At 39.8% G+C, this 72,089-nt stretch overlaps 1 protein-coding gene across 1 annotated transcript; it reads right to left on the reverse strand.

Annotated features, from left to right (window-relative positions):
• Positions 1–16,133: 16,133 nt before the first annotated feature.
• Positions 16,134–17,069, reverse strand: LOC132116760 (olfactory receptor 8G17-like). The gene has a single exon (XM_059525631.1). It carries the CDS (start codon positions 17,067–17,069, stop codon positions 16,134–16,136), a length of 936 nt encoding a protein of 311 aa, XP_059381614.1.
• Positions 17,070–72,089: the final 55,020 nt, after the last annotated feature.

A 72,089-nucleotide genomic window follows, 5' to 3' on the forward strand; every position in this document is an offset into this window, starting at 1 on the left:
CCGGGCTAATATGGTCATACTTTCTGGTTCTAGTAAGAACTCTTGCTGCTGCATTTTGGACTAGCTGTAGTTTGTTTACTAAGCATGCAGAACAACCACCCAATAAAGCATTACAATAGTCTAACCTTGAGGTCATAAATGCATGGATTAACATTTCTGCATTTGACATTGAGAGCATAGGCCGTAATTTAGATATATATTTGAGATGGAAAAATGCAATTTTACAAATGCTAGAAACGTGGCTTTCTAAGGAAAGATTGCGATCGAATAGCACACCTAGGTTCCTATAGGTTCCTAGGTTCCAGGCTGCTATGACAGATGCGGAAAGTACACAAAGACGGTGTCCCGCAAGGGTCAAAACTACAAATTGCGCGACAGTGAAGCAGAGACAGCTCAAGTTTTTCCAGATTGTAAATAATGCGCAAGTCATATGGAATCCGCAAACGAAACCCAAAGGAATACTAGGTGGACACCTCAACGTTAGAAGTATTTTACCAAAAATAGACCAAATACATAACCTATTAACTGACTAGAATTTGGACTTCTTGTGCGTTTCTGAAAGTTGGCTAAATCAATGTACTTCAACAAATCTAATTAATATACTAGGCTACAAGTGCTTTAGAAGAGATCGGGAAAAAGGAAGGGGTGGGGGGTGTTAATATACATCAGAGATCAATTTCAATGTGAAGATGTTGCAATTAATGTAAAATTGGAGGGCCTTGCACTACGAATTACTCTGTCTACAACCATGAAATGTAATTTATGTGTTCTTTACAATCCACCTTCACACAGTGTGAACTTTTATAATGAATTTAAGAGTCTTCTTTCAAATATGGATTGCTCTGAAAGCATAATATTGGGCGACTTCAATATAAACTGACTGGAAAAAAGTAGTAAAATGAAATTAAAAGTTTTATTAGATAAATTTAAATATAAACAGCTTATAGACAAACCTACCAGAGTCACTAGAAGTAGTAAAACGCTGATTGATCTGATTCTTACAAATAGGCCTGAAAGAATAACAAAAACCTATAACCTCATTACTGTGCTTTCGGATCATAACATGACCTTAATTTGTTAGGAAACTGGGTAAAAAGCGATTGACTTATAATAACCAAGAAACAAAAATACAGAAAACAGGAATTCCAAAAGCAAAACAAAATAATTTTGAAGAAGAACTGAACCAAATAAACTGGGATAATGTTACGCAAGAGTCTAATGTGAACCAAAGTGCTAATATCTTTGTCACTACACTGAGTAATACGATAAAAAAGTTTACTAAAACATGGACAAGTAAACCAAAAAAACATTCCCTCCCATGGTTTAATGGAGATATTTGGCACATTATGAAAAAACGTGACATTGCACGTAAAAAGTCTATGAAAACTAGAAACAGCACAGATCATCTAATTTATACCACACTTAGAAATCAAGTCATAAGCAATCTGTGTAAAGCCAAAACCGACTATTTTACTAAAAAGATAGAAGAGGCTAATGGAAGTAGTTATAAATGGTGGCAACACATAAACTATTTAACCAACCCTGCAAAGACAAAGCACGTTATGATAGATTCCATCAAAGTGGATGGCACTCTTGTTAATAACAATGAGTCAATGGCAAATGTTTTTAATAATTTTTTTATAGACTCATGAACTAGCAAAATTTTTTTAAAAAAAGGTGACGTGTTGAAGATGTTAATTTAGCTAACACAGGCCTTTTTAAAATCCAAGAAGTCTCTTCTGATAAAGTTAAAAAGATTATTACAAATATGAACAACTCTGCAGCAAAAGACATCCATAACTTAAGTATGATCTTGAATAAAAAACATCAGGACAGTCTGCTACAACCAATTACATATTTAGTTAATCTTTCAATTCGGTCAAGTACATTTCCACAGTGCTGGAAGCCCGCTGTAATAACACCAATCCACAAGTCAGAGGAAAAGGACACGCCCAACAATTACAGGCCTATTGCAATTCTACCTGTTGCGTCTAAAATCCTGGAGAAGGTAATTGCAGCACAACTCATTGAACATCTTGAGTCAAATCTGCTGCTGCATCCTCAACAGTTTGGTTTCAGGCGCAAACACAGCACCGAAACAGCTAATTGTTACTTGCTTGAGAAGATTAAAGGGCCTCTAGACAAAGGGCAAGTAGTTGGTGCTGTACTTCTAGACCTAAAAAAGGCCTTTGACACTGTGGATCACAGTGTGCTAATTAAGAAACTCCAGCTTTTCAAAATGTCACCCAGTTCTTAAGCATGGTTACAATCATATTTGGAGGGAAGGCAACAGTGCGTTAAGGTTAATGGGGTGATGTGCCAACTGCCAGCTGTATGCAGATGATACAGTAATCTATCTATCTGCTAAAACCCCAGTTCTGGCAGCGCAGCAGTTGACACTTGCCCTAGTAGACATCTCTAATTGGTTTGAGTCGTCTCACCTAACCTTAAACGTGAAGAAAACCTTTGCTGTCTGTTTCTCAATTAAAACAAGACCTTCTGATAGCACCTTTGAAGTAAGCATAAACAATGAAATTATTCAAGAAGTAAAAGAGACCAAATATCTTGGAACTGTTCTTGACAACAACCTTAAATTTCAAAGTCAAGTCAAAAATGTTTGTAAAAAGGTCAAATCCAACTTGAATTGTTTACGTTTTATCAGGAGGGATCTGTCTCATCAGGCCGCCCTGTTATACATGCATGCAATGATTTTCTCACATCTGTCTTACTGCGTCACATCCTGGTCATAAACCTCCCCGTCCACACTCAAGCCGGCTGTTTCAGTGTACAAGCAGGCAGTCATGGTATTTGCCAGAAAACCTATGAGATCGCATCACTGTGACATTATTCATAGACATAATCTTTTTACTTTTGAAAACTTTATACATTTTAGTACTCTGAAATTGGTTTTTAACAGTCATTTTTGTTTGAACAGTCATGTGTCGCCGCTGTTTTCTGCTCTCATTATTAGGCGTCAGGGCTCACTTAGACCCTCCACCAGAGCCTCAGTCAGTGGAGACTGTGTTCTTCCAAGATTTACTAAATCTTTTGGTCAGTCTAGTTTCTCTTTTAATGGATCGAGACTATGGAACTCTCTGCCCACTAACTTAAAATTGCAGACAGACATGATTAGCTTTAACAGAGGTCTGAAACAATGGCTGAAGTGAAGTCAAAGCTGCACACATGGTAATGAAAGTGAAAGTGAAGTGACATTCAGCCAAGTATGGTGACCCATACTCAGAATTTGTGCTCTGCATTTAACCCATCCGAAATGCACACACACAGAGCAGTGAACACACACACACACTGTGAGCACACACCCGGAGCAGTGGGCAGCCATTTATGCTGCGGTGCCCGGGGAGCAGTTGGGGGTTCGATGCCTTGCTCAAGGGCACCTAAGTCGTGGTATTGAAGGTGGAGAGAGAACTGTACATGCACTCCCCCCACCCACAATTCCTGCCGGCCCGGGACTCGAACTCACAACCTTTCGATTGGGAGTCCGACTCTCTAACTATTAGGCCACGACTTCCCACGACTTCATAATGCTGTATGAAATATATATTGATGATGTGTATTGTTTGCCCTCTTAAATATTGTACTGTGTACTATTTTGCATTGTGTTTTGTATACTGTATTGTGTTGTGTTTTGTGAAATGTGTATACTCCTATGTACAAGTGTTGCAAATTAGCAGTTTTGCTATAACACTAGAAAAACAATGTATCTGGTTTGTCCAATGCTATTGTTATGTCCATATCAAATAAATAAAAATAAATAAATAAATAAAATAACTGATGACGAAGAATTGACAGAGCAACCATCAAGTCTTAAACAGTGTTCTAGGTTATTACAAGCAGAGTTTTTAGGTCCTATAATTAACACCTCTGTTTTTTTCAGAATTTAGCAGTAAGAAATTACTTGTCATCCAGTTTTTATATCGACTATGCATTCCACTAGTTTTTCAAATTGGTGTGTTTCACCGGGCCGCGAAGTAATATAGAGCTGAGTATCATCAGCATAACAGTGAAAGCTAACACCATGTTTCCTGATGATATCTCCCAAGGGTAACATATAAAGCGTGAAGAGTAGCGGCCCTAGTACTGAGCCTTGAGGTACTCCATATTGTACTTGTGATCGATATGATATATCTTCATTCACTGCTACGAACTGATGGCGGTCATATAAGTACGATTTAAACCATGCTAATGCACTTCCATTAATGCCAACAAAGTGTTCAAGTCTACGCAAAAGAATGTTGTGGTCAATTGTGTCAAACGCAGCACTAAGATCCAATAAAACTAATAGAGAGATACACCCACGATCAGATGATAAGAGCAGATCATTTGTAACTCTAAGGAGAGCAGTCTCAGTACTATGATACGGTCTAAATCCTGACTGGAAATCCTCACATATACCATTTTTCTCTAAGAAGGAATATAATTGTAAGGATACCACCTTTTCTATTATCTTGGAATGAAAAGGGAGATTCGAGATTGGTCTATAATTAACTAGTTCTTTGGGAACAAGTTGTGGTTTTTCGATGAGAGGCTTAATAACAAGCCAGTTTGAAGGTTTTGGGGACATATCCTAATGACAATGAGGAATTAATAATAGTCAGAAGAGGATCTATGACTTCTGGAAGCACCTCTTTAAGGAGCTTAGATGGTATAGGGTCTAACATACATGTTGTTGGTTTAGATGATTTAACAAGTTTATACAATTCTTCCTCTCCTATAGCAGAGAATGAGTGGAACTGTTCCTCAGGGGTTCTATAGTGCACTGTCTGATGCGAAACTGTAGCTGACGGCTGAATGGTTGCAATTTTATCTCTAATAGTATCGATTTTAGAAGTAAAGTAGTTCATAAAGTCATTACTGCTGTGGTGTTGGGAAATGTCAACACTTGTTGAGGCTTCATTTTTCGTTAAGCCACTGTATTGAATAAATACCTGGGGTTATGTTTTTTTTCTTCTAAAAGAGAAGAAAATTAATCGGATCTAGCAGTTTTTAATGCTTTTCTGTAGGATAGGTTACTTTCCCGCCAAGCAATACGAAATACCTCTAGTTTTGTTTTCCTCCAGCTGCGCTCCATTTTTCGGGCTGCTCTCTTTAGGGTGGAGTATGCTCATTATACCATGGTGTCAGACTGGTTTCCTTAACCTTCCTTAAGCGTAAAGGAGCAACTGTATTTAAAGTGCTAGAAAAGAGAGAGTCCATAGTTTCTGTTACATCATCAAGTTGTTCTAAGGTTTTGGATATGCTAAGGAATTTGGATACATCAGGAAGATAACTTAAAAATCAGTCTTTTGTGGTAGAAGTGATGGTTCTTCCATAATTGTAACAAGAAGTAGAATTTACAATTTTGGCTATATGAAGTTTGCACAAAACTAAATAATGATCTGAGATATCATCACTTGGCTGCATAATTTTAACACTATCAAAATCAATTCCATGTGAGAGTATTAAATCTAGAGTATGATTTCGACAATGAGTAGGTCCTGAAACGTGTTGTCTAACCCCAATAGAGTTCAGAATGTCTATAAATGCTGATCCCAATGCATCTTTTTCATTATCAACATGGATATTAAAATCACCAACTATTAAAACTTTATCTGCAGCCAGAACTAACTCGGATGTAAAATCACCAAACTCTTTAATAAACTCTGTATGGTGCCCTGGTGGCCTGTATACAGTAGCCAGTACAAACAAAAAAAAAAACATAAAAGGGGATTTATCATTAACGTTTGTTTCTCTGGATAATGTTATATGAAGCACCATTACTTCAAACGAGTTATGCTTGAAACCTGCCCTCTGAGAAATCCTGAAAACGTTGTCATAAATTGAAGCAACACCTCCCCCTTTGCCTTTTAGACGAGGCTCATGTATATAACAGTAATCTTCGGGGGTGGACTCGTTTAAAATAATGTAATCATCAGGTTTTAGCCAGGTTTCTGTCAAACACAGCACATCTACATATATTATGATCAGTGATCATATTATTTCCAAAAAGTGTTTTCGTAGAAAGGGATCTGATATTCAATAAGCCAAGCTTTATCATTTGTTTATCCATATTGCATCTGTTTTTTATTTGTTGAACCTCAATTAAATTGTTAATCTTAACTTGGTTTGGACGTTTTTTGTATTTTCTACTTCGGGGAACAGACACAGTCTGTATAGTGTGATATCTAGGTGAAAAAGTCTCTATGTGCTGAGAATTAACTGACCTCTGTGACGTGAGGCAGCTAGCAGACGGTCGGTTTAGCCAGTCTGTCTGCTTCCTGACCTGGGCCCCAGTTAGTCAAGTATAAACACTAAGATTATTTGCCATATTTCTAGAGAGAAGAGTGGCGCCACCCCAGGAGGGATGAAGACCATCTCTTTTCAACAGGTCAGGTCTGCCCCAAAAGCTCATCCAATTGTCTGTGAAACCTATGTTATTCTGTGGGCACCACTTAGACATCCAGCCATTGAGTGATGACAATCTGCTATGCATCTCGTCACCACAGTAAGCAGGGAGGGGACCAGAGCATATTACAGTGTCTGACATCGTGCTTGCAAGTTCACACACCTCTTTAATGTTATTTTTAGTGATCTCCGACTGGCGAAGTCGAACATCATTAGCGCCGGCATGAATAACAATCTTACTGTATTTACGTTTAGCATTAGCCAGCACTTTTAAATTTGCCAAGATGTCAGGCGCTCTGGCTCCTGGTAAACATTTGACTATGGTGGTTGGTGTCTCTATATTCAAGTTCCGTACAATAGAATCACCAATAACTAGAGCACTTTCATCAGGTTTCTCAGTGGGTTCATCACTGAGTGGGGAGAACCTGTTTAATGTTTTGATCGGAACAGAAGAGCGGTGTTTTGACCCACGACTACGCTGCCTCACTGTCACCCAGTTGCCCTGCTGCAGGGGTTCTGTTGCCGGAACCGAACAATGTACAGGAATCCCTGAGCTTGACGCATCCAAAGCCGTATCTAGAGCCCTCACATTCTTAAAATCCTCAATTAAAGTTTGGATGTGTGTCTAATTCTGAAATCTTCTCTGTCAGCCTAACTACAACCCGAATTCCGGAAAAGTTGGGACGGTTTTTAAATTTTAATAAAATGAAAACTAAAGGAATTTCAAATCACATGAGCCAATATTTTATTCACAATAGAACATAGATAACGTAGCAAATGTTTAAACTGAGAAATTTTACACTTTTATCCACTTAATTAGCTCATTTAAAATTAAATGCCTGCTACAGGTCTCAAAAAAGTTGGCACGGGGGCAACAAATGGCTAAAAAAGCAAGCAGTTTTGAAAAGATTCAGCTGGAAACACATCTAGTGATTAATTAAGTTAATTGGTATCAGGTCTGTAACATGATTAGCTATAAAAGCTTTGTCTTAGAGAAGCAGAGTCTCTCAGAAGTAAAGATGGGCAGAGGCTCTCCAATCTGTGAAAGACTGCGTAAAAAAATTGTGGAAAACTTTAAAAACAATGTTCCTCAACGTCAAATTGCAAAGGCTTTGCAAATCTCATCATCTACAGTGCATAACATCATCAAAAGATTCAGAGAAACTGGAGAAATCTCTGTGCGTAAGGGACAAGGCCGGAGACCTTTATTGGATGCCCGTGGTCTTCGGGCTCTCAGACGACACTGCATCACTCATTGGCATGATTGTGTCAATGACATTACTAAATGGGCCCAGGAATACTTTCAGAAACCACTGTCGGTAAACACAATTCGCCGTGCCATCAGCAGATGCCAACTAAAGCTCTACCATGCAAAAATGAAGCCATATGTGAACATTGTCCAGAAGCGCCGTCGTGTCCTGTGGGCCAAGGCTCATTTAAAATGGACTATTTCAAAGTGGAATAGTGTTTTATGGTCAGACGAGTCCAAATTTGACATTCTTGTTGGAAATCACGGATGCCGTGTCCTCCGGGCTAAAGAGGAGGGAGACCTTCCAGCATGTTATCAGCGTTCAGTTCAAAAGCCAGCATCTCTGATGGTATGGGGGTGCATAAGTGCATACGGTATGGGCAGCTTGCATGTTTTGGAAGGCTCTGTGAATGCTGAAAGGTATATAAAGGTTTTAGAGCAACATATGCTTCCCTCCAAACAACGTCTATTTCAGGGAAGGCCTTGTTTATTTCAGCAGGACAATGCAAAACCACATACTGCAGCTATAACAACACCATGGCTTCGTCGTAGAAGAGTCCGGGTGCTAACCTGGCCTGCCTGCAGTCCAGATCTTTCACCATGGTAAACATGCCCCGTCCCAACTATTTTGAGACCTGTAGCAGAAATCAAAATTAAAATGAGCTCATTTTGTGCATAAAATTGTAAACTTTCTCAGTTTAAACATTTGCTATGTTATCTATGTTCTATTGTGAATAAAATATTGGCTCATGTGATTTGAAAGTCTTTTAGTTTTCATTTTATTAAAATTTAAAAAACGTCCCAACTTTTCCAGACTTCGGGGTGGATTTCCCTGCATTTATCACATGTGAATCCCTCATCTGCGACAGAGATAGATAAACTGTACATGTGGCAAGAGGTGCAAATAACAATAGCAGGAGAAGCCATTATTTACCGTGCTTGATGAAATATTCTTACTGCGGTTGTTTGATGAACTTGTAAAAAACTGGAGCGAGAGAGAGGAGAGGAGAAAAGAAAACAGCGATAGGTTCAAATGAAAATGCTAATGACAACCTAATGAGTGCTAACGCTTTGCAGGTGTACTGCACTCACGGATATAAAATAAAAGTTAACAATCAAAATTAATATAAATAGATTGATCGATAATATCAGAAATATGGTGTGAATTAAGTTATATTTTATCACTTTAAAAAACAGAGAGTGATAGCACGATAAAGACTATCTATTTTTTCTAGAGAAAAAAAAATAAAAACAGCTACACGGAGCTACGACGAGCAACAGAAGGCCAACAGGAAGTAGAGAAAACACTGTCCAACAGCGACACCCGCAGTCAGGAGTTCATCCATAAGGTGAGTACGACCAGGTAGGGGCGAAAGCACGTCTGCAACCTCTGCCTGTAATTTAGCTAAATCAGTGAGCTGGGAAGGCGAGAGGTGATCACCAACTGGTGCCAGTGCAAGGGTTTTGTTTTTTATGACATTTGCCTCTGGCCCAAGATCATCCTCAACACTAATCACCGTTGCCAACAGCACTGATTCTGCCTCATTCCATTTTTTCAGGAGATTGGTAAATCTGGTAAATCTGACGTGCTCCGCTCCCATCCGACCATATTACCTCATAATCGAGCTCCCTGACTTGCCGTGTGACCTCAAACGGTTCCTGCCGCTTTGCAAGTAATTTAGAACTTGACGTTGGGAGTAATACAAGCACTTTCTCTTCTGGTGCAAATTTGCATAACTTGGTTCCCCTGTTATACAGCCAGCTCTGTCTGTCCTGGGCTTGTAACAAATTCTCCATCGATAGCCGCCCCAAAGTGTGGAGTTTTGTTCTCAAGTCCAGTACATACAGAATTTCATTTTTACTTTGAGATGGTCCATCCTCCCAAGTTTCTCTTAGGATGTCTAATACTCCATGGGGCTGACGTCCGCAGAGAAGCTTGAAGTGGGAAAACCCCGTGGAGGCTTGCAGGACCGCACAGTGAACAACAGGGATTCTAACCACTTATCCTAATTCTTGGCATCTTCTTGGACAAATTTACGAATCATGGATTTAAGCATGCAATTAAAACGTTCCACCAGGCCGTCGGTCTGTGGGTGACAGACGCTGGTCCAAATCAATTTAATGCCCAATAATTCGTAAAATTTGCGTAATGTATGTGACATAATCATCATGCCTTGATCCATGAGAATTTATTTCGGAATCCTCACTCGAGAGATTAAACGAAACAGCACGTCCACAACACTCTTAGCAGAGATGTTGCAGAGGGCCACTGCTTCTGGATATCATGTTGCATAATCCACTATGACTAATGCGAAACAATGTCCCCCTGCTGACCGCTCTAATGGCCCGATGAGGTCCATAGCAATTCTCTCGAAGGGGATATATAAGGGGAGTGGGGCGCGCTTTTGGGGCGGCCGGTGGGTTAACCAACTGACATTCAGGACAAGACAAGCACCACCTGCGCACATTCTCATGAATGCCCAGCCAAAAAAAATTGGTCATGAGGCGATTTAGTGTCGTTGCCTGTCCTAAGTGCCCCACCATTGGATTAAAGCATATCCCTGCGGCTCTTTGGAACTGACAACTGGGTTGTATCTTCTTATGTTTGAGCATCTTGGGTCACTCGATACAACCAATCTTTTAAAATAGCAAAATACGGATAGGTAGTCAGGATGGAGAGGCTGACTGTTAATGGTACGGACCTGTTTGAAATCATGTTTTAACATCTCATCCTGGGACTGCTCCAGGGAAAGTCATCACACTCCGAGTGGATGAGTCTCTGGATTTCGCTCTGTTCCCCTGAACCAGAAACTCAGTGGTCCCCGTTCAGTCTCTCCCACCTGCACTCGCATGCCCCCTTCCGGTACATTCCCCCCCCAAGAGGTATCCGTGCACAAACAACCTAATAATTCAGTAAACGCTGGCCAATTCATCCCGGAAATTATCGGATTCCGGAGGTGCGTATTAACTGCCACCTCAACACAATGTCTTTGTCCCCGGAATTGGATAATGACTGGCACTACGGGATACTCCACCACATCCCCATGCACACACTGTACCCTAACCAAGCGGCTTGTATCCAATGTCTCAGGTGGAATCAGGCTTTGATTGATCGAGATTTGGTTACATCATGAATCCACCAAGACCTGATAAGTACCCCCCTTGATACTCACAGGTATTTGGTACCCGTCTGCCTGACCGGGGGCGGCCTGTTGGACATCCGGGACCCGGGCAGAGGGTGGGCTAAATGATTGCTGTGTAGCGAGTGGAGAAACAGGAGTGGCATCCCCACATAATATGCATATTAGCTCCATTCCCTTTCTCTGAGTTGGTTAGACCCCCAGTACCTTGGGCTCCACTCAACCAGTGTATCTCTATGACCACACTTTGAAGCATCACTCCCCTCAGCAGTGAGGGTTATTATGAGCAGGGTGCTTCCTTATGGGTGCTCGAGTTCTCTCCCCTTCTGAGGAGTTGATTTCTTCTCCTTGTGGCTAATAGGGTTGAGTGTTGTTGGGCTTCCTCTCGTTTTAGAGAGTCATCTTGTTGAAGCCTCTGCTCTTCAGAGCTCTGATTAGGCAGTACTTTTGGTATGTAGGGTCCTTTTTGTGAGCCTCGCTAACTGTCTCTAGCGCTGAGTGTAGTAAGTTCTCCTCTCATTCTAGAGAGTCATCATGCTGAGGCCTCCACTCTTAAGAGCTCCCCTGCCAGGGCTGAGAGTTGTTAGATTTCCTCTCATTTTAGAGAGTCGTCCTGCTAAAGCCTCAACTCCCCAGAGTTCGCCTAGGCAGTAATAGGAGTGTAGGCTCTTCTATTTTGAGCCTCACTAACTGCCTTTGATGCTGAGTGTAGCCAGGTCTCCTCTCGCTTGAAAGAGTGGTTATGCTGAGACCTCCGCTCTTAAGAGCTCCCCTGCCAGGGCTGAGCGTTGTTAGGTTTCCTCTCATTTTAGAGTCATACTGTTTAAGCCTCAGCTCCCCAGAGCTCCGCCTAGGCAGGAATAGGGGTGTAGGCGCTTCTATATTGAGCCTCACTAACTGCCTTTGACGCTGAGTGTGCCTAGGTCTTCTCTCCTTTTAGAGAGTCATCTTGCTGAGGCCTTCACTCTTAAGAGCTCAAACTAGGATTGAGTGTGTTAGGTTTCCTCTCATTTAAGAGAGTCATTCTGCTGAAGCCTCCACTCTCCGTAGCTCCGCTTGGACAGTACTATTGGTAGGTAGGCTCCTTTTCTTTATTTGAGCCTCAGTCTTTAGCACTGAGTGTAGTCAGGTCTCCTCATTCTAGAGAGTAATGCTGAGGTCTCCAATTTTAAGGCTTTCTCTAATAGGGTTGAGTGTTAGGCTTTCTCTCATTTAATAGAGTCATCCTGCCGAAGCCTCGCACTTCAGAGTTCTGTCATGGGCAGTGATATTAGTTTGTAGGCTCTTTCTTTGAGCCTCGCTGCCTCTGGCACTGAGTGTAGCCAGGTCTCCTCTCGCTTTAGAGAGTCATTATTGCTGAGACCTCCACTCTTAAGAGCTCCCCTACCAGGGTTGAGCATGGTGGGTTTCCACTCCGTTTAGAGAGTCATCTTGCCGAAGCCTCCGCTCCCCAGAGCTCCCTAGTAGGCTCTTTCTATTTGGGACCTCTTATGCCCTCAGTTGCTCATTTGCTTACGTCATAGGCTTGCCGCCTGCCAATGTTAAGTTCATTGTCATTTTTTCATTCATGCTTCAGACACTGGTTACGCTGACAGCGTTTCCCTAGCACCCTCCAGAGGACGCAGCGTCTCTTTCCATATTTCACAGGGAACCATGGTTACATGCGTAAACTGAAACGGTTTCCACTGTTATAAAAAAAATAAATGCAAGTGATCACGCTGATGCCTCCATGTCCTGCAAAGCGCGCACTCTCCACACAAACGATTGGATATTGCCTAACAGCACTCATCTATCTAGGTTAAATGTTTAAATGAATACTGTGAAATGCATGAAGTGTTTTATGTCTGTTTATTTTAGGCAATTTGTGTTGGTTTAAGAAGGCTAAATTGATCAAACATACTGCTATGCTCACTGTCTGCTGCTGCAGCTTGGTTGTTCCTTTAAAAAAAAAAACATAAAATGTGGGGAAGAGAGAGAAAAAAAGCCACGGTATCCAGTCGGTCTTGGGCCGACAATTTGCATAAGTTGCTTGACAAGGACTGGGCCCATGCAGGGCTCTATTCGTTTCCTTGTTTCAATTAAAAGTTCCCTCCAGCTGGCGGGCCCCCAAACTGCCCAGGCCCATATGCACCTGCATACCCTGCATGCCCTGATGCTACACCAATGCTTGAGCATAGGATGTAGTCAGGCGTCCTCTCACCAGCTTGGGAGCTGAGTTTCTATTTGCCTTCATTTAGGAGGAGTTAAGTCACAACCAGGGCCGCATCAACCATTGGGCTAGGTGGGAGTGAAGCCCGTGGTTGGGTGTGGATTGATGGACATCGGTAGTGCCAATCACCAAAGCGCCACCGTGCCCCTAACTTTTTAGTGCTATTATTTAGTGGAGTTTTTCCTTAAATTCCATGCATTACCTTAAGAAATTATAATGTCACATTTGAATTTGGTTTGTCTATCAAATGCATTTGTTGTATATTTGACTTTTGAACAAACTGTGCGATCAGGTGATCATTGTGCTTAATGTCTGCATTCACCTCTCTTTACTTCATTCTGGTATAATCTAGAAATGGTCATGCAAAGAACCATCTTCGATAAGTAAAAATGTCAACTATTCAATAAATAAATAAATACATTTAATAGTAACATTAGTGAATAAAAGTAATAATGAGAGAAAAAAATGATGAAAGAGGGGAAAACACAAGTTAATCTCTAAAATCCACAGTTAGTTTATGGCTGCAAAATGCAAACTCATAGTTTATGAGTGCAAAATGGCTGTGATGGAGTGATGATGGTTGCTGATGAATATTAACCCCTTAACTGTCACCTTGTCCCGAATACGGGACGCCTAGGTTTACTTCACTATATTACAATCAAATCTAATCTAATCTTGACAAACTATATATCGTTGGAAAGGTCTAAGACTCCCAAATATATATTTTACCAATGTTTTCTGTTAAAAATTATGTAGGGAAATTAATGGATCAATTTATGACAAGAGTGCACCCTCAAAAATCTAAATTATAACAGGAGTTTTGACCTTTGTTTAAAAAAAAGACTTCTTCGTTGCCTTTTTCTCCATCACATTTTAGAAATCATCAGAAGTTATATATCAACTGAAAACTTAAAATGTCAAAATTCATCCTTTAAAACCCATTTTAAAATCAGACATTGCATTACCATGTAAATGGTACATCAATATCATGTTACAAAATGTTTTCAGTCATGAATTATAAAAATTTAGGTTAGTATCATGCACATTCAAGAACATTCAACATTACATTCAATCTTCAAAAACGTGAGTGACAGTTATTAACTTGACAGATGTATATTGCTCTTTATGTTTGAACATACTCTACAGGCCTAGCATATTTGCCTATAGGTTGAGAAATTCATTTTGCGTGTCATGATGTAAGCTTTTCATTTAAATGCATTTTAAGCATTGTGGTTTAAAAACTAATTTAACTGTTTAGGGGCATTAAGCAGTGGGGCAGAATTTATTTTGGCAAATGTGCAAGTTAAGACGGTTTCTGATGCGCGTGGAGTGCACTTGCTCGTACAGTGCCTGACTAAACTAAGAATTCTTTTTCACGCCTTGTGTTTAAACATTTGAATACACATAGTTATGTGTCAAAATGCCTGTCTCTTCGTCAACACAGTAATTTCTGTCTTTAATAGTTAAAGATAAACCATGTGCACTACTTAGCTATTATGAGATCCTGGCATTAGGCCTATATGATGAGATTTTAAAGTGTTATAGTTCACCCAAAAATAAAAATAGGCTACTTTCATCATTTACTCAGTTTCAATATGTTCTGAACCTATATGAATTTCTTTGTTCTCCTCAACATATATTTTGAAGAATATTTGTAACCACCAGACAGTTTCTGGTCCCTGTTGACTCGACGTTTTATTCTTTTTTTTCTTTCATTTTTATCTTCATACTATGGAAGTCATGGGGGCACAGAAACTATTTGGTTACAGTATTGTTCCAAATATATACATTTGAATTCAACGGCAGAAATAAACTCATACAGGTTAAGAACAACGACAACATAACTTTAATTTTTGGGTGAACTTTTCTTCCAAAGCAGCCTAATATAGCTGCTGTTGCCATTTGTGTCACTCACTGTCCTTGACCAAATCGCTTTTGTAAAATAATATATATTGAATTTATACAGCGAAAACTGTAAAATGCCTATAGGTTATGTCATGGAAATTAAAGGTTACACTTTATTTCGATAGTCCACTTTAGACATTCTACTGACTTTAAGTAACTTTGTAACTACATGTCAACTACATATCAACTAAATCTCAGAAATTTGGAACTACATGTCTACTAACTCTCAGAGTAGACTGTTAGGGTAGGTTTAGGGTTAGTGTTAGGGGTAGGTTTAGGCTTAGTATAAGTTGACAATAAGTTGACAAAGAAAGGGTTAGAAGATATTAAGCAGACAGTCTACTAATACTCTACTAACTGCTAGTTGACATGTAGTTGCAAAGTTACTTACTGCTAGTAGAATGTCTAAAGTGGACTATCAAAATAAAGTGTTACCAAATTAAACAGCTATGCAGTACTTTACCTTTCCCTATGGTCCTTACAACTGGTACCGTGCTGGTTATATGTATTGAAAATATTTAATAAAAGGTTTACAAGTCTAAAAGTCTATAAAACAAATAAATTAACTTAATTCACTTTTAAAATCTAATTTAGTGAAGTGAAGTGACATTCAGCCAAGTATGGTGACCCATACTCAGAATTTGTGCTCTGCATTTAACCCATCCGAAGTGCACACACACAGAGCAGTGAACACACACACACACTGTGAGCACACACCCGGAGCAGTGGGCAGCCATTTATGCTGCGGCGCCCGGGGAGCAGTTGGGGGTTCGGTGTCTTGCTCAAGGGCACCTAAGTCGTGGTATTGAGGGTGGAGAGAGAACTGTACATGCACTCCCCCCACCCACAATTCCTGCCGGCCCGGGACTCGAACCCACAACATTTCGATTGGGAGTCCGACTCTCTAACCATTAGGCCACGACTTCCCCTAAAAATTTAAAATCTATCAATACTGTAGATTAGTTGGTGCAGCAAAGCTATTATTTCATTCTAACATAATATTATTTAGCATGAAATTAAACAAATATTATCAGAGACCACCACTTTATAAATACTCTGAAGGGGAATTAAAAGACTTAACATGATAAAAAAAAACTACATGAAAAGTCAAGATTTTGATATTCAGTTAAAATAAACAGTTTCCCATACAAGTACTAACTACTTATTTTTATTGTAAAATATTAGCAAATAGATTTATTATAAAAAAACAAAATATAATAATAATTGATTAAGGATTCACTTTTTTTCTACACCAAATATTTACAAATTTCTGTCTTATTTCTTTGGTTTGTAAACCATATACTAAAGGATTTAGTCCTGGTGGTACAATATTGAACATACTAGCTAGTTTCCTGCTTTCAGAATATTCAGGAAAACGATGAAGAAAAATAAAACTAGCACTAGAAACAAGCATGATTAAATAAACAGCTATGTGAGTGCTACAAGTTTTTATGGCTTTACTGTTCAGTGATTTGTTTTTGCTGGTTATGCATACAGTAGCAATCTTGCCATATGTTATAAATACAGACCCAAGTGAAAAGGTAAAAACAATCACAGTATACAATATTCCGAAGATATTATTAACAACCACATTTTCACAGGACAGTTTAAACAGTGAGGCATTGTCACAGAAAGGGTTTTCAATTTTGGATCTGCAGCGAGAGAGGCGTATAGTGAGACCTAACAAAATTGAAACCATGAATAATGACAGTCCCCAGGCTGATGCTGATAGTTTAACCACCATTTTATTGGTCATTATAGCTGTGTATCGCAGTGGATTACATATAGCCACATATCTGTCAAAGGCCATGATCATCAGCACATAATGGCATGCTACTGCACAAACATGTACAAAATAAGCTTGAACAACACACTCTGCATATGTCATATATCGCTCTGAAGTTTCTCTGACAATGTCATGCATTATGCGTGGTAAAATTACAGTGGTCCCCATCATATCATTCAGTGGTAAGTTACAGAACAGAAAGTGCATAGGATGATGTAGGTTCTTCTCTGTTGAGATCAGAATTATGAGTCCAATGTTGGAAACCATAATAAAGACATAAGATAGCAGAAGCAGGATGAAAACAGGATAGGAAGATTGAGGTATAACTGTTAGTCCCTCCATGAGAAGAATGCTGTTTATGAAAGTCAGGTTGTCCATTGGCTAACCTGCAAAATTTTTTGTATAAAGTAACAAACAGACAACGTCATTAATAACGTCATTTGGTACTACTGCATTCCACTACGAGGAAAATACATACAGCATGTTTCAGATATTTATGAGTACTTGATATAAATAGAATATAAATAGTTGAATGGCATTTCACCTTCAGTTGAATGATTATGTCTGTATAATCTGTATACATGGTTCATAAATGCAAATCTTGTCATCTGAATATTTCCATAGTGCAACACACCATAATCCTGAACTGTTTTATCACTACATATCAAAAATAAAAAAATGCAACAATAATACAGGCCTTTTGCTTGTCTAATAAACCAACACTTACTCAACACGCTGTTTTTACCAAGACAGATGACAGTCAGGTTGCTAGATGTTCAGTGAAGAATTGTTTACTTGCCCTTAGCTTTTATTTTGTGGTTCAGTGCTGTTTCTGTGACGTTGCCATCATCCTAGAGGGCAAACCATCTCTGGTCGTAAATTATTTCCCTGAGAGTACATGTGGAAAGTACGTAATTTCGTTACAGTACTTACGTATATACTTATATACGTACTTTCGTTACAGTACTTTATATATATATATATATATATATATATACTTATTTTTTTTCTACTTTTTTGTATATAATTGTATCAATTGTGGAACTTTTACTTGAGTAGAATAAATCTGAAGTACTCAACTTCTCTTTTTTTTTCTTTGAAAAATAAATGTTAAGACAAAGGAAGTGCCGATGGAGAAACAGTGTGAGCTGGCTTTGTAACTGTCACCTACTGTCACAGTTATGTTCATACCAGGCTTTAGGGGGACACACGCTCACACTGTATTGAATAAAAACAGAAAGTAGTAGAGTAAGCGCTAGGTTTTGTTTGAAGCTGCTTCATGGTTGCCTGTGATCTACATCTTAATCCTGTTTGAGAAACCTTTATGTTTCCTGCTCAAATGTAAGTTTAATGTTTATTGATTGCTTCGGTGAACTTAAATGGACCTTGCTTAGTTTAATTAGTTTATTTTACGTTTTCTTTTGTAGAGGATTATTTTAGTGGTGGGCAGCATAGACATAAGATACGTAGACGCCTCATAGATTGACACTACCTATTGGAGCTGATGTATCAGTGCGGCTGCCTTCTTGGATTGGTCCCCAATGTGCCCCCCCCCCCCCACATTTATTTCTACTGAGGAAGGTGTATCCCCAACTACAATTATCATAACTTCCTGAATTTTTACCGGATTTTCACACGGTTTGTTTACTTACAAACGGCAGAGATTTGTCACACATTGAAAAATACTACTTTTATTCTAAAAGACTAGAATTCTAAAAATTTGTATTATGCTCTTTAACAAAGACATATGTTAGGCTATGGCATATTGATACATGTATAAATGAATGACTTTTATATTTTAATAAACAAGTCTGAATGTTCATTTGAATCTCTCTCTCTCGCTCTCTTTCTCGCTCTCTCTCTCGCTCACCAACAAATGACCCTACTGTAACCAGTGTTGGGGAGTAACTAGTTACATGCAATTACGTAATTTAATTACAAAATAAATGTAACTGTAATCAGTTACAGTTACTAAGAAAAAATGAGTAATTAAATTATAGTTACTTATGAAAATTTTAATGATTACAAATGGGATTACATTTAATATTTACACACATCCACATACAGCTTATTTCTTTCCCAAATTGCACTAAAACATACGGCCCATAATCTCCGCGATGCGAAAAACACAGTCTGGTTTGTAGAATCCAGTCATAAAAATGGAATTCAGCCTAACACGGATGGAATATGCCACATTTTGGATGAATAAATCAAAAGTAGGTCAGTACACTTGAATCAAAACACGATATGGGAGTGTCTGTAAATATTAAGCCGCAAAATGACAATCTATGAATCCTGCATGTTCTGCGTGTCTGTGGAAACCAGGCGCTGACTGGCCATCGGGAGAACCGGGACAATTCCCGGTGGCCTGGCAGACGATTTTGTCCTCTATTTTAATATTGTTATTGTATAATTGCACGCCGAATGTACTAAAGTGATTATTTCCGAATCCGCCATTCGATAATTAAATCTCTAATAAATCATGAATCGGTTAGTCGTGACTGGCAATGGTTGGGCTTGTGCACTCTCCGGGCCTCTGCCGAACGGTTTGGATCAGACTCAGAGTAATCAATGTGAAAGAGAGAGAATAGAGTGGACTGTGGAAGCGCACAGCTGAAGCAGAGAAGCGACACTTCTGTTCAGGGTTTCATGTGCAGGTCAGTTTCATCTGTAAATATGCTATTGTAGTTTTGTCTTTGTTTACTTAGTCAAGCAGCAGCATCACATTGCTCACACTCACTCAAAATACTGTATAAACGACATCATTATTATCTATTGTAATGTTACAGTAGTAATTTAGCAGACAAATAATCATATTTTATCATAGGTTTAGGGGGAGCTAGTGCAGACAAAAACACAACCCTTAGGAAAATTAATGTAGCCTATGGTATGGCACTAACCATGGTTTAACCATGGAATTTGTAGTAAAAATAAATAAATACAGCGAGTGTCGTCTGTTTGTTCTGACCAACAGATGCTTTCTTTGGACCCTGGCAGAATAGAAGTGATGGCAAAGACTTCATGGGGTTTTGTGAATGTTACAGTGTTGTCGCATTCATCTGAGATTAGTTCGGCTGGTATGGGACCGATGACAGGTACTGTTAGCTCAAGTCATGGAACTCCTGGTTGATGAGCCATCCCAGGTGACTGGCTTTGGGAATGTTGATGTCTTTGGCCGTAGAGTTGTTGATCAACACATACACATACACATGAGAGTTGTGGCTTCTAAGGTCAGTCCTAGTCTTAGGCAGGTCCTGGAAGGTTGGAAGAAACATATCTTACTGTTGAGAGTGTGGCCAGGTCACATGTTGAGGCGGATGCTGACACTCTTGCTGTAGGCAGGTATTGTAGCTTCTTGCTCATTGATCATTGCACATGCATCTTGAATTGTTTGACCAGATCGAAGGTTCTTGAGATTGACTGCAGTGGTCAGTTGGTGTGACGGTGAGCAGCACTTTCAGGGACTTGAGGTTTCGTCAGCAGGTGTTTGTTGGACGCTGCTGTGATCTGGAGCATCAGGTGTTGAGTTAGGGACTAACTCTGTTGCTGGGTTTTCAGGTAGGATTTCTTTTCCATTTGAAGTTAGGGTAGTTACGGTTCTCTGTGAGTGAGGTGAAGGAGTGCTGTTTTCTGTGGTTTGTTGGGTCAGGTGGTCACTGTCTTCTCGTCCTGCTGCTAGTCAGGCTGAATCTGGTTTCTCTTTCTTTTACCACTTCCAGTCCTTCTCCTTTCGTTGGAAGAACTCTTTCATCATCATCTCAAAGTTCCTTTGTTTAGGTCATGTACCGGCATTGGAGTGCCGTTCTCTGTTGGATGAGGATGCATTCCACTCTTTGGGTGTTGGGTTGGCATGAACTTGACGTTGGGCACCCTCTTTGGCCAGCCCCTGACTCAAGAACTGCAGTGGTTTTGATGCTCTTTTCTGAATCCATCTTCTGTTTGCAGTAGGCCTTGTGCACCAAGTTGAAAAGTTGATCTGTCCAGATGAAAGTCGACATCTTGCATTTGGGTTAAATTTGCCAATATTCCTGGTGAACTTGTAGAGATCCTTGAGGTCCAAGCCATGTGATGATCTGTGGCTGGCTGGAGCAGTTTCTTTTAGCTTCGTTGTGACTAAGTTTTTCAGATGGAGCTGGCGGGTGTTTCAGCACTGCCCCCTCCCCCTTTTGATCATGTGTCAGTCCAGGAACAGGGGACAGGGGTGCTTGGCAGGGATGAGACTGGTGTCTGTCGTGTCCTTGGAGGTTCAGGACGCAGCTCGTAGGCCTGTCTGAGTTCCTCTCTGTAGCTGTCTGACTCCTCTTTGATGTAGTCCAGCTGTTGTGTTAGGCAACTGATCTCATTTCTTGACTCATTCAGGTGAGTTTCTATGGCTTTAATTCTGCTCTTCTTGTCTCTGAAGTCAGCCTTGGCCTTTTCCAGGAGCTGCTTCGCATACTATAGCTTGTTGGAGAGATCAGCGTAGTCTGCCTTGACTTGTTTCATTTCTTGTGTAGTAGCTACTACGGTCTCTTTTAGCCGGATGGTCTCCTCCTCTGTGCCTTGTTCCATTTCCTGCGGCTTGTTATATTTCTTGTGTAGTAGCTACTACGGTCTCTTTTAGCCGGATGGTCTCCTCCTCTGTGCCTTGTTCCATTTCCTGCGGCTTGTTATGTTGTCATCCAGCTGGTCCTGTGTCTGATGATTTAGTGTTTCACTAGCCTTTAGGTAGGAGGCTGTCTGTTGTGACAATTGGCCAAGTCTCGAGGTCCTCCAAGTGGCCAACATGGTCTGCGAGACATGTTTTTGCAGCTTTGAGGGTGAACCTAGACTGACACAGACCTTGAAGAGGAGAAACAAAACAAAGCAAAACAGAGGTGTAAATGTGCACTGTCATGTGTGGATTGATGTTGAGTGTGTATTGGGCAGGTGAGTGTAGTTCTCAGGGACTGTGAATCTCTGGTGGGTGTGCTTCTAACTTATAGTCTCTGTGGGGAAAATTAATAAGCACACACATGTAGCACAGCTAGAGAACAGAGGGAGAAAAGAAGAGTAACGAACAGAACAAGGAACAGAATACTATTTGGCTGCTTCCACTTGTCCTTTAAAAGAAAGGTTTTTTGTAAGGAAAGATTAGAGCCAATGGTAAGATGAGAGATAAAGAAAAAACAAAATGCCCTTTTTTGGTTACAGAATGAGTACAATTAAATTGTCTTCCTTCTTTATTTTTATTTTTTGTTAAATTTGATTTAGAAGGATGCTTCTAGACAGGGCTTTGGAAATGGGGATTTCTAAATACCAGGACTGTGATTGGTATTAAAATTCCTCCGGGGCAGAAGAAAAACACTAGCAATGACAGTATTGGTTTCTCAGCTGGTAGGATTGACAACCAAACACCAATCAGAGTATTTCTAGGTGCGTGTTCAATATATGGCTGATGCCTATTGATTCTCTTGTTGACCTACTTTAGCCTTTGCTGGGTAGGATCCCAGGGTGAGAAGAGAAGTTAGGGTGAGAGTCAGACAATTTGGAAACTAAGTGTTCCAGTTTCACAAAATTTTGTTAAATGTTTCTAAAGTTCTCTGCTTTTAAGATTCTCACAGGTACAAACCCAAAACAGCAACAGTAGTCAAATCAGAAGAAGACACATGAGAGAGAGAGAAGAAGAAGAGAACTTTTGCTCCAAATTTTAGGAAAAATTACAGGGTCGTGGCGCTGTTGTGTCGATACTCCTAGGTGTTGGTTTCACTGCGTTAGCAGTATAACACTAACCTAAATATTGAGGAAAACTGACAGAGAAAAAGAAGTTCAAGTTCAAGTTTAACTCTGCTTTATTGTCAATTCTTCTACATGTACAGTACATACATACAGAGAATCGAAATTGCGTTACTCTCAGACCCCCGGTGCACACAGATAACATTAACATTAAAGCCTAAAAATCTAGATCAAAATATAAAATGTAGATACAACTATACAATAAGGGGATGTTAAAAAAGACATATAATAAAATTAAAAATAAAGTTAAATAAAGCAGCGCAAGGCAAAAGGCAGATAGAGTGCAAATCAATGAAGTGAACAACAGTGCAGATAAAATATTATTTAGTGCAAAAACAAAAGCTTATTAAGTCTGATTAAAGTGGAAAAGGGCTCAAGAGCAGTTATTTTATTTAACTGACTGATGAGTTAGTGGAATGATGTCAGTTCCATGGAGAATGAGGTAGTGAGCAGACCAATGCTGCACAAAGTGACTGGTGCATGTCATCGTATATTAGTGGGGAGAGGGATCTGGGGGGGGGCATATTTCAGTGGTGCCTGGGGCAGAAGAGGGGAGGGGGGGCAAGTTTGGGAGTCAGTTCAGCTTCCTGACAGCCTGGTGGATGAAGCTGTCCTTCAGTCTGCTGGTCCTGGCCTGGAGACTCCCCAGTCTCCTCCCTGATGGCAGCAGGCTGAAGAAGCTGAGTGATGGGTGGGTGGGATCACCTGCGATGCAGAGGGCTTTGCGGGTGAGACAGGTTCCATGTCCTGGAGGGAGGGGAGAGATGTCCTGGAGGGAGGGGAGAGAGACACCAATGATCTTCTCAGCTGCTCTCACTATGCTTTGCAGTCTTTCGGCAGGACGCGTTGCAGGCGCCATACCACACAGTGATGCAGCTCGACAGGATGCTCTCGATGGTGCCTCTGTAGAAGGTGTACATGGTGGGGGGCGGGGCTCTGGCTCTCCTTAGTTTGCGGCGGAAGTAGAGACCGTTGATGGTCAGAGGAACGTGCTGAGTGTGTGCTCTTCTGAAGTCTACAACAATCTCCTTCGTCTTCTCCACATTCAGAGAGAGATTGTTGTTACTGCACCACCCGGCCAGGCGGCTCACCTCGCTCCTGTAGTTTGTCTCATCTTTGTTGCTAATGAGACCCACCACAGTCGTGTCATCTGCAAACTTAATAAAAAGGTTGGAGTTGTGTGAAGGAGTGCAGTCATGGGTCAGCAGAGTGAAGAGAAGGGGGCTCAGCACACATCCTTGGGGGGCCCCAGTGTTCAGTGTGATGGTGCTGGATGTGTTGCTGCCGACCCGTACTGCCTGAGGTCTTCCAGTCAGAAAGTCCAAAAGCCAGTTGCACAGCGAAGTGTTGAGCCCCAGTTGGATCAGTTTGTAAATGAGCTGTTGAGGGATGATTGTGTTGAATGCTGAACTGAAGTCAATGAACAGCATTCTGACATATGAGTCCTTTTAGTCCAAATGTGTGAGTGCTGAGTGGAGGGTAGTGGAGATGGCATCATCGGTCGAGCGGTTGGACCGATATGCAAATTGGAAGGGGTCCGGGGGGGGGGGGGGATGGGACAGACTTGATGTGGTGCATGACTGGCCTTTAAAAGCACTTCATGAGGATGGGGGTAAGTGCAACAGGACGGTAGTCATTGAAGCAGGATGGAGATGGCTTCTTCTGAACTGGGATGATGGTGGTAGTTTTAAAACATGTGGGAACAACAGCCTGACTCAGTGAGATGTTGAAAATGTCTGTGAAGACATCAGTGAGTTCTGCTGCACAGTCTCTCAGTACACACCCAGGGATGTTGTCAGGACCCGGAGCTTTGCGTGCATTGATCCTGCTGAAGGATCTTCTCACGCTGTCTGGGGTCAGCGTCATCACCTGGTCGCCGGGAGGAGGTGGAGTCTTCTGTGCAGTGGTGCTGTTTTGTTGCTCAAAGCGAGCGAAGAAGGTGTTCAGCTCATTTAGCAGAGAGATGTTGTTGTCACAGGTCCGTGGTGGGGGCTTGTAGTCCGTAAGGGTCTGTATCCCCTGCCACAGGTTCCTAGTGTCTCTGCTGTTGCTGAATTGATGAGCTATCCTCCTGGAGTGTTGTCTCTTAGCCTCTCTGATGCCGCGGGACAGGTTGGCCCTCGCTGTTCTCAGGCCCACCTCATCTCCAGCTCTGAAGGCAGCATTCCGTGTCTTCAGAAGTCTGTAGACCTCCCCTGTCATCCACGGCTTCTGGTTGGCCCGGACAGTGATGGTTTTGTGACCGTTACATCATCAATACACTTGTTGATGTAGGCAGTGACAGTCTCCGAGTACTCCTGGAGGTCAGTGGTGTTATTGAATGTGGCAGCCTGCTTAAACATGTCCCAGTCAGTTGTGATGAAGCAGTCTTGAAGAACCTCTGATGATCCTTGTGGCCACACTTTAATCTGTTTGTGAACTGGTTTGGCGACTTTATTGAGTGGTCTGTATGCAGGCATTAGCATGACAGTGATGTGGTCTGAGGCTCCGAGGTGGGGGAGGGGGAGGGCTTTGTAAGCTCCTCTCTGTGTGGTGTAAACAAAGTCCAAAATGTTATTACCTCGTGTTGGAAAGTTAATGTGTTGGTGTATTTTTGGAAACACACTCTTTAAGTCAGCATGGTGAAATCCCCAGCTATGATGAGAAAAGCATCGGGGTGTGCTGTCTGCTGCTCAGTGATGTGCTGGTACAATTCATTTAGTGCGTCGTTCCTGTTGCTGATAATGTTGAACGGGGAATGTACACCGAAATGAGCAGTATAGCAGTATATACCCTCGGCAGATAGAACGGCCGGCACTTAATAATCATAAACTCCACCAGGGGTGAGCAGTGTTTGCTGATCACAACAGTATCGCGGCACCACGCGTCTACAGGTAGAAGAAGGCCTACAGGTAGAACCAAAACTTCATTGCAAATGAAATTCAAATTTCAAATTAGAAAAAGTATTTCCTGTTTAAAATTTTATTGTTATCTTTCAAATTACTAAGAGCAATTCAAATTAAATTAATCAATAATTATCTTGAAACAGGGTAGCCCAAACCCGAACTGCAGAAGAAATTAAAATTTCAGAGCAATATTGACAGATCAAGGATTAATGTTAATGTTGTTTTCATTATATTATAAGAGGAATTATGATTCAATTATCAGCAAATATTGTTGCTATGTGAAAGCAGGAACTGAACTTAATTTATGAAATTAAATAACAATTCCAAATCTGTAATTAATTATGAAATGAAATCAAAATTTCAAAACCATAATTATTTAGCTTAATAATATCTGCTGATGCCATTAAAATTATAAGAGCAGTCATAGCTGAATAAATCACAACGTATCATTAAAGTAATGAGGATGAGAACCATCATCAATTATTAATAAAACAGCAGTGTTTCAACTGATAAGAGTAAACAAGCTAACGTTTATTAAGTTTGCATCTGTCAACGTTCTTTTCAACGTTTTCTGCTCTTGATTAAAAAGCTTTTGTAACTTTAATAAAGAATAATCTTTAATTTATACAGTCCAATATGCAATGTTGTTTTACATTTGATTATTTTATTTAATTTCTGTACCTAAAAACCTATGCTAGATCTACCTAAAAAAAACCCCCTTAAAATCACTGTTTATTGTTTGTATCTTTACTCTGTTGTATTTATTTGTGCTGTTGCTTTTAGTTGAATAGAATATTCTTCTTCTTTTTTTTTTTATTAGAAAGTATAGTTTTTCCATAAACATAGCACATACCGAACTGTACCGAAACTGTGATTCTAAAACCATGAAACAAACCGAACCGTGAAAAGTTGAACCATGCCAACCCTAGCATGTATGTACATGATTGTGTTTTTGAGAGAATTTTTTTTATGTGTGGTTAGTGAAAAACAAAAAATTGTAAATTACTTGAATAAGGCCATAAAACACATACAGAACATTGGTCCCTGGGACTTTTGAGAACTTGATATTGTAGCCTAATTTTTTTCTTTCTAAATTATGTGAAAATCATCTTGTTTACTCACTCACAGAAAACAATATATTGATTTACATTTTCTAAGACACTTTTTGTGTAGATAGGGTCTATGCGAGAGGGTGTGAACTATCAGCATCATGTTGTGATTTACACCTGAGAAGACAAAGGCCTGCATAATGAGCTGCATAATGAGCCTTTCAGTCAGGTTTGTGACTAAGAGGGAAGAGTTACAAAAAAAAGAACGTGAGGACAAAATAAATGTATAGATTTTTATATTTATAGTTTATTTAGAATATATTTAATTATCCCACAAAATAATTTAATATTCACTTGCGAGTACAGTTAAACAGTTTATTAGGAACAATTAAAGCTGACTTTTTAGCATCATTGCTCCAGTCACACACTGATTTTCTACAAAAACAAAAAAACATTTATTGTTATTATTATTATTATTATTAATGTGGAAAAGAGCTGAGAATATTTTTTCAGGATTTTTTTGATAAATTGAAAGAACAGCATTGTTTGCTACATTTGTTACAGTTACATTTATATTATTTACATCAAGCTTTTGTATGGTATAGTGTATATTGTTATTAAAACGTCATAATGTTTCACTTGATTATACATTTAGTCAGGAATTATATTTTGGAAAAGTCTAACTTGTTAAATATTTACACATTATGTGAAACCTAATACAAGTATATGAATAAATAAAAAGAGACTTACTCATGTTTATGATCTCTGCTGAATAAAGAGCTTCATTCTTTTTTCTGAGGAAATCCAAATCTCAAATCCTGAGGTAATCCTCATCACATCTTTTTGGGGTGAATTATTTCTTATTCCTCTCATCGCGAAGCAAACAGTAAAATAAAAAAAACTTGAAGAACAGTCTCGCTGCTTTGTTTTCTGTTGTATGGGTGTATTCAAACCGCGCACTTCAGTGAAACATTATAATCTCAATAGTACGTTCAGCGCGTGGGCGTGGTCGCATTAGATATAACGAAGTGAGATGTGAAAGACTGGACATCGCGTTGTTTTCATATGGATTACTTTATCACAGAATTTTTGTTTTCGATAGCACTTGTTTAGATTAAAAGTAGACATGTCAAGCTTTCTGTAGATATATCTTTCATCCAGATAGCACACATACGTCTTCAAGATGTCTTTTAAAGATCTATTGATCTGGAAAGCATCTGCTATCTACATTCTTAATCATAAACATCTTAAATAGATCTAATAGACATCTATTTGACATCTAAAAGGAGACGTCCAATAGATGTATTGCAGATGAGCAAACAGCCTAAAAAATACATCTTGCAGATGTAAAATAGACGTCTCCTAGATGTATGTGTGCTATCAGGGTGAATATTCACTGAGTAACAGTTCATTTTAATGACATGTTTCTAAATGACGATCACTGCAGACAAAGGCTGCAGACAGCACACTTATGTTTGTTATCTTTATATTATAAATGCACAAAGTTTTGTTGTTAAGTCTGTATACAAAAAAGTAGACCCTTTACAGATTCGATTGATGTATTGCTCTTATCTGTACGATCAAAACAGAAAGTGTAATTTAAGTTATATTCGGGGTTATCATGAGAAAATGTCTCATAACGCGTATACGCGGGAATCGACTCCAAGAGGGTTAAAGTTCAGATGTAACAGATGTAAAGTGACTTCAACACTTCAAACACCGCATTAAGCCCACAAAAATGCAATATGCTAACCGCTAGCCTTCAAGGCTATTAGCTTTGCATATGCTTCAATGCAAAGGCGTTAGCTTCAGTTAGCTTAGCTCATGCTAGGCTTTTTGTTTACAAATAGCTCAAAGTACTCCGGAAAAGGTTTCTTAGAACTTCCGGGTTACGGCTGTAACTATGGCAATGTATACTGAACTAAGCTAGCATGTGTTACACACAGCTTATATTCTTCCCATGAAATGACAGCGCATCTCACACTTAACAACCACAAAGCACTATTTGGATTTTTATCTTTTACCGCTGAACCATCTCAGTTCGTTAGAGTGAGGTAAATTAATCTACAGATTAACTGTAATGAATAAAATGTGTTATTGAGATATCGGCAGATCTCAGCACTTGTTTTAGTCTACAGACAAAAACACACATGGATTTAACTAAAATTCTACTTGATCAAGATTTCACAATTCTCCCATAACATAATGTTCGGACACTTTCTCTGAGCTGTGTTCCAAAGTTCACTAGTTTTACTGGATTATAACTGGCAAAAGAACATTAATTTGCTAGGTTAATGTCTGAAACATGGGCGATACATAGACAAATTTGAAGTGGGACATGCACAAACAAATCAAACTATGTAGGCCTTTTTTTTTTAAATAAAGGAAAACAAGAAGCACGCTTGCTTCTTTCTTATGCACTTTAGGCGACTTATTTTGTCTATGCGGACAATTATTGCTTTACTGCAGGTCAAACAACAACTTGAGTTTCGCTTCATTCAATCACACACTGGCATACCATAATAAAAGTACCCAGTAGCACAACTGTGACGAGTGGGGCAGGGCCAAGAGCTGTGGGAGCGGGTCATGGCCAGTGGAGTAATTGGAAATGAGCGACACCTGCACCACTCACCGGTCTCATGTCCCACGGAGGAGCTCCAGAAGAATAAAAAGGAGGAGTTATGACAGTGAAGGAGGAGAGCGTACCAGGCATGGGTTTTATTTTTTGTGTTGGTTTTATTTGTGTGCGGCAGTCGTCCACAAGGGGCTGTCACACTGTTTTGTGTTTATTTTGTAATTAAAGTTTTATTTGAATGTTCGCCAGTTCCCACCTCCTTTATATTGTTACACTGGTGCCAAAACCCAGGAGGAAGGAAGGACACACTGCCGAAGATCCCTCGTCGCTTTGGTGAATCCGTGATGCCATCGAGCATGGCGGAGCAGTTTGCCGTGGCAGTCATCCGCGAGGGGCTTGATCTATTCTTCCGGATAAAATAGAACAAATACAACACAAAATGTCTTTGTATTATGTATTTTTAGGTTTTATTCTCCAGCATTTCTGTAAGGAAAATTTAGCTCTTTTCTTTTAAAGAAGAATCAAATCTAAAGATTCGAATTGCTTTAATTGAACTGATTCCAAATTTAATTAGTTTATACTTCAACACCGGTTCATCCAGCAAATGTAAAATTCAGTATATCCTTAAAATTCTGTTTATATTACTTCATGGACATTGAGAATACAAACAGAATGATAATTTATAAGCTACGAGCTAGGTAGCACAGTGTAAGAGCCATATTTCAATTCTTGATTATTTCTAGTTTACTTTGTATTTAAATATATGATTTAAAATTTGATTTAAATATAAGGAAACTTTTTCATATTTTGGACTAATTTGTCATGTGAATGGATTTTCTCCTCCTCCCTTACGTGTCATTAGGACACGCAGGTGATAATAGGGAAGCAGCATTGTTTGGGAAAACTGAGTTAGAGGGTGGAGAGCAACAATTTCTTCTATCACATGCAAATAGTACAGTTTTTAAGTTGTTATAAGTTTTTTTGTTGTTGTTGTAATCTTGTTTGGAAAGTAAATGTGATTAATAAACCAAGAGATTTGTTGTTGAAATCGCAACTCTTTGCGTGCTTTATGGACATGTGCATCGGGAAAGACTCCACCGCTAACCTCAAGGGGCTAATATAAACGTTTGGAAAATTGGCCTTAACAATTATCGAAGAAACTCGCACAAAAGATCAATGAAATTCAAAGGACTGCACGATGGATTGTCTCCTCACGAAACTTGGAAGATTTGCTGTTTACCGCTGAAGTGGAAGGATGCGATTTGATGAATGCACTTATGAGCCATGAGTACAAGATGCAATACAAAAAAACAACAACTAGTAATTGAATTCAAGCTCGGATAATTGTTTGAGTAAACATAAGTACATAAACAGGTATCCAACGTGAACAACAAGGAAAAACAATGGTCAAACGTGTATAATGAGAGTTTTAAAAACGTTAGGAGAAACGGCTAGTTGATTGTGCATAAAATGGCTGATGAGGATGTTCAGATGGCCACTGAGGCCGAAAAGCTTTTAAAATCATGCATTGCATTGCAAAGAGGCAAATTAGGAGTGTGCACAAGGAAAATTAATGAAATTAAAGCTCTTTTGGTTGAGGGTGGAAATGTTGAACATGTAGATGATTGCATGAAAACTTTTTATCTGTGACTTCAAAAATGTGCAAAAGGCAGTGCAAGAACTTTTAGTAGGAGAAGAAAAGGAAGATGATCATGGTGATTGGTATGAGCCTAGAATGCTCAATTTTGATTACTTTATTAAGGAAGTGGCAATATGGAAAAAAGAGCAAAGTATACACACATCATTCGAACCAAAGGACAGCATTTCTAATGCGTCTAGTGTGTCTAAGAGGTCAACATCATCTAAAGCTTCTTCTGTTGCTGAGAAGGCTTCTTTGGAGGCACGTGCAAGAACTCGCCTGATATACAAGCTTTACAGATGGAAGAAGCCATTATACAATAAAAAATTGAAATGGCGGATTTGCAAACAAAAATAGCTGCGGCAGATGCAAAGATCAAAGTGCTGAAAAATGATGCTGAAACACAAGGTGATTTTATGAGTGAATATTATGAGGAAAATAAGGAAGATGATGTTGAAGCCACATTCACTGAAACCTCTGCATTAGAATTCGCTCCTGTGACCACATTAGTTAAGACCCCACTTCAGAGGGTAGTTACACATATTTAAATATTAAAATATTGCTTATTACTTATAAAGCCCTGAATGGTTTAGCACCTCAGTATTTGAATGAGCTCCTTTTACATTATAATCCTCTACGTCCGCTACGTTCTCAAAACTCAGGCAATTTGATAATACCTAGAATATCAAAATCAACTGCGGGCGGCAGATCCTTTTCCTATTTGGCGTCTAAACTCTGGAATAACCTACCTAACATTGTTCGGGAGGCAGACACACTCTTGCAGTTTAAATCTAGATTAAAGACCCATCTCTTTAACCTGGCATACACATAACATACTAATATGCTTTTATTATCCAAATCCGTTAAAGGATTTTTAGGCTGCATTAATTAGGTAAACCGGAACCGGAAACACTTCCCATAACACCCTATGTACTTGCTACATCATTAGAAGAATGGCATCTACGTTAATATTTGTCTGTTTCTCTCTTGTTCCGAGGTCACGGTGGCCACCAGATCCAGTCTGTGTCCAGATCAGAGGGTCACTGCAGTCACCCGGATCCAGTACGTATCCAGACCAGATGCTGGATCAGCAACTAGAAAGGACCTCTACATCCCTGAAAGACAGCGGAGACCAGGACAACTAGAGCCCCAGATACAGATCCCCTGTAAAGACCTTGTCTCAGAGGAGCACCAGGACAAGACCACAGGAAACAGATGATTCTTCTGCACAATCTGACTTTGCTGCAGCCTGGAATTGAACTACTGGTTTCGTCTGGTCAGAGGAGAACTGGCCCCCCAACTGAGCCTGGTTTCTCCCAAGGTTTTTTTCTCCATTCTGTCACCGATGGAGTTTCGGTTCCTTGCCGCTGTCACCTCTGGCTTGCGGGGACACTTAATCTACAGCGATATCGTTGACTTGATTGCAAATAAATGCACAGACACTATTTAACTGAACAGAGATGACATAACTGCATCCAATGATGAACTGCCTTTAACTATCATTTTTGCATTATTGACACTGTTTTCCTAATGAATGTTGTTCAGTTGCTTTGACGCAATGTATTTTGTTTAAAGCGCTATATAAATAAAGGTGACTTTGACTTTGTCTTTGACACATGTGCAGAGTAACCCTCGAGATGCCAGAAGTTCATCAAGCCTAGAATCAGAGACCAGTAATGATTCACAAAAGAATTTAAGCTTAATGATTCAGAAGCAAAAGGAAATTACCGATCTCATGATTAGACAGCAAAATCTTTCTCTATTGCCTAAGAGAGAGGTACCTGTTTTTGATGGAGATCCATTGTCTTATCAGTCTTTTATTCATGCTTTTAAATAACTGATTTAGGACAAGACGAGCAGTAGTCAGGACAGGCTTTACTTTCTTGAACAGTTCACTGCTGGTTGAGCCAGGGATCTTGTTCATATATGTCTCCACATGGACCCTCACAGAGAGTATACTTAGGCTCAGAAGCTCTTAAAGAAACATTTTGGTGATGAAATTAAAATTGCAAATGCCTATGTGGAAAAGGTGCTGAACTGGATGGCTATTAAAGCTGATGATGGAAAATCAAACCTATGCTCTGTACCTTAGGAAATGTTGCAATGTTATGCAACATCTAGAATATATGGATGAACTGAACGTAGCATCAAATCTGAAATTGGTTGTATGTAAACTCCCATTCAAGCTACGTGAAGGGTGGCGAACTAAAACTTATGAGCTATTACAAAGAAAGAATACTCGTATTGGATTTAGACATCTTGTAGAATTCCTGGAAACTCAGACTGATATTTTACTTCATCCAGTCTTTGGAGATATATGAGATCCTAATCCAGTTAAAGCTACTATTTCAAAACCCAAAACAACCACCTTGAGAATGCCAAGAAGGGGCAGTAGCTTTGTTACTTCAGTGACACGAGCAGATGAACAGACAATCAAAGTGACAAATTTAAGAAAGCGCAACCCGAAAATTAACACCCATGTTGCTGTTTTGACCTCATGCAGTTTTTGCTAAGGTAAACATGCACTACCTGACTGCACAGCATTAAAATCAAAATCACAGGCCAAAAAGGTCGAATACCTTAAAAGGAATGGTCATTGTTTTGGATGCTTGAAAAAAGCTCATATGAGCAAAGATTGTAACAAGAGATTGGTTTGCCAAATATGTCAGCGGAAGCATCCTACATTGCTTCATATTGACAATGAGAATTCGAGGCTGCAGTCATCGCCAACCTGTACAGAAATAAAATAAATGCCAGTCAATAGTGCCTTGGTATCAGCGGATCAGGTAACAGAGGCCAGTAGGGAATATGCATTATATCTGTCGTACCTGTTCAAATTAAAGTTGCCAAAGGGAGTAAGAACATTAAAACATATGCCTTTCTTGATCCAGGCAGTTCAGCAACGTTCTGCACAGAGAATCTTATGAATCAGCTGAATGTCAGAGGACGCAGAACTGAAATACTTCTGCGAACAATGGGGCAGGAAAGACCTGTTAAGAGTTTTGAGCTCACAGGACTAGAAGTAGGCAGTTTAAATGGAAATGTATACATAGATCTTCCTAAAGTGTATACCCAACCTAAGATTCCTGTGTCAAAAGAGAATCTGTGTACCCACCATGATCTTGAAAAATTGTCTCAGGGAAATCGTCAAATTGAAAAGAATCAGTGCTGACATTGAAATCCTGATTTGGAATTAATGTTCCAAAAGCTATGGAACCGTGGCAAATAGTGAACAGCCAAGGAAACGGACCGTATGCGGTCAAGACTGTATTAGGATGGGTGGTTAATGGTCCACTCAATTCTTGTTCACCTAGGAATGAAAATGGATCAATGTCAGTGACCGTCAATCACATCTCTATGGAGAAACTTGAGAACCTGCTTATTAGGCAGTACAATTACGACTTTCCAGAAAAGGATTATGAGGAGAAAAGAGAAATGTCAGTTGAAGACAAAACATTCATGAGCATAGTAACATCTTCAGTAGAGCTCAAAAAAGGGCACTACCACTTGCCGCTCGTGATACAGATGCAACCTTGCCAAACAATTATGAAATGGCAGCTCAGCGCATGTTAAACCTCGCTAAAAGATTCAAGAAGGATACTGCTTATGCAAATGAGTACAAAGCATTCATGGAGGATGTGCTGACAAAGAAATATGCCAAAAAGGTGCCACAAGAGCAATTGCATAGGACTGATGGTCGTGTATGGTATATACCACATCATGGTGTGTACCACAAGCAGAAAGCCAAACTTCGTGCTGTTTTTGATTTGTTCATGTTCATATAAAGGTGAATCTCTTAACTCCAAAGTTCTCCAAGGTCCTGACCTGACTAACCCACTTCTTGGTGTTTTACTTAGATTCCGACATGGAAGAATTGCAATAATGGCAGACATTGAAGCAATGTACTATCAATTACGAGTTCAACATTATCATCGTGACTTTCTTAGATTTCTGTGGTGGCCACAAGGGGATGTTAACCAGCCATTGGAAGTTTATAAGATGAATGTTCATCTTTTTGGTGCAGTATAATTTCGCTATAAAGCAAACAGGAACTGATAATTCTGACCAGTACAGCTCACAAGTCATCGACACAATTGAGCATAGTTTTTATGTCAATGATTGTCTTAAGTCTGTGGCCTCTGTGAATGAAGCAATCAAGCTCACTAAAGACCTCAGGGAAGCGTGCACCCTTGGAGGATTTACTTTGAATAAGTGGGTGAGCAACAGCTGTGAAGTCCTTGAAATCATTCCACAAGGTTACAGAGCCCCTCTTGTGAAACAGCTTGACTTGGCTCGTGAAGAACCTTTGCTTGAGAGGGCACTTGGAATCCAGTGGGATATCCTAAAGGATGTCCTTACCTTTCAGGTAGGTGTTAAGAACCAAACTCCCACAAGACGAACAATCCTTTCAATAGTGAGTTCCATCTATGACCCACTAGGTTTCCTATCCCCCTTTGTTCTTAAGGCAAAACAAATCCTGCAAAGGCTCTGTCATGAAAAGTGTGGGTGTGATGAAATAATCCCAATTGGAATGACAAAACCTTGGCAAAGATGGCTCACGGAGTTAGACCAGTTTAGCAGATTTGAAGTGGACAGGTGCATGAAGCCTGAAAATTTTGGTGTAATAAAGACAGCTGAACTGCATCACTTTTGCGATGCTAGTGAGACTGGTTATGGGACCGTAAGCTATCTCAAACTTACTGACAGCAACAATAATGCTCACGTTACCTTTGTACTTGGAAAAGCCAGAGTAGTCCCCCTGTAACGGATGAATGTTCCAAGACTTGAGCTTGCAGCGGCAACACTTGCTGTAAAAGTGGACAGAATGTTGCAAAAGGAACTTCATATGGAACTAAAAGATTCCACCTTTTGGACAGACAGTACAGTATTATTAAAGTATATCCATAACCAAACAAAACGATTTCACACTTATGTTGCCAACAGAATTGCAGTGATAAACAACCTCTCACAGGTATGTCAGTGGAGGTATGTATGTTCTGGAGACAACCCAGCAGATGATGCCTCACGTGGATTACAAATAGAATCCCTCTTGAATTCCACTAGATGGTTGTACGGACCTCACTTCTTGAATAAAGAAAATTCTGAATGGCCCAAAGCACCAGAAGATCTTAATTACATCTCACCGGGTGACATAGACGTAAAAAGAGAGATTACTATTAATTGCTTTCAACCTACAGAACTACGCAACTGCCAGAATAATTGAGTATTACTCTTTGTGGAGCAAACTGCTGAGAGCTATTGCATGGTGGCTAAGACTTAAAGGTCTTCTAATGCTTCAAACCAGAAAGACAAAGCTCTTCATGGTTCAAAATGGAAAGTTGAGGAACAAGGATTAACCCCGGAAAATTTGGATGAAGCTGAAAAGGCAATCATTTGCTATGAACAACAGCGTTACTTTGATTCAGAGCTTCAACGCTTGAGAAAAGGCAAATACATGAAATCAGACAGCTCCATATACAAACTGAATCCAGTAATTGATGAGGGCATCTTGAGGGTTAGAGGGAGACTAAATAAAGCTGCTTTGCCGGTGAATCTAAAGAACCCAATTATTCTGCAGAATGATTCACATGTCTCTAAACTGATCCTGCGTGATATCCATCACAAAGTTGGCACTCAGGACCAGGTCACATGCTCTCAAAATTGGGTTAGAGGTTCTGGCTACCTTCTGCTAATTCTTCTGCTAGAAAGATAATAATAAAATCATGTGTCTTTTGTAGACGAATGCAGACCAAAGCTGGAGAACAGAAAATGGCTGACCTACCAGAGGATCATGTTGTTCCTGATCTACCACCTTTCTCACATGTACAGTATAGACCAAAAGTTTGGACACACCTTCTCATTCAAAGAGTTTTTTTATTTTCATGACTATGAAAATTGTAAAGTCACACTGAAGGCATCAAGGGCTATTTGACCAAGAAGGAGAGTGATGGGGTGCTGTGCCAGATGACCTGGCCTCCACAGTCACCGGACCTGAAAACAATAGAGATGGTTTAGGGGTGAGCTGGACCGCAGAGTGAAGGCAAAAGGGCCAACAAGTGCTAAGCATCTCTCGGGGAACTCCTTCAAGACTGTTGGAAGACCATTTCAGGTGACTACCTCTTGAAGCTCATCAAGAGAATGCCAAGAATGTGCAAAGCAGTAATCAAAGCAAAAGGTGGCTACTTTGAAGAACCTAGAATATGACATATTTTTGTTATGTATATAATTCCATATATAATTCCACGTGTTAATTCATAGTTTTGATACCTTCAGTGTGAATCTACAATTTTCATAGTCATGAAGATAAAGAAAACTCTTTGAATGTCCAAACTTTTGGTCTGTACTGTAGGTATTGACTATTTCGCACCAATAGAAGTTAATAGAGGTCGCTCTCATGTGAAAAGAAGGTCATATTCATACATAGAGTTATACATGGACTTTTCATCTTTACACCACATATACACTCAAACTCTGCACATACATTTGCACCATATTTGCACCCAGTGGATTCTTTTTTCCTCTTTATGGGGAGTGTACATTGTAGGACATGGACTGTGGGGGAATTCATGGGAATTGTATAGAACATTATGACGATGTACTGATATTGATGAACATAATGCAATATGAAATTACACTTGCTTTGATATATTGAACATATGGCAAGATTGTATCCAGTTATGTGTTTTGGCTCCATTGTATATTTTGTTTTAGAAGGAAGTGCACTGAATTAGTTCAGGCATTGGGGTTTTATCCAAGCAGATTTTGTCAATCCCACGACGCGATCTTCCAATCGACTTGTTGCAAGGTAGAGCATGCATACCTTTACATGATGCTTCAATTTATCACATAGGGAAATATCTTTGCAGGCTTTTGTTTAATGACTTCTATAACATGTTGTACAACACACATCATTCAAAATACCATCTTTTCATTCATTTCATAGTCTTGCAATTATTTGTTGCAAATTGTTGCTTTCCATTTATTCAACGCTAAACTTTCCATATCTTACACACATTTAATATCACTATCTGATAAAAGGGGTTATAAAGCATTGGTTTAAGTTGCACGATTACATTGAACACATCTAGCTTATATAAGACATAAAACATATTACTTGTGAATATCTTTAACCCTCAATGGTTGTCCAAGATTTCTCAATGGTTGTCCTTTTGAGATTATTCATTGAAAAGTTCAGTTTGTAGGAAGAGTCTTAAGTCATGAGACACGCTGTATGGATCCTTTGTTGAGGTCCATTAATTATTGATCAATATATAATCAAATGTTAACTCCTTTTGAGTAGATCGCAACCCGGCTGACAGGAATCCAACTCAGGATGTCAACGTCACATGATTAGCTCATGATTAGTTTTCTGATGAGCGGGAGTATTTCAGAAAGACATCCTCGTTGAGGAATCACGTTATCACTTCTCTTAATGCTGACAGGTTTTTAGCAATTATTCTCCTTGACAGGAAACAGGTCCAGACAATCTGAGCATTGTTCCCCTTTAGCTAATCATTAATAGTGTTCAGATCGCAGATGGGAGAAAAGAGGCTCTTTTAATTCCTTTGGCAGAAGAAGCCGATTGTGCAGTTTATTTGTGTGTTTGTTCACTGAGGTCCTACACCATGTTTCTTCAACAGGTAGGTTATAGAAAGATACGCACTGGTGTCTGATGTGCCATTTACTTTAGGGGGTGGGTTACTTAATGAGGTGATAGCCACCAATAGGTGACCAGTCTGAGAGGTACTATAAACTAGGGATGTACAGGTATAAAAAAAACTCTACTAGAATTTGCCCACCCAGAATATACCAATATCCGGTCAGGCCCACGGACAAAAAAAATCTACAAGTGATCCTGACTGAAACAGTATGTGCAGACATAACGCTGTACTTGGAGCAGGTCAGGAATGTGTCCATGTTGATGACAAAGCCAATGACTGACAGATACCTTTAAACGAAGACGTTTCATTAATAAGATCATGTCAAAACAAGATGCTTTGAGAGCACCTAGTAATTTTAGTTATTGAAAGATGTTAATTGACTTTTCAACAAATATTCATAACATGTAACACAACACATGGTGACATACAAACCCTATTCCAAAAAAGCTGGGACACGGTACAAACTGTGAATAAAAACAGAATGCAATGATGTGGAAGTTTCAAATTTCAATATTTTATTCACAATACAACATAGATGACATATTAAATGTTTAAACTGAGTGTCACACTGTCACAAAGGACGCATGTTTTAACCTGCTCAATATATTATAATGATTTTATGTATATTTGAGTTTTAATAGGCTTTCATGTTGTCTTAGTCAGTTTATTCCTCTTAACCATTTTAATGTATGTCTTTAAATGAGTCTGGGTCTGCCTGTCATGTGACTGATCACATGAAAGTTAATAGGAAATGAACAGTATAAAGGAGGCAGCATGGCAAAGGGGCTGCGTCCGAAATCGCATGCTTTCCTACTATATAGTATGAAAAAAGCAGTATGCGACAAATTAGTATGTTTGAATCTTTTGTGTTCATAAAAAAGTAGGCGAGAATTGCAATAATTCTCGTGGGATTCACTTTTACGCATACTTAAGTTGCGTTCTAATATGCCTACTCACCTACTATATAGTAGGTAAAAAGAGTATGTGAAGAAGTACTTTCGAAACCTCAGTATTCATAAAACAGTAGGAGAGAAATCCCCGGATGTCCTACTGCTTCAGACAAGATTCTGAAGGGTTCATCGATGGATACTTTTCAATCCCAGGATGCCAAGCAAAAGGTATACGGCGTCATTGAAGAGCAGCAACAAGGGTGCTTACAAAGGTGAGTATTATAAACCAAAACACGGTTCCCATGTGTTAAAATCGTATTTGTTGAGCTACTGTAGAGTAAACTGTGGATTTGTTAAGGTGTAAAGACGCTAGTCAGTAACATTACAGTATATTTGTAAAAAACAAAAAAAACAACAACAACAAAACATGTTTTATTATGTAAAGCGAACAGCGGAGCTCCAGTAAGCACATGTACATCTCCAAAGTGTATTTACATGAACCATATACATCTTAAAGATGATTAAATGTCTATTTGATATAAGACAGGAAAATGTTCTAAGAGAATTGCAGATGAGCATGTCAAAACCTGAACATACATCTGAGATGTGTGTGTGAGTGTGTGTGTGTGCTATTATGTACAATTCACTGTCTACACTGCTTTAGATGAATGTAAGTAATGTACATAAATCTACATTAAGTAAACATAAGTTATCTATTTCATTTCACCATTAGTATTGTTGATAAATTGTGGAGCTCGTGTTGGATAAAAAGTGAGAGAACACATCAGCATCTAGCTCAACATGTAAATACAGTATATCACAGAGGAGACTGACTCTTGTCTGGATGTTACAGGGATAGATGAGACACGTGTGTTTATCTGATGAAGAAATGCTGCCATCAAAGACTCTCAGTGAGGACACTACAGTCATTCGTAAAACATCTTTTAGATCTTAAGTTGTAGTTTATTTTAATTATTTCAGTTATTATAGCACTTTTCTGATTCTTGATTGCCGTACATTTGATGCAGCTCTTTTGTGATTGAGCAGGTGACAGCGGCATTTGTGGAAAAAAACCTAGAACCAAAATATAAAGTAAGATAATTTAGTTCCTTTCCAGTACAGAAATGAAATGACACTGTGCTGTTAAAATTACTGCTTTTGTTTTGTGTTTGTGCATCTTTGCAGGATCTAAAATGTCTGCAGACAGCTTTGTGCACTGAGGATGGAGAAGATGGAGTGCCATGGGATGCAGAAGAATCTGAAAGTCAGGCTCCATTGACTGATACTGTATGGACACAAACCAGCAAGAGAAACTTGACCAAAATCACCTTTTGTGTTTGAACAAAGGATTGAACAGAATTGAGGCAAGTCATTAATGACTGAATTTATGTTTAGATAAACTGACCCTTTAAAGCCCCAAATAGAAACTGTATTAAATATAAGGATTAATTAATACCTTATAATAGTAGTACCTTAAAGAAAAAAGCTTTAAGAAATAAGCAGCTTTATTGAGCGTTTGTGCCCAAGACACAAAAAAGCATTCACAAATTTCACATTTACTTGTATTTATTTGCCAGACACTTTTATCTGAAGTGACTTGCAGTGCTCTTATTACAGGACCTGGAGCCACCTGGAGTAAAGACACACCGGTGGAGACGACTGCAGAGATTGATCGAGCAACCTTCTGCTGACCAGTCCAGTTCACTACACCACAGAAATTATGAATCGTTGCAATCGTTGACTTGATTGCAAATAAATGCACAGACACTATTTAACTGAACAGAGATGACATAACTGAATCCAATGATGAACTGCCTTTAACTATCATTTTTGCATTATTGACACTGTTTTGCTAATGAATGTTGTTCAGTTGCTTTGACGCAATGTATTTTGTTTGAAGCGCTATATAAATAAAGGTGACATTGACATTGACATGAAGCTATAGCAAATTAGCATGCAATTGTAAAAATATTAAATTAAATGTAGCAATAAATCGAATGCTGACAACATTATATAGAGCGTTTTACTCTGTGTAAATGTTTTCCAGGTAGTGGTGCTCATGGAGAGCAGCACACAGATGTTTGGAGCAGACACAGCAGTCAGATTGTCCCGCACATGTTCTCCTGCTCTTGTTCAGGGTTGTGTGGTTCAGGGTCTTAATCCTGGTCTTCCTTATCCTCTCTGTGCACTCAGAAAAGGACTCAATGTCCCTCTCTCATCCATGATCAGATTCAGTCTGACTGCAGCAGTGAGGGACGTGATGGACAGATGTGGGTTCACCGTCTGTAAACTTTCAAAAACAAAAATGTCTGAATAAAGATTTGTTTCATGTGTAGTTGACTTGTATTTTTTTGATGGTTACTTTTATTATTTTACTTGTTTATTCATGTCTCCTGTTGTTGTCAGTAAATAAAATGTAGCCTATTTTTTTTTCATTAACACATGCATTCATTCATTACTTGACTGAATATTTAGATGAATTCATCTTGGCTGCATTTGTCTAATGTGAAGTCATGCATAGACATGGCTTATTTAAAAAAAAAAACGAATTACAATTTGTTTGTTTTACAAAAATATAAAATTATTAGTGACCATTTATCATTATTATTGTTCATAAGTGTTGGGGTGGGCTAGAAATGCGATAATTAAAAGTAGTAATAATTAGCCAACATTTTTCAAGTGTTAAATCAACAGTCTTCTCCAAAGGCGAGATCTTCAAGCAGCTGATTGACATCTCATTTGTGCAGATATTACAAAAACGTACTAGGTAGGGTTGTGGAGTTATTGATGCTATGAGGTGTTTAATATTTAAGGATTAAACTGTGGGTCATTTCAATATAAAGTTAAAATATAAAAAACAACACAATGTATTGGTTAAACTACAATAACAATTAAAGCTGCAAGCAGCGATGAAAGGGCCCTCGCACTCGGGCTCAACACCACCCGGTGCCCATAGGAGGAGCAGTTAACGTTGGGCCATATGCATATAAAATAGTAAATATTTGTGCCACATTTCCTGCTGCCAACAGGTGGCGCTATGATTATAACTGAATATCGACATGTAAATGTCTTCAGGCAAGGACTCTTACCAAACATGCAAAGTTTCTGGCAGATCAGACAAGTCATGTTTTAGTATAAAATAAGTAATTTCCTGTTGTCAGCAGGCGGCGCTATACTTATAATTGAATATTGGCCTTTAGTTGTGTTCTGCCCAGTACTCTTATAAAACATGTGATGTTTGGGTCAGATTGGGAATTGTATGCATGAGTTACAAACACTTCCTGTTTTATAGTATTATTAGCATCATTTTGCACATACTAAGTGTTGCTAGAATGTTTGAAAATATTTATAGCATGATTAGCACACAATGGCATATTTTACTGTGTTGCAAATACTGCATAAAAGTGTTAAAACTGAAACTTCCTGTTGCCAGCAGGTGGCGCTATGACTATAACCGAATATGGGCATGTTGATTTATTTAGGACAGGACCCTTGTGAAACATGTGAAGTTTGGGGCAGATCGGACATTGCTTGCCTGAGTCACAGCATCTTCCTTTTTCACTGCATTAGTAGCTTGCTTTAGCACTTAGCTAAGTGTTGCTAGCATGTTTTAGTATGCTTCTAGAAGGTTGCCAGCCTATTTAACACTTCTTGATGCTTTTTATTATTTTGCAAGGAGTCCATAACAGTTTTACAAATGCCACTTCCTGTTGCCAACAGGTGGCACTATCATCGAATACGGGCATGTTGATGTGTTCAGGACAGGACTCTTATCAAACTTGTTCAATTTGGGGCATATTGGGCACTGTATGCCTGAATTACACCAACTTCCTAATTAACTGCAGTAATATGATGATTTAGCATTTAGCTAAGTGTTGCTAACATGTTTCAGTATGTTTCTAGCATGCTGCCAGTGTATTTATCACATGCTGGCACTTTTTAATATGTTGCTAGGACTCCATAACATTGTTACACATGCTAGGAGTCCATAACAGTGTTACACATGACACTTCCTGTTGCCAGTAGATGGTGCTATGACTATAACAGAGTACGGGCATGTTGATGTGTTCAGTACAGGACTCTTGTCAAATGTCCTGAGTTTGGGGCAGATCGGACATTGCTAGCCTGAGTTACAGCAACTTCCTTATTCAATGCATTAGTTGCATGCTTTGACACTTAGCTAAATGGTGATAGCATGTTTTATTATGTAGAATTTTGCCAGCCTATTTAACTCTTTTTGACACGTTTTAATTTGTCCCTAGGAGTCCATAAAAGTGTTAACATTGTCACTTCCTGTTACCAGCAGGTGGCGCTTTGACTATAACTGAATTTGGTCATGGGTGTTTGTTCAGAACAGAACACCTATCACACGTGTGAAGTTTGGGGAAGATCAGACATTGCTTGTCTGAGTTACAGCAACTTCCTTTTTCATTACATTAGTAGCATGCTTTAGCACTTAGCTAAGTGTTGCTAGCATGTATTAGTATGTATCTAGTATGTTGCCAGCCTATTTAACACTTGTTGATGATTATTAATATGTTCCTAGGAGTCCATAAAAGTGTTAACCTTGTCACTTCCTGTTACCTGCAGGTAGTACTATGACTATAACTGAATTTGGTCATGGGTGTTTGTTCAGGACAGAACACCTATAACACGTGTGGAGTTTGGGGTAGATCGGACATTGCTTGCCTTAGTTACAGCATTTTCCTTTTTCACTGCCTTGGTAGAATGCTTTAACACTTAGCTAAGTGTTGCTAGCATGTTTTATTATGTTTCTAGCATGTTGCCAGCCTATTTAACACTTTTTGACACTTTTTAATTTGTTCCTAGGAGTCCATAACATTGTTAACCTTGTCACTTCCTGTTACCAGCAGGTGGCGCTATGACTATAACTGAATTTGGTTATGGGTGTTTGTTCAGAACAGAACACCTATCACACGTGTGAAGATTGGGGAAGATCGGACATTGCTTGCCTGAGTTACAGCAACTTCCTTTTTCAATACATTATTAGCATACTTTAACACTTAGCTAAGTGTTGCTAGCATGTATTAGTATGTATCTAGTATGTTGCCAGCCTATTTAACTCTTGTTAATGATTATTAATTTGTTCCTAGGATTCCATAACAGTGTTAACCATGTCACTTCCTGTTACCAGCAGGTGGCGCTATGACTATAACTGAATTTGGTCATGGATGTTTGATCAGAACAGAACACATATCACACGTGTTAAGTTTGGGGAAGATTGGACATTGCTTGCCTGAGTTACAGCAACTTCCTTTTTCACTACATTATTAGCATGCTTTAACACTTAGCTAAGTGATGCTAGCATGTTTTAGTATGCTTCTAGAATTTTTCCAGCCTATTAAATACTTATTGTTGCTTTTTATTATTTTGTAAGGAGTCCATAACAGTATTAGACATGCCACTTCCTGTTGCCATTAGGTGGCGCTATGACTAGAATCGAAACGGGCATATTTATGTGTTCAGGGCAGGACTCTCATCAAACTTGTTCAATTTGGTGCAGATTGGACACTGTATGCCTGAATTACAGTAACTTCCTGATTCACTGCAGTAATATGATGCTTTAACATTTAGCCAAGTGTTGCTAACATGTTTAAGTATGTTTCTAGCATGCTACCAGTGTATTTATCACTTGCTGGCACTTTTTAATATGTTGCTAGGACTCCATAACATTGTTACACATGCTAGGAGTCCATAAGAGTGTTACACATGACACTTCCATGTTGCCAGTAGATGGCACTATGACTATAATGGAGTACGGGCATGTTGATGTTGTCAGTACAGGACTCTTGTCAATTGTCTGAAGTTTGCGGCAGATCGGACGTTGCTAGCCTGAGTTACAGCAACTTCCTTATTCAATGCATTAGTTGCATTCTTTGACACTTAGCTAAATGTTGATAGCATGTTTTATTATGTTTCTAGAATTTTGCCAGCCTATTTAACTCTTTTTGACACGTTTTAATTTGTCCCTAGGAGTCCATAACAGTGTTAACATTGTCACTTCCTGTTACCAGCAGGTGGCGCTATGACTATAACTGAATTTGGTCATGGGTGTTTGTTTGGAAAAAACACCTATCACACGTGTGAAGTTTGGGGAAGATCGGACATTGCTTGCCTTAGTTACAGTAACTTCCTTTTTCACTGACTTAGTAGAATGCTTTAACACTTAGCTAAGTGTTGCTAGCATGTTTTATTATGTTTCTAGTATGTTGCCAGCCTATTTAACACTTTTTGACACTTTTTAATTTGTTCCTAGGAGTCTGTAATAGTGTTAACCATGTCACTTCCTGTTACCAGCAGGTGGCGCTATGACTATAACTGAATTTGGTCATGGGTGTTTGTTCAGAACCTAACACCTATCACACGTGTGAAGTTTGGGGAAGATCGGACATTGCTTGCCTGAGTTACAGCAACTTCCTTTTTCACTACATTAGTAGCGTGCTTTAGCATTTAGCTAAGTGTTGCTAGCATGTATTAGTATGTATCTAGTATGTTGCCAGCCTATTTAACACTTGTTGATGCTTTTTAATATGTTCCTAGGAGTCCATAACAGTGTTAACCTTGTCACTTCCTGTTACCAGCAGGTGGCGCTATGACTATAACTGAATTTGGTCATGGGTGTTTGTTCAGGACAGAACACCTATCACATGTGTGAAGTTTGGGGAAGATCGGACATTGCATGCCTGAGTTACAGCAACTTCCTGTTTCACGGTGAAACATCAAATTTTGTCAGACCGCCAGGGACACACCCCTTGACGAAAACTCAAAAGCTTCGCAATTTAACATCACAAAGGTCTTATGATGACCCTCACCAAATTTTAAGATAATCCGATTAAAACTGTAGGAGGAGTTCGTCAAAGTACGAGGCATGGAAATGGGAAAAACTGCACAAAAATCATACAGGAAATTCAAAATAACTTACTTCCTGTTGGGTTTTTGATTTTGTACCAAGAGACTTTTTTGTAGGTAATGGTGTGTTACATGTGTGTACCGATTTCCATGAATGTACGTGAAACACAGCTCGAGACGCACTCCATTGAAATTTAACAGGTGGCGCTATTGAGCCATTTTGCCACACCCACTTCCGAAACCTATATCAGATGTAAATGTTCGCCAGTCCTGATGCGTGTGCAAAGTTTCGTGAGCTTTGGAGCATGTTTAGGCCCTCAAAAATGCGCTTCATTACGGAGAAGAAGAAGAAGAAGAATAATTAAAGCTGCGAGCAGCGATGAAAGGGCCCTCGCACTCGGGCTCACCATTACCCGGTGCCCATAGGAGGAACAGTGAACGTTGGGCCATATGCTTATAAAATAGTAAATATTTATGCCACATTTCCTGCTGCCAACAGGTGGCGCTATGATTATAACAGAATATTGACATGTCAATTTCTTCAGGCCAGGACTCTTACCAAACATGCAAAGTTTCGGGCAGATCAGACAAGTCATGTTTAAGTTAGTATAAAATAATTCATTTCCTGTTGCCAGCAGGCGGCGCTATTCTTAGAATTGAATATTGGCCTTTAGTTGTGTTCAGGCCAGTACTCTTATAAACATGTGATGTTTGGGTAAGATGGGGAATTGTATGCATGAGTTACAACAACTTCCTGTTTTATAGTATTAATAGCATCGTTTTGCACATACTAAGTGTTGCTAGAATGTTTGAAAATATTTCTAGCATGATTAGCACACAATGGCATATTTTACTGTGTTGCAAATAGTGCATAAAAGTGCATATGACTATAACCGAATATGGGCATGTTGATTTATTTATGACAGGACCCTTGTCAAACGTGTGAAGTTTGGGGCAGATCGGACATTGCTTGCCTGAGTTACAGCATCTTCCTTTTTCACTGCATTAGTAGCATGCTTTAGCACTTAGCTAAGTGTTGCTAGCATGTTTTGGTATGCTTCTAGAAGGTTGCCAGCATATTTAACCCTTTTTGACACATTTTAATTTGTTCCTAGGAGTCCATAACAGCGTTAACCTTGTCACTTCCTGTTACCAGCAGGTGGCGCTATGACTATAACTGAATTTGGTCATGGGTGTTTGTTCAGAACAAAACACCTATCACACGTGTGAAGTTTGGGGAAGATCGGACATTGCTTGCCTGAGTTACAGCAACTTCCTTTTCACTACATTAGTAGCATGCTTTAGCCCTTAGCTAAGTGTTGCTAGGATGTATTAGTATGTATCTAGCATGTTGCCAGCCTATTTAACACTTGTTGATGCTTTTTAATATGTTCCTAGGAGTCCATAACTGTGTTAACCATGTCACTTCCTGTTACCAGCAGGTGGCACTATGACTATAACTGCATTTGGTCATGGGTGTTTCTTCAGAACAGAACACCCATAACACGTGTGAAGTTTAGGATAGATCGGACATTGCTTGCCTGAGTTACAGCAACTTCCTGTTTCACTGCATTAGTAGCATGCTTTACCAGTTAGCTAAATGTTGCTAGCATGTATTATCATGCTTATAAAATTTTGCCAGCCTATTTAACCCTTGTTGATGCCTTTTATTATTTTGCAAGGAGTCCATAACAGTGTTAAACATGCCACTTCCTGTTGCCAGCAGGTGGCACTATGAATATAATTAAATATGGGCATGTTGATGTGTTCAGGACAGGACTCTTGTCAAACGTTTGAAGTTTGAGGCAGATCGGACATTGCTTGCATTAGTTACAGCAAATTCCTTTTTCACTGCATCACTAGCATGCTTTAGCATTTAGCTAAGTGTTGCTAGCATGTATTGGTATGTTTCTAGCATGTTGCCAGCCTTTTTAACACTTGTTGACACTTTTTAATATGTTCCTAGGAGTCCATAACAATGTTAACCTTGTCACTTCCTGTTACCAGCAGGTGGCGCTATGACTATTACTGAATTTGGTCATGGGTGTTTGTTCAGGACAGAACACCCATCACACGTGTGAAGTTTGGGGACAGATTGGATATTGCTTGCCTGATATACAGCAACTTCCTGTTTCACTGCAATAATATGATGCTTTAGCACTTAGCTAATTGTTGCTAGCATGTATTAGTAGGTTACTAGCATGTTGCCAGCTTATTTAACACTTGTTGGCACTTTTTAATATGTTCCTAGGAGTCCATAACTGTGTTAACCATGTCACTTCCTGTTACCAGCAGGTGGCGCTATGACTATAACTGCATTTGGTCATGGGTGTTTGTTCAGGACAGAACACCCATGACACGTGTGAAGTTTGGGGCAGATCGGACATTGCTTGCCTGAGTTACAGCAACTTCCTGTTTCACTGCAATAGTAGCATGCTTTAGCACTTAGCTAAATGTTGTTAGCATGTATTAGCATGCTTATAAAATTTTGCCAGCCTATTTAACCCTTGTTGATGCCTTTTATTATTTTGCAAGGAGTCCATAACTATGTTAACCTTGTCACTTCCTGTTACCAGCAGGTGGCGCTATGACTATAACTGAATTTGGTCATTGGTGTTTGTTCAGGACAGAACACCCATCACACGTGTGAAGTTTGGGGCAGATCGGACATTGCTTGCCTGAGTTACAGCAACTTCCTGTTTCACGGCGAAACATCACATTTTGTGAGGCCGCCAGGGACACACCCCTTGACGAAAACTCAAAAGCTTCGCAATTTAACGTCACAAAGGTCTTATGATGACCCTCACCAAATTTGAAGATAATATGATTAAAACTGTAGGAGGAGCTCGTCAAAGTACGAGGCATGGAAACGGCAAAAACTGCACAAAAATCGTACAGGAAATTCAAAATAACTTACTCCTTGTTGGGTTTTGGATTTTGTACCAAGAGACTTTTTTGTAGGTATTGGTGTGTTACACGTGCGTACCGATTTTCATGCATGTACATGAAACGTAGCTCGAGGGACACTCCGTTGAAATTTACCAGGTGGCGCTATCGAGCCATTTTGCCACACCCACTTCCGAAACCTATATCAGATGTAAATGTTCGCCAGTCCTGATGCGTGTGCAAAGTATCGTGAGCTTTGGAGCATGTTTAGGCCCTCAAAAATGCGCTTCATTACGGAGAAGAAGAAGAAGAAGAATAATTAAAGCTGCGAGCAGCGATGAAAGGGCCCTCGCACTCGGGCTCACCATTACCCGGTGCCCATAGGAGGAACAGTGAACGTTGGGCCATATGCTTATAAGATAGTAAATATTTATGCCACATTTCCTGCTGCCAACAGGTGGCGCTATGATTATAACAGAATATTGACATGTCAATTTCTTCAGGCCAGGACTCTTACCAAACATGCAAAGTTTCGGGCAGATCAGACAAGTCATGTTTAAGTTAGTATAAAATAATTCATTTCCTGTTGCCAGCAGGCGGCGCTATTCTTAGAATTGAATATTGGCCTTTAGTTGTGTTCAGGCCAGTACTCTTATAAAACATGTGATGTTTGGGTAAGATGGGGAATTGTATGCATGAGTTACAACAACTTCCTGTTTTATTGTATTAATAGCATCGTTTTGCACATACTAAGTGTTGCTAGAATGTTTGAAAATATTTCTAGCATGATTAGCACACAATGGCATATTTTACTGTGTTGCAAATAGTGCATAAAAGTGCATATGACTATAACCGAATATGGGCATGTTGATTTATTTATGACAGGACCCTTGTCAAACGTGTGAAGTTTGGGGCAGATCGGACATTGCTTGCCTGAGTTACAGCATCTTCCTTTTTCACTGCATTAGTAGCATGCTTTAGCACTTAGCTAAGTGTTGCTAGCATGTTTTGGTATGCTTCTAGAAGGTTGCCAGCATATTTAACCCTTTTTGACACATTTTAATTTGTTCCTAGGAGTCCATAACAGCGTTAACCTTGTCACTTCCTGTTACCAGCAGGTGGCGCTATGACTATAACTGAATTTGGTCATGGGTGTTTGTTCAGAACAAAACACCTATCACACGTGTGAAGTTTGGGGAAGATCGGACATTGCTTGCCTGAGTTACAGCAACTTCCTTTTCACTACATTAGTAGCATGCTTTAGCCCTTAGCTAAGTGTTGCTAGGATGTATTAGTATGTATCTAGCATGTTGCCAGCCTATTTAACACTTGTTGATGCTTTTTAATATGTTCCTAGGAGTCCATAACTGTGTTAACCATGTCACTTCCTGTTACCAGCAGGTGGCACTATGACTATAACTGCATTTGGTCATGGGTGTTTCTTCAGGACAGAACACCCATAACACGTGTGAAGTTTAGGATAGATCGGACATTGCTTGCCTGAGTTACAGCAACTTCCTGTTTCACTGCATTAGTAGAATGCTTTAGCAGTTAGCTAAATGTTGCTAGCATGTATTATCATGCTTATAAAATTTTGCCAGCCTATTTAACCCTTGTTGATGCCTTTTATTATTTTGCAAGGAGTCCATAACAGTGTTAAACATGCCACTTCCTGTTGCCAGCAGGTGGCACTATGAATATAATTAAATATGGGCATGTTGATGTGTTCAGGACAGGACTCTTGTCAAACGTTTGAAGTTTGCGGCAGATCGGACATTGCTTGCATTAGTTACAGCAAATTCCTTTTTCACTGCATCACTAGCATGCTTTAGCATTTAGCTAAGTGTTGCTAGCATGTATTGGTATGTTTCTAGCATGTTGCCAGCCTTTTTAACACTTGTTGACACTTTTTAATATGTTCCTAGGAGTCCATAACAATGTTAACCTTGTCACTTCCTGTTACCAGCAGGTGGCACTATGACTATTACTGAATTTGGTCATGGGTGTTTGTTCAGGACAGAACACCCATCACACGTGTGAAGTTTGGGGACAGATTGGACATTGCTTGCCTGATGTACAGCAACTTCCTGTTTCACTGCAATAATATGATGCTTTAGCACTTAGCTAATTGTTGCTAGCATGTATTAGTAGGTTACTAGCGTGTTGCCAGCTTATTTAACACTTGTTGGCACTTTTTAATATGTTCCTAGGAGTCCATAACTGTGTTAACCATGTCACTTCCTGTTACCAGCAGGTGGCGCTATGACTATAACTGAATTTGGTCATTGGTGTTTGTTCAGGACAGAACACCCATCACACGTGTGAAGTTTGGGGCAGATCGGACATTGCTTGCCTGAGTTACAGCAACTTCCTGTTTCACGGCGAAACATCACATTTTGTGAGGCCGCCAGGGACACACCCCTTGACGAAAACTCAAAAGCTTCGCAATTTAACGTCACAAAGGTCTTATGATGACCCTCACCAAATTTGAAGATAATATGATTAAAACTGTAGGAGGAGCTCGTCAAAGTACGAGGCATGGAAACGGCAAAAACTGCACAAAAATCGTACAGGAAATTCAAAATAACTTACTCCTTGTTGGGTTTTGGATTTTGTACCAAGAGACTTTTTTGTAGGTATTGGTGTGTTACACGTGCGTACCGATTTTCATGCATGTACATGAAACGTAGCTCGAGGGACACTCCGTTGAAATTTACCAGGTGGCGCTATCGAGCCATTTTGCCACACCCACTTCTGAAACCTATATCAGATGTAAATTTTCGCCGGTCCTGATAGGTGTGCAAAGTTTCGTGAGTTTTGGAGCATGTTTAGGCCCTCAATAATGCGCTTCATTACGGAGAAGAAGAAGAAGAAGAAGAAGAAGAATAAGAATTAAAGCTGCAAGCAGCGATGAACGGGCCCTCGCACCTGGGCTCACCGGCAGCGAGTGGCTTTAGTAAATAGGTGAATGGTGAGAAATATGCGTTTAAACTCATAAATATAAGTAGAATATATCAATGTTTATCCCATATATGTCCCAATCTTCCTGTTGCCAGCAGGTAGCGCTATCATTATAATGGAATATTGACCTTCAGGTGTGTTCAGGGCTGCACTCTTATCGAACATGTGAAGTTTGGGGAAGATCAAACATTTTATGAGTTACAACAACTTCTCTAGCTGTGGCGAGACATCAAATTTTGTCATTTTTGCCATGTACATGCTCTTTAACAAAAACTCAAGATTGCCACAATTTAACATTACACAGGCCTTTAGATTAGACTGACCACAAAAATACATTAATGTCAAAAAATCTCTAGGAGTAGTTTGTCTCAGCGTAAAATATGTCACTTCCTGTTGCCAGCAGGTGGCACTATGACTAATAATTGAATATGGGCATGTAGATCTGTTAAGGGCAGAAGTCTTATCTAACATGCGAAGTTTAGGGCAGATTGGACATTGTATGTCTGAGTTACAGCAACTTCCTTTTTCATGGCGAAACATCGAAATTTGTCAGGCCGCCATGGACACTCACTTTAATGAAATCTCAAGATCTTCCCAATTTCACTTCGCAAAGGCCTTTAGATTTAACTGACCAAGTTTGATGTTGATCTGAATAAATCTCTAGGAGGAGTTTGTTAAAGTACAACCCCTGAAAATGCCAAAAACAACACCAATTTTGCAGAGAACATTCTAAATAACTGACTTCCTGTTTGGATTCGGATTTCGTACCAAGAGACTTTTTCGTAGATATTGGTGTGTTACATGTGTGTACCGATTTTTGTACATGTACGTGAAACATAGCTTGAGGCGCACTCCGTTGAAAGTGTATATGCACTCAGTTGAAAGTGTATAGGTGGCGCTATCGAGCCATTTTGCCACACCCAATGGAATGTTGGCCTTCAGATCCGTTCAGGCCAGGACCCTTATCACACATGTGAAGTTTGGGCAAGATCGGACATTTTATGCCTGAGTTATAACATCTTTTATTCCCATGGCGACACATCGAACTTCGTCACGGCGCCATGGACACGCCTTTTAACGAAAACTCAAGATCTTCACAACTTAACATCACACAGGTCTTTAGATTAGACTGACCACAAAAATAACATTGATGTCATAAAATTTCTAGGAGTAGTTTGTCGCAGTGTAAAATATTTCACTTCCTGTTACCAATAGGTGGTGCTATGACTATAACTGAATATTGGCATGTAGATCTGTTCAGGTCAAGAATCTTATCCAACATGTGAAGTTTGGGGCAGATTGGACATTATATGTCTGAGTTACAGCAACTTCCTTTTTCATGGCGAAACATCGAAATTTGTCAGGCCGCCATGGACACGCCATGGACACGCCCTTTAACGAAACCTCAAGATCTTCGCAATTTAACATTGCAAAGGCCTTTAGATTTAAATGACCAAGTTTGGTGTTGATCTGAATAAATCTCTAGGAGGAGTTCGTTAAAGTACAACCCCTGAAAATGGCAAAAACAACGCCAATTTTGCAGAGAAAATTCTTAATAACCGACTTCCTGTTGGGATTCGGATTTCGTATCAAGAGACCTTTTTGTAGGTATTGGTGTGTTACATGTGTGTACCGATTTTTGTACATGTACGTGAAACGGAGCTCGAGGCGCGCTATGTTGAAAGTGTATAGGTGGCGCTATCGAGCCATTTTGCCACACCCGATGGAATATTGGCCTACAGATGTGTTCAGGCCAGGACTCTTATCACACATGTAAAGTTTTGGGAAGATTGGACATTTTAGATTAGATTGTCCAATCTAATCTAAGCCTGAGTTATAACATCTTTTATTCCCATGGCGAGACATCGAACTTCGTCACGGCGCCATGGACACGCCTTTTAACGAAAATTCAAGATCTTCGCAATTTAACATCGCACAGGCCTTTAGATTAAACTGACCACAAAAAAGACATTGATGTCATAAAATTTCTAGGAGTAGTTAGTCGCAGTGTAAAATATGTCACTTCCTGTTGCCAATAGGTGGCGCTAGGACTATAACTGAATATGGGCATGTCAATCTGTTCAGGTTCGGAGTCTCATCAAACATGTGAAGTCTGGGGCAGATTGGACATTGTATGTCTGAGTTATAGCAACTTCATTTTTCATGGCGAATCATCGATATTCGCCAGGCCGCAACGGACACGCCCTTCAACGAAAACTCAAGATCTTCTCAATTTAACATCACAAAGGCCTTTAGATTTGGCATACCAAATTTGGTGTTGATTTGAAGAAATCTCTAGGAGGAGTTCGTTAAAATACAACACATGGAAATGACCAAAATTACACAAAATTTGCTCATAATATTAAAAATAACCGACTTCCTGTTGGGTTTAGAATTTTGCTCCAAGAGTCTTTTTTGTAGGTATTGGTGTGTTACATATGTGTGCCAATTTTTGTGCATGTACGTGAAACATAGCATGAAGGCTGTTGATTTTCTTAGTATAGGTTGCGCTGTCGAGCCATTTTGCCACACCCTCTTTTGAATCCTATATCAGATGAAAATTTTCACCAGGTTTGACGCGTGTGCAAAGTTTCATGACTTTTTGAGCATGTTTAAGCCCTCAAAAATGCGATTCATTCGGGAGAAGAAGAAGAAGAAGAAGAAGAATATAATTAAAGCTGCAAGCAGCGATGAACGGGCCCTCCCACCCGGGCTCACCGCCAGGGAGAGGCTTTAGTAAATTGGCGAATGGCGAGATATATACATTTAAAGTCGTAAATATAAGTGGAATATGTCAAAATCATTTATATGTGCCAGTCTTCCTGTTGCCAGCAGGTGGCGCTATCATTATAATGGAATATTGGCCTTCAGATGTGTTCAGGCCAGGACTCTTATCACAAATGTGAAGTTTGGGGAAGATCGGACATTTTATGCCTGAGTTACAACAACTTCTTTTCCTGTGGCAAGACATCAAATTTTGTCATGGTGCCATGGACACACCCTTTAACAAAAACTCAAGATCTCCATAATTTAACATTGCACAGGCCTTAAGATTAGACTGACCACAAAAAATACATTAATGTCAAAAGATTTCTAGGAGTACTTTGTCACAGCGTAAAATATGCCACTTCCTGTTGCCAGCAGGTGGCGCTATGACTATAAGTGAATATGGGCATGTGGATCTGTTAAGGGCAGAAGTCTTATCTAACATGCAAAGTTTGGGGCAGATTGGACATTGTATGTCTGAGTTACAGCAACTTCCTTTTTCATGGCGAAACATCGAAATTTGTCAGGCTGCCATGGACACGCCCTTTAACGAAATCTCAAGATCTTCCCAATTTAACTTCGCAAAGGCCTTTAGATTTAACTGACCAAGTTTGATGTTGATCTGAATAAATCTCTAGGAGGAGTTTGTTAAAGTACAACCCCTGAAAATGCCAAAAACAACACCAATTTTGCAGAGAACATTCTAAATAACTGACTTCCTGTTTGGATTCGGATTTCGTACCAAGAGACTTTTTCGTAGATATTGGTGTGTTACATGTGTGTACCGATTTTTGTACATGTACGTGAAACATAGCTTGAGGCGCACTCCGTTGAAAGTGTATATGCACTCAGTTGAAAGTGTATAGGTGGCGCTATCGAGCCATTTTGCCACACCCAATGGAATATTGGCCTTCAGATCTGTTCAGGCCAGGACCCTTATCACACATGTGAAGTTTGGGCAAGATCGGACATTTTATGCCTGAGTTATAACATCTTTTATTCCCATGGCGACACATCGAACTTCGTCACGGCGACATGGACACGCCTTTTAACGAAAACTCAAGATCTTCACAACTAAACATCACACAGGTCTTTAGATTAGACTGACCACAAAAATAACATTGATGTCATAAAATTTCTAGGAGTAGTTTGTCGCAGTGTAAAATATTTCACTTCCTGTTGCCAATAGGTGGCGCTATGACTATAACTGAATATTGGCATGTAGATTTGTTCAGGTCAAGAGTCTTATCCAACATGTGAAGTTTGGGGCAGATTGGACATTGTATGTCTGAGTTACAGCAACTTCCTTTTTCATGGCGAAACATCGAAATTTGACAGGCCGCCATGGACACGCCCTTTAACGAAACCTCAAGTCCTTCGCAATTTAACATCGCAAATGGCTTTAGATTACACTGACCAAGTTTGGTGTTCATCTGAATAAATCTCTAGGAGGATTTCGTTAAAGTACAACCCCTGAAAATGGCAAAAACAACACCAATTTTGCAGGGAAAATTCAAAATAACCGACTTCCTGTTGGGATTAGGATTTCGTACCAAGAGACTGTTTTGTAGTTATTGGTGTGTTACATGTTTGTACCAATTTTTGTACATGTACGTGAAACATAGCTCGAGGTGCACTCCGTTGAAAGTGTATAGGTGGCGCTATCGAGCCATTTTGCCACACCCAATGGAATATTGGCCTTCAGATCTGTTCAGGCCAGGACTTTTATCACACATGTGAAGTTTGGGGAAGATCGGACATTTTATGCCTGAGTTATAACATCTTTTATTCCCATGGCGAGACTTTGAATTTTGTCACGGCGTCATGGACACGCCCCTTAACGAAAACTCAAGATCTTCACAATTTAACATTGCACAGGCCTTTAGATTAGACTGACCATAAAAAAGACATTGATGTCAAAAAATTTCTAGGAGTAGTCTGTCGAAGTGTAAAATATGTCACTTCCTGTTGCCTATAGGTGGCGCTATGACTATAACTGAATATGGGCATGTAAATATGTTCAGGTCAGGAGTCTTATTAAACATGTGAAGTTTTGGGCACATTGGACATTGTATGTCTGAGTTATAGCCATTTCAGTTTTCATGGCGAATCATCGAAATTCGCCAGGCCGCCACGGACACGCCCTTTAACGAAAACTCAAAATCTTCGCAATTTAACATCGCAAATGCCTTTAGATTAGGCATACCAAATTTGGTGTTGATCTGAATAAGTCTCTAGGAGGAGTTCGTTAAAATACAACTCATGGAAATGGCAAAAATCACACAAAATTTGCTCATAATATTAAAAATAACCGGCTTCCTGTTGGGTTTCGGATTTTGCTCTAAGAGACTTTTTTGTAGGTATTGGAGAGTTACATGTGTGTACCGATTTTCATACATGTACGTGGAACATAGCTCGAGGCGCACACCGTTGAACATGTATAGGTGGCGCTGTCGAGCCATTTTGCCACACCCACTTCTGAAACACATATCAGATGTAAATTTTCGCCGGTTCTGAGGAGTGTGCAAAGTTTCATGACTTTTTCAGTATGTTTAGGCCCTCAAAAATGCGATTCATTCTGGAGAAGAATAATAATAATTAAAGCTGCAAGCAGCGATGAACGGGCCCTCGCACCCGGGCTCACCGGCAGCGAGTGGCTTTAGTAAATAGGTGAACGGTGAGAAATATGCATTTAAACTCATAAATATAAGTGGAATATATCAAAGTTTATTCCATATATGTGCCAATCTTTCTGTTGCCAGCAGGTGTTGCTATCATTATAATGGAATATTGGCCTTCAGATGTGTTCAGGGCTGCACTCTTATCGAACATGCGGAGTCTGGGGAAGATCGAACATTTTATGCCTGAGTTACAACAACTTCTCTTGCTGTGGCGAGACATCAAATTTTGTCATGGCGCCATGGACACGCCCTTTAACAAAAACGGAAGATCTCCGCAATTTAACATTGCTCAGGCCTTTAGATTAGACTGACCACAAAAAAATACATTAATGTCAAAAGATTTCTAGGAGTAGTTTGTCGCAGCGTAAAACATGTCACTTCCTGTTGCCAGCAGGTGGCACTATGACTATTACTGAATATGGGCATGTAGATCTGTTAAGGGCAGAAGTCTTATCTAACATGCAAAGTTTGGGGCAGATTGGACATTGTATGTCTGAGTTACAGCAACTTCCTTTTTCATGGCGAAACATCGAAATTTGTCAGGCCGCCATGGACACTCCCTTTAACAAAACCTCAAGATCTTCGCAATTTAACATCGCAAAGGCCTTTAGATTTAACTGACCAAGTTTGGTGTTGATCTGAATAAATCTCTAGGAGGAGTTTCATAAAGTACAACCCCTGAAAATTCCAAAAACATCACCAATTTTGCAGAGAACATTCTAAATAACTGACTTCCTGTTTGGATTCGGGTTTCGTACCAAGAGACTTTTTCGTAGATATTGGTGTGTTACATGTGTGTACCGATTTTTGTACATGTACGTGAAACATAGCTTGAGGCGCACTCCGTTGAAAGTGTATATGCACTCAGTTGAAAGTGTATAGGTGGCGCTATCGAGCCATTTTGCCACACCCAATGGAATGTTGGCCTTCAGATCCGTTCAGGCCAGGACCCTTATCACACATGTGAAGTTTGGGCAAGATCGGACATTTTATGTCTGAGTTATAACATCTTTTATTCCCATGGTGACACATCGAACTTCGTCACGGCGCCATGGACACGCCTTTTAACGAAAACTCAAGATCTTCACAACTAAACATCACACAGGTCTTTAGATTAGACTGACCACAAAAATAACATTGATGTCATAAAATTTCTAGGAGTAGTTTGTCGCAGTGTAAAATATTTCACTTCCTGTTACCAATAGGTGGCGCTATGACTATAACTGAATATTGGCATGTAGATCTGTTCAGGTCAAGAATCTTATCCAACATGTGAAGTTTGGGGCAGATTGGACATTATATGTCTGAGTTACAGCAACTTCCTTTTTCATGGCGAAACATCGAAATTTGTCAGGCCGCCATGGACACGCCATGGACACGCCCTTTAACGAAACCTCAAGATCTTCGCAATTTAACATTGCAAAGGCCTTTAGATTTAACTGACCAAGTTTGGTGTTGATCTGAATAAATCTCTAGGAGGAGTTCGTTAAAGTACAACCCCTGAAAATGGCAAAAACAACGCCAATTTTGCAGAGAAAATTCTTAATAACCGACTTCCTGTTGGGATTCGGATTTCGTACCAAGAGACTTTTTTGTAGGTATTGGTGTGTTACATGTGTGTACCAATTTTTGTACATGTACGTGAAACGGAGCTCGAGGCGCGCTATGTTGAAAGTGTATAGGTGGCGCTATCGAGCCATTTTGCCACACCCGATGGAATATTGGCCTACAGATGTGTTCAGGCCAGGACTCTTATCACACATGTAAAGTTTTGGGAAGATTGGACATTTTAGATTAGATTGTCCAATCTAATCTAAGCCTGAGTTATAACATCTTTTATTCCCATGGCGAGACATCGAACTTCGTCACGGCGCCATGGACACGTCTTTTAACAAAACCTCAAGTCCTTCGCAATTTAACATCGCAGATGGCTTTAGATTACACTGACCAAGTTTGGTGTTCATCCGAATAAATCTCTAGGAGGAGTTCGTTAAAGTACAACCCCTGAAAATGGCAAAAACAACGCCAATTTTGCAGGGAAATTTCAAAATAACCGACTTCCTGTTGGGATTAGGATTTCGTACCAAGATACTTTTTTGTAGGTACTGGTGTGTTACATGTGTGTACCGATTTTTGTACATGTACTTGAAACGGAGCTCGAGGCGCGCTATGTTGAAGGTGTTTAGGTGGCGCTATCGAGCCATTTTGCCACACCCGATGGAATATTGGCCTACAGATGTGTCCAGGCCAGGAATCTTATCACACATGTGAAGTTTGGGGAAGACCGGACATTTTATGCCTGAGTTATAACATATTTTATTCCCTTGGCGAGACATCGAATTTCGTCATGGCGCCATGGACACGCCTTTTAACGAAAAGTCAAGATCTTCACAATTTAACATCGCACAGGCCTTTAGATTAGACTGACCACAAAAAAAACATTGATGTCATAAAATTTCTAGGAGTAGTTAGTCGCAGTGTAAAATATGTCACTTCCTGTTGCCTATAGGTGGCGCTATGAATATAACTGAATATGGGCATGTGAATCTGTTCAGGTCAGGAGTCTTATTAAACATGTGAAGTTTTGGACACATTGGACATTGTATGTCTGAGTTATAGCAACTTCATTTTTCATGGCGAATCATCGAAATTCGCCAGGCCGCCACGGACACGCCCTTTAACGAAAACTCAAAATCTTCGCAATTTAACATCGCAAAGGCCTTTAGATTAGGCATACCAACTTTGGTGTTGATCTGAATTAATCTCTAGGAGGAGTTCGTTAAAATACAACGCATGGAAATGACAAAAATGACACAAAATTTGCTCATAAAATTAAAAATAACCGACTTCCTGTTGGGTTTCGGATTTTGCTCCAAGAGACTTTTTTGTAGGTATTGGAGAGATACATGTGTATACCAATTTTCATACATGTACGTGAAACATAGCTCGAGGCGCACACCGTTGAACGTGTATAGGTGGCGCTGTCGAGCCATTTTGCCACACCCACTTCTGAAACCCATATCAGACGTAAATTTTCGCCAGTTCTGAGGTGTGTGCAAAGTTTCATGACTTTTCGAGCATGTTTAGGCTCTCAAAAATGCGATTCATCTTAGAGAAGAAGAATAATAATAATTAAAGCTGCAAGCAGCGATGAACGGGCCCTCGCACCTGGGCTCACCACCAGCGAGTTGATTTAGTGAAAAGATGAACGGTGAGAAATATGCATTTCATGTCATAAACATTATTGCAATATGTCAAAGTCATTAATATGTGCCAATCTTCATGTTGCCAGCAGGTGGCGCTATCATTATAATGGAATATTGGCCTTCAGATGTGTTCAGGCCAGGACTCTTATCAATCATGTGAAGTTTGGGGAAGATTGAACATTTTATGCCTGAGTTACAACAACTTCTCTTGCTGTGGCGAGACATCAAATTTTGTCACAGCGCCATGGACACGCCCTTAAACAAAAATTCAAGATCTTCACAACTAAACATCACACAGGTCTTTAGATTAGACTGACCACAAAAATAACATTGATGTCATAAAATTTCAAGGAGTAGTTTGTCGCAGCGTAAAACATGTCACTTCCTGTTGCCAGCAGGTGGCGCTATGACTATAACTGAATATGGGCATGTAAATATGTTCAGGTCAGGAGTCTTATTAAACATGTGAAGTTTTGGGCACATTGGACATTGTATGTCTGAGTTATAGCAACTTCATTTTTCATGGCGAATCATCGAAATTCGCCAGGCCGCCACGGACATGCCCTTTAACGAAAACTCAAAATCTTCGCAATTTAACATCGCAAAGGCCTTTAGATTAGGCATACCAAATTTGGTGTTGATCTGAATAAGTTTCTAGGAGGAGTTCGTTAAAATACAACTCATGGAAATGGCAAAAATGACACAAAATTTGCTCATAATATTAAAAATAACCGACTTCCTGTTGGGTTTAGAATTTTGCTCTAGGAGACTTTTTTGTAGGTATTGGAGAGTTACATGTGTGTACCGATTTTCATACATGTACGTGAAACATAGCTCGAGGCGCACACCGTTGAACATGTATAGGTGGCGCTGTCGAGCCATTTTGCCACACCCACTTCTGAAACCCATATCAGATGTACATTTTCGCCGGTTCTGAGGTGTGTGCAAAGTTTCATGACTTTTTGAGTATGTTTAGGCCCTCAAAAATGTGATTCATCCTGGAGAATAATAATAATAATAATAATAATAATAATAATAATAATAATAATAATAATAATAATAATAATAATAATAATAATAAACGGAGCAATTCCAAGAGGGTCCTCACCATCGGTGCTCGGGCCCTAATAATAATAATAATAATAATAAACGGAGCAATTCCAAGAGGGTCCTCACACCATCGGTGCTCTGGCTCTAATAATAATAATAATAATAAACGGAGCAATTCCAAGAGGGTCCTCACACCATCGGTGCTCGGGCCCTAATAATAATAATAATAATAATAATAAACGGAGCAATTCCAAGAGGGTCCTCGCACCATCGGTGCTCGGGCCCTAATAAACGGAGCAATTCCAAGAGGGTCCTCACACCATCAGTGCTCGGGCCCTAATAATAATCAGAATCAGAATCAGAAAGAGCTTTATTGCCAAGTATGCTTACGCATACAAGGAATTTGTTTTAGTGACATAAGCTTCCAGTAAACAGAGACAACAACACACTGAAAAAAAATAAATAAATAAAATTACAGGAGAATTACAAATTGGCAAATAAATAAGTGTATAAACAATTGTGCTATAAATGATAATGGAATAGGATTGAGTGAGATGCAGGAATGTTCTAGGATGGAGGGGTAACAAATAAATATAAGGATATTGCACATTTTTGCATAAGCATAAGTTTAAGTGGGAAACATTTAACTGTTCATGAGGTAGATTGCCTGGGGGAAGAAACTATTCTTGTGCCTCGCTGTTCTTGTATTTGCGGCCAGATGGCAAAAGTTCAAAGATGGGGTGACTTGGATGTGAGGGATCCAGAGTGATTTTCTGAGTCCTTTTCCTCACTCTGGATGTGTACAGTTCTTGGAGGGTGGGCAGGGGAGCACCAATAATCCTTTAAGCAGTCCGAACAGTTCTCTGTAGTCTTCTGATATCTGATTTTGTAGCTGAACCAAACCAGACAGTAATTGAAGTACACAGGACTGACTCAATGACGGCTGAGTAGAACTGTTTCAGCAGCTCCTGTGGCAGGTTAAACTTCCTCAGCTGGCGAAGGAAGTACAACCTTTGTTGGGCTTTTTTCACAATGGAGCCAATGTGATTGTCCCACTTCAGGTCCTGAGAGATGGTGGTTCCCAGGAATCTGAATGACTCCACTGCAGCCACAGTGCTGTTCATGATGGTGAGTGGGGAAAGTGCAGGGGGGTTTCTCCTAAAGTCCACAGTCATCTCCACTGTTTTGAGCGTGTTCAGCTCCAGGTTGTTAAGACTGCACCAGACAGCCAGCTGCTCAACCTCCTGTCTGTAAGCAGACTCGTCACCGTCCTGGATGAGGCCAATGACTGTAGTGTCGTCTGCAAACTTCAGGAGCTTGACAGAGGGGTCTTTAGAGGTGCAGTCGTTGGTGTACAGGGAGAAGAGCAGAGGGGAGAGAAAACATCCCTGAGGGGCACCAGTGTTGGTGGAGCAGCTGTTTGACATGAATTTCCCCAGTCTCACTAACTGTTGCCTATCTGTCAGAAAGCTGGTGATCCACTGACAGATAGAGCTAGGAACAGAGAGCTGGGTCAGTTTGGTCTGGAGGGTTGTTGGGATGATGGTGTGGAAAGCCGAACTAAAGTCCACAAACAGGATCCTCACATAAGTCCCTGTTTTGTCCAGATGTTGCAGGATGAAGTGCAATGCCATGTTGATTGCATCATCCACGGGACCTGTTTGCTCGGTACGCAAACTGCAGGGGGTCCAGTAAGGGTCCAGTGATGTCCTTCAGATAAGCCAGAACCAGTTTTTCAAACGACTTCATGACGACAGACGTTAGAGCCACAGGTCTGTAGTCGTTAAGTCCTGTTATCTTGGGTTTCTTTGGAATGGGGATTATGGTGGAGCGTTTGAAGCAGGAAGGCACTTCACACAACTCCAGAGATCTGTTGAAGATCTGTGAAAAGATGGGGGCCAGCTGGTCAGCACAGATTTTCAGGCAGGCTGGTGTAACGCCATCTGGGCCTGGTGCTTTTCTTCTTTTGTTTTTCTTGAAGACCTGGCGCACATCATCTTCACAGATTTGAAGAGCAGGAGGTATGGAGAGGGGGATTGCAGGAGGTGTTAATGCTTCCAACTTTTTAGCGTAGGTCTTTTTAGCCGCTCTAATCTCTTTGTTCAGTGTGTTCCTGGCCTGATTGTACAAGACCCTGTCCCCATTTCTGTAGGCATCCTCTTTGGCCTGACGAAGGTGTCTGAGTTTTACTGTAAACCATGGCTTATCATTGTTGAATGTTAAATAAGTCCTGGTAGGAATGCATATATCCTCAAAGAAACTAATATAGGATGTTACAGTCTCTGTGAGTTCGTCCAGATTGGTGGTAGCAGCTTCAAAAACGCTCCAGTCTGTGATGTCAAAACAAGATTGTAAATCCTGCTCTGTTTCGCTGGTCCATCTCTTCACAGTCTTTACTACAGGTTTAACAGATTTAAGTTTCTGCTTGTAGGTCGGTATAAGATGAACCAGACAGTGATCAGAACGTCCCAAAGCTGCTCGTGGAACAGAGTGATATGCATCCTTTATTGTGGTGTAACAGTGATCCAGTATATTACTGTCTCTGGTGGGACAGGTAACATGCTGTCTGTATTTTGGCAGTTCACGGGAGAGATTGGCTTTATTAAAGTCCCCAAGAATGATTAAAACAGAGTCCGGGTGTTGTTGTTCTGTGTCTGTGATCTGATCAGCGAGTTTCTGTAAAGCTGAGCTCACATGTGCTTGAGGTGGAATGTAAACACTAACCAGAATGAATGAGTGAAACTCCTGCGGCGAATAGAACGGCTTGCAGTTGATAAACTGCGTTTCTAGATCAGGACAGCACATCTTCTTTAACACAGTTACATCTGTACACCACCGTTCATTGATGTAAAAGCATGTCCCGCCGCCGCGCGATTTCCCCGTTGATTCTGCTTCGCGGTCCGCTCTGAACAGCTGAAAGCCCGGCAGATAGAGTGCGCTGTCCGGTATGGCGTCATTCAGCCAGGTTTCCGTGAAACACAGAGCAGCAGAGTGAGAGAAATCCTAATTTTCCGAGAGAGCAGAAGGAGTTCGTCCGTTTTGTTGGGTAGAGAGCGGAGATTTGCGAGATGGATGCTAGGCAACGGCGTTCGAAATCCGTGCTTCCTGAGTCTGACGAGTGCTCCCGCTCGCTTTCCCCGTCTGCGCGTCCTGAAGCGCTTGATCAGCGCCGCTGCTCCTCCGATAACAATGTTCAGTAAAACGTCTGTATAATAGAAATCCGGAAAAATATCATGTGGTGTGTTCTGCCGAATGTTCAGCAGTTCATCCCTGGTGAAACTGATCGTGTTTGTTAAACAAAAAACAGGAAAAACAAACAAAAACAGGACAAACACTGGAGAGCCAAGCACTGAAGTAGCCATGTGCGGCGCCATCTTGTGCGAATCACGCTTTTTATAATAATAATAAACAAAGCAGATACAAGAGGGTCCTCGCACCTCGGTGCTCGGGCCCTAATAAGAAGAAGAAGAAGAAGAAGAAGAAGAAGAATAAACGGAGCAATTCCAATAAGGTCCTCACACTGCAGTGCTCGGGCCCTAATTAAAGCTGCAAGCAGCGATGAAAGGGCCCTCGCACTCGGGCCCAACACCACCCGGTGCCCATAGGAGGAGCAGTTAACGTTGGGCCATATGCATATAAAATAGTAAATATTTGTGCCACATTTCCTGCTGCCAACAGGTGGCGCTATGATTATAACTGAATATCGACATGTAAATGTCTTCAGGCCAGGACTCTTACCAAACATGCAAAGTTTCTGGCAGATCAGACAAGTCATGTTTAAGTTAGTATAAAATAAGTAATTTCCTGTTGCCAGCATGCGGCGCTATACTTATAATTTAATATTGGCCTTTAGTTGTGTTCAGGCCAGTACTCTTATAAAACATGTGATGTTTGGGTCAGATTGGGAATTGTATGCATGAGTTACAAACACTTCCTGTTTTATAGTATTATTAGCATCATTTTGCACATACTAAGTGTTGCTAGAATGTTTGAAAATATTTATAGCATGATTAGCACACAATGGCATATTTTACTGTGTTGCAAATAGTGCATAAAAGTGTTAAAACTGAAACTCCCTGTTGCCAGCAGTTGGCGCTATGACTATAACCGAATATGGGCATGTTGATTTATTTAGGACAGGACCCTTGTCAAACGTGTGAAGTTTAAGGCAGATCGGACATTGCTTGCCTGAGTCACAGCATCTTCCTTTTTCACTGCATTAGTAGCTTGCTTTAGCACTCAGCTAAGTGTTGCTAGCATGTTTTAGTATGCTTCTAGAAGATTACCAGCTTATTTAACACTGCTTTTTATTATTTTGCAAGGAGTCCATAACAGTTTTAAAAATGCCACTTCCTGTTGCCAACAGGTGGCACTATCATCGAATACGGGCATGTCGATGTGTTCAGGACAGGACTCTTATCAAACTTGTTAAATTTTGGGCATATTGGACACTGTATGCCTGAATTACACTAACTTCTTAATTAACTGCAGTAATATGATGCTTTAGCATTTAGCTATGTGTTGTTAACATGTTTCAGTATGTTTCTAGCATGCTGCCAGTGTATTTATCACATGCTGTCACTTTTTAATATGTTGCTAGGAATCCATAACATTGTTACACATGCTAGGAGTCCATAACAGTGTTACACATGACACTTCCTGTTGCCAGTAGATGGTGCTATGACTATAATGGAGTACGGGCATGTTGATGTGTTCAGTACAGGACTCTTGTCAAATGTCCTGAGTTTGGGGCAGATCGGACATTGCTAGCCTGAGTTACAGCAACTTCCTTATTCAATGCATTAGTTGCATGCTTTGACACTTAGCTAAATGTTGATAGCATGTTTTATTATGTTTCTAGAATTTTGCCAGCCTATTTAACTCTTTTTGACACGTTTTAATTTGTCCCTAGGAGTCCATAAAAGTGTTAACATTGTCACTTCCTGTTACCAGCAGGTGGCGCTTTGACTATAACTGAATTTGGTCATGGGTGTTTGTTCAGAACAGAACACCTATCACACGTGTGAAGTTTGGGGTAGATCGGACATTGCTTGCCTTAGTTACAGCATTTTCCTTTTTCACTGCCTTGGTAGAATGCTTTAACACTTAGCTAAGTGTTGCTAGCATGTTTTATTATGTTTCTAGCATGTTGCCAGCCTATTTAACACTTTTTGACACTTTTTAATTTGTTCCTAGGAGTCCATAACAGTGTTAACCTTGTCACTTCCTGTTACCAGCAGGTGGCGCTATGACTATAACTGAATTTGGTTATGGGTGTTTGTTCAGAACAGAACACCTATCACACGTGTGAAGATTGGGGAAGATCGGACATTGCTTGCCTGAGTTACAGCAACTTCCTTTTTCAATACATTATTAGCATGATTTAACACTTAGCTAAGTGTTGCTAGCATGTATTAGTATGTATTTAGTATGTTGCCAGCCTATTTAACACTTGTTAATGATTATTAATTTGTTCCTAGGAGCCCATAACAGTGTTAACCTTGTCACTTCCTATTACCAGCAGGTGGCGCTATGACTATAACTGAATTTGGTCATGGGTGTTTGTTCAGAACAGAACACATATCACACGTGTTAAGTTTGGGGAAGATTGGACATTGCTTGCCTGAGTTACAGCAACTTCCTTTTTCACTACATTATTAGCATGCTTTAACACTTAGCTAAGTGATGCTAGCATGTTTTAGTATGCTTCTAGAATTTTGCTAGCCTATTAAATACTTATTGTTGCTTTTTATTATTTTGTAAGGAGTCCATAACAGTATTAGACATGCTACTTCCTGTTGCCATTAGGTGGCGCTATGACTAGAATCGAATACGGGCATATTTATGTGTTCAGGGCAGGACTCTCATCAAACTTGTTCAATTTGGGGCAGATTGGACACTGTATGCCTGAATTACAGTAACTTCCTGATTCACTGCAGTAATATGATGCTTTAGCATTTAGCCAAGTGTTGCTAACATGTTTAAGTATGTTTCTAGCATGCTACCAGTGTATTTATCACTTGCTGGCACTTTTTAATATGTTGCTAGGACTCCATAACATTGTTACAAATGCTAGGAGTCCATAAGAGTGTTACACATGACACTTCATGTTGCCAGTAGATGGCGCTATGACTATAACGGAGTACGGGCATGTTGATGTGTTCAGTACAGGTCTCTTGTCAAATGTCTGAAGTTTGCGGCAGATCGGACGTTGCTAGCCTGAGTTACAGCAACTTCCTTATTCAATGCATTAGTTGCATTCTTTGACACTTAGCTAAATGTTGATAGCATGTTTTATTATGTTTCTAGAATTTTGCCAGCCTATTTAACTCTTTTTGACACGTTTTAATTTGTCCCTAGGAGTCCATAACAGTGTTAACATTGTCACTTCCTGTTACCAGCAGGTGGCGCTATGACTATAACTGAATTTGGTCATGGGTGTTTGTTTGGAACAAAACACCTATCACACGTGTGAAGTTTGGGGAAGATCGGACATTGCTTGCCTTTACATACAGTAACTTCCTTTTTCACTGACTTAGTAGAATGCTTTAACACTTAGCTAAGTGTTGCTAGCATGTTTTATTATGTTTCTAGTATGTTGCCAGCCTATTTAACACTTTTTGACACTTTTTAATTTGTTTTTAGGAGTCTTTAATAGTGTTAACCATGTCACTTCCTGTTACCAGCAGGTGGCACTATGACTATAACTGAATTTGGTCATGGGTGTTTGTTCAGAACAGAAGACCTATCACACGTGTGAAGTTTGGGGAAGATCGGATATTGCTTGCCTGAGTTACAGCAACTTCCTTTTTCACTGCCTTGGTAGAATGCTTTAACACTTAGCTAAGTGTTGCTAGCATGTTTTATTATGTTTCTAGCATGTTGCCAGCCTATTTAAAACTTTTTGACACTTTTTAATTTGTTCCTAGGAGTCCATAACAGTGTTAACCTTGTCACTTCCTGTTACCAGCAGGTGGCGCTATGACTATAACTGAATTTGGTCATGGGTGTTTGTTCAGAACAGAACACCTATCACACGTGTGAAGTTTGGGGAAGATCGTACATTGCTTGCCTGAGTTACAGCAACTTCCTTTTTCACTACATTAGTAGCTTGCTTTAACACTTAGCTAAGTGTTGCTAGCATGTATTAGTATGTATCTAGTATGTTGCCAGCCTATTTAACACTTGTTGATGATTTTTAATATGAGAGAACAGAGCATCATATTTATTTATGATGTCATGAACTTTTCATGGAAACCATTCAATATAAAAAAACCCCTCTTTGTTTGGTGGAGGGGTGTGCCAATATTTCATCACCAAACTGAGCAAGTATTCCCTGCCTCTCAACAAGAGTTCCCTCTATAGGTTAGTATAAACAGAGTTGTATTTCATGCAGAATATGCAGTGTTATATAACAATGTTTGTATGTTATATTACCTCAGTGAATTCTGCTGTTGCTTCACAGTTTTAAAACTGTGAATAACTGAGATCCAGCAGTTGCTGGATGTTCAAAGAAGGTTTTTAATGGGGGTTTTGCTTTAGCTGACACCCGAGCTGCTTGCACATGTTGACATTAAAGGCATGACCACCCATTGTCATGCAGACCACTCTTATGCCACGTGCATGCAATTTCTCCAGAGCATGGACAACCAGGACATTCTGTGTGTCTGGTGACAGAGACTTTGTGAGGTAGTAGGCAACTGGAGTTTTCCAATGACCCTGTATGCCTACCACCATAAAAACAAGCACCATCAGCCTCATCCATGCCATTCCCCATATCCAAATATCCAGATATTTTCTGGGTATAGGTATTGTAATGGAAATGTTTTTTGATGGCCACAGAGCCATGTTTAGCAGGGTCTTCTTAACGTCTTCTCTGCAACATTTCCAACATCATTGTGTTGAGCCCAGGCTTGGCATCCACTGATTGCATCCACCTTTACAAAAAGAAAATCAATAGCTATTTAAGTGCTTCAAACCTCGGATCCCTATTTTGGGCATTTTTCCAAGACTTAAAAAAATAGTAAAAATAGCACATATACTCTAAAAACTTCTACATCAGTTCCTTTTTTGTGTTATAAGTATTTATACCAGTATGTTTAAAAAGTGTAATAAAAAAACATGTACTACACCATTGCAATGTATGTGGATGTGGCAGGGGAAGATGCAAAGAATCCCTCAGGCAACTGTATGCTTTTGGACCATGTGCAGTGTGAGGGCAAACTCTCTCTGGTCCTTGGTGTATTCATGGCCCCACTTTGAAAAGAGGTCTATATGAAGATCTGAAATTCAGTTAATACAAAACAGTTAGTAAGTTCCCTTGAAATAATACCTTTATAAAGTCTGACAAAGAGTGTAAACCACATAAAATTCAAGGTTGTATTATCAATTTATTTTACCAGAGTGGGAAGCCAAGCCTTTCTTTCAACTTCTCATTTATAAGGTTCTTTTTCTTTCTGATCTTCCAGAAAACTCTTTACGGTCTTTTTTTCTCTCCGTTCTCGGGCCTTTACATTTTGCTTCTCTCTCTCTCTCTAGACTCTCTACTCTAGCCAAAGCTTCACTGAGTCTGGCCTTTAGACGAATAGGAGAATTGGGCAAAGCATAGGAGTGTTCCTAGTAGAAATAAGGATGAAAATATTTTCAGTAATGTTTATATCATCCCACTCACAGTTGTTTGGTGTATAGCACTGCATATGTGCAGGCACACATTCTTAATTTCTTACCCATAATATCATAATATGCCAGCACCATGAGTATGGGAAAGAGAGAAAGGGTGCGTGTGTGAGAGAGAGTGTCCATGAAAGAGTATTAGTTCATGTGTGTATTTATTTAATTCTAACAACAAAAAAGTGTATAAGTGAGTATGTCTGAAAAGAATTGCAGAAAGAAAGGAGAGATTTTGATATGAACACAACTGTGATGCTCAAAGCTGTATGGGACAAATCAAATAGCCTACAAATACTCACATCATTGGGCTGAGGTTCACTTTCAGGGGAATACTGAGAAAGGTCCACTGGTAGGCTCTCTTCATCTTTCCTCAAAGTTTTTGTGTTTGTTGTCACTACAGGCTTAAATATAAGAAACATAATACTTAAAAACAACTTCCTACTTCATAAAACTAATTCCTAAACATGCAGAAAGAACTAATAATAAAAAAACATGTTTAGCAAAGTGTGATATTAACTTTTGTTTTACATATGAATCATAGACATCTCTGTCAGCATGTAGAGTAAAAATACACCTACTCTTTGGAGATGACATGGAAAGTTGAAGACAGATGGGATTGCACCATCTCTAAGCCTGACAATCTGACCTGTCCTGTCAAAATCATCAGGCTTGAAGTGCTCACTACAGAGCTTTGACAAATTATAACATATATGTTGTTCCCACCATTTAATATGTGTGGTGGGGGAGAGGTTAGTGTGCACACCTGATATTTCAAATTTAGGATCGAAAACCGGCTGAAACATGTATATAATTAAAATAAATACGTGAAAGTTGTCTTTATTTTTCTTTTCTTGTAATGTGATGTAACATCTCTTTGAAAAATGAATAAACTCTTTGTGAATATGTTATTTTGGTCATTTTGGCCAAATAAACATTAATAGAAGACATCAAGCCACAACTGGCATTTTTTTACATACCGTAATTCCTCAAATAAAAGCCGGGGCCTTTATTTACCTGAACTGCAGAAGGTAACAGGCTTTTATTTGAAGCAGGCTTTTATTAGAGGCAGGCCTTTATTTCAAATTCCATCTGTTTGATAAGTAATTGTTTTAAATAACCCGTTTTAAATTAAAAGCGATAGCTTCCAGTGGACAGAGATCATAACATTAGCACAGAATCAGTTCAGAATCAATCACCAAAAGAATCAGTTCGGTTCAGACACTCTGTGTTTCAGTCTGCTTCACACTGAATCACGCATACGCAGTATCATCAGCTCCTCGGTTCTCGAATCGGACGCGTCTGACAGAAACGGTTCTCAGTTCAGTGTACTGGTGATCCGAAAACCGATGCAACCAGTTCTTGACTCGAGAACGAGAAACGATCTGGCAGTGGGCATGTACGTTCGTTATCTGGCTCTGCTGCACAAATTTTCCCCCGGCCTTTATTTAAGACCGGCCTTTATTTGTCCGTGTTGACCACGCCCCCGGCCACTATAAGAGGCCCGACGTTTATTTGACTACCGGTTTTTATTTGAGGAATTACGGTATTATAAAGATTTTTATTTAAATATATACATTTTCTTCTGTTGTATTAACTCCACTTTTATACTTTGCGGGAGTTTGGTTAAGAAAGATGTGTTATTGTGTGGTTTGTTCCCTACCCAATGATAAAAAGCTGATTCGGGTCTCGAAACACTTGTGAAATGACCCGATGCTTGAATTGCCTTAATCACTTGACATGGGTGTTTCGAATCACACTTTGGAGCAGTGTTTTGAAACATCTGTGCTTCGTGATCTCAAAACCATATTGAAATGTCACTTTCGTGTCAGCCATCCCTATATTATTTATGCTGTAG

Source organism: Carassius carassius, chromosome 36 (assembly GCF_963082965.1).
Source record: "Carassius carassius chromosome 36, fCarCar2.1, whole genome shotgun sequence".
NCBI lineage: Eukaryota > Metazoa > Chordata > Actinopteri > Cypriniformes > Cyprinidae > Carassius > Carassius carassius.

Excerpts from the sequence above, each read along its gene's own strand:
- LOC132116760 (XM_059525631.1), bottom strand. The coding sequence starts at position 17,069 with ATGGACAACCTGACTTTCATAAACAGCATTCTTCTCATGGAGGGACTA.